The sequence below is a fragment of the Procambarus clarkii genome, chromosome 8 (genome assembly GCF_040958095.1).
Source record: "Procambarus clarkii isolate CNS0578487 chromosome 8, FALCON_Pclarkii_2.0, whole genome shotgun sequence".
Taxonomy (NCBI): Eukaryota; Metazoa; Arthropoda; class Malacostraca; order Decapoda; family Cambaridae; genus Procambarus; species Procambarus clarkii.
The window spans coordinates 40,629,122-40,701,210 of NC_091157.1; the positions used below are offsets into that span (position 1 = coordinate 40,629,122).

Here is a 72,089-nt window from a genome sequence, read left to right on the forward strand (position 1 = left end):
TACAAATACAAATAATCGCCAACAGAACCTAAACACCTAACCTAACCTATCCTATGTCTATATATGCACAATATGCTAATATATTATAATATTAATTTATACTTGAGAAAATTCCCGTTTTCAATGAACAGCAAGTTAAAATTTATGAATGCGTGTGTGGGGTCGACCGCTGGATGTAATGGACTTGAGTTGAGAACGGGTTGCCATAACAAAGGGCCATCGGCTTCAAAACGTATCAGTCATATATTGATTATTTCAAATCTACACCAGTCAGTATTTGACTTACTGGTTGGGCTAAAGGATGGGATGTGTTTTCAAGCTGAACTGTGATGAAACAATTCGCTTTAGGCGGGTTTAAGAGCGGGTTCATTCGAAGTTGGAAAGTGAAACCTTCTGAACCCTTTACTTCCGCGCGTCAGTTCAGAACAGTGTTGTGTTTGGTGGGAGACAGACGTACTGTGGCGAGGGTGACGGAAACCTGAAAATTCTTCAAAATAAATTGAAACTGTGCTCCTGGAAAAAAAAAAGATACAAGCATTCAGTTACAGAGAGTTCAAGTGACTTTATATTGTAATATTGACAAACTGTTGGCGTGTTGCGACTAGTTTGTTGACGTAATATTTTTTTTTTGTAATAGATGCGTGTACTCCAAATATTCGTTCTTTACTTAGTAAATTCCGTGACGTACATTGTGCATATTTCTGAAGAATATGGCAGACATCAGGGCAGAAAAAGCCCCTGCTGCTGTACGGGGCGAAGTGTTGACACCAGATAGTTTAGAGTTTAACAGGGAATATTGGACGGAGACGCCTTAACTGCTGTTGCAAAATTACATACTCTTTCGTGGAGTGTTTCTTGTCTTGCGCCAGAAAATATTGCGTTGTGTTGCTAAATCTGTGTATACGAGCGTGTCACTAGCAGTGTTGCCACCCACTTGTCCCACCTCCCTAGACGCGGTGCTACAGCTCCCTCGTCCTTCAGTCCAAGGTAAACAATGCCTCCATGCTCAAGTATCACCTTTACCTGGCCTGCTTATATATATTATTGATTAAAATGTGATTATTTATGTCGTACATGATAACTTTTATGTGTAAGGTGTAAAAAAATATAATTATTGTCATTGCAGGTAAATGTTTTCACAGCTCATCACGTGACACATATCCACCAATTTTTAAGGTACGTAACAACTTCCTTCTGTTTCCATCGTCATATTATGTCGTCTGATAATTCATCACAACTTGAGAAATATTGGATAACAGTCACTTCATAGACGAAGTTTTCTCGGTATAATATATATAAAAGTATATATATATATATTTTTTTTTTTTTGGGGGGGGGAGGAGATGTATACAAGAGTTGTTACATTCTTGTACAGCCACTAGTACGCGTAGCGTTTCGGGCAGGTCCCTGGAATACGATCCCCGCCGCGAAGAATCGTTGTTAAAACCATTTTACCCATTTTACTGTTGCGTTAAACAGAGGCTACAGTTAAGGATTTGCGCCCAGTAAATCCTCACCGGCCAGGATACGAACCCATGACAAAGCGCTCACGGAACACCAGACGAGTGTCTTACCACTACACCACGGAGACTACAAATATTGAGATAAACACAGGTGCTGTGCCGTCGAGGAGTCTGGGTGACAACGTCAGCAGATACACAATGTTTCTGGTCACCAGTGTAAGCTAACTTTATCCGGGGGAAAGGGAGTCGCCAAGCATAGAGTCCCAGGAATAGTAATTGTAGGAAGGAAAAGGTGCCTGAGGGTGAACGATTTCTGGGGTACAGTCCTGTGTACTGTTTGTGAAGAGGCGCACTTGCGGGCTGAAATACGTCAAGCAAGTGGCGTCAAGCTGCCTAGGGAACCATAAGGGAGCTGGCCGGTCAGTTTTCGTGGCGGACTGAGCCGGAGCTCATTGTAGACAAGTCTGGTGAAAGGAGCACCAGCACAGAAAACTGCACCGCTTGTTAATTGGGTAACTCAGATAACTGAATTAGTGGCAAACAAGTGACTTTATGAGCTACGTGTAGAGCAAGGTTTTGTAAACTTGTTCTCAGGTGTACACAATGTGGCACAATGGACGAATTCAGATAAATCTTGAATAGAAAAAAGGGGGCAGTTATGTATACTGATGGAGATGTAACAAACTGAAAAGCACTTGGGGGTTAAAATGTCTGTAGGGGTCGAAAATATGGCACGCATCAAACTGATTTATGCTGTTTGAGGCAGAATTCGTCTTTAATATCAGATAGTAGTGACGGTGTTGAGAACAGAGGTAATTGCCGCGTTTGGTGGGAGTGTGTCGGGCAGAAGTCGTCTGAATGGTAGTGAATAAGTTAAGCAGCAATAGAGACCCTGTTGATGAGAGCAGAACCTCATTACAGGGTTCAGTTATGACTCGTCTAGTGGGGCTTGCATCTGGAATGGAGATGAATGAGTTAGAAAATGAGAGGACAGAAAAATTCTGCTATTGAAGGGTCTGAGTTAAAAGTGAAAACATAGGGGGAGGAAGCGGTTGAAATAGAAGTTCTTAGATTGGAAATTAAGATTTAATGCCCTAGGGCGGAGAGCTCTGGGACTCCAGCACGAGAGTAGACCTGGAGAATCAGAGGATTCTAAATGAGAAGATGAGAAAGAGGTTTAGCGTTATAAAGTTATTTAGAGATTCTAAACAATATAGCTTTGTGGATGAAAGTTAAGATTAGATTTCGTGGTTGGAGACAAGATAATTTTTGTTAATTCAGGAACAGGGCAGTTATATGGAGGGCCCTAGAGCTATGCATAACGCAAATGGCTAGAAAGTTAATGGGGGAAAGCGAGAAAGATTTATGTAACACTGTCATTGGAGACCTATAGACATAACGAACAGGTAAACACCAACGTGTTACAGGTTCTCAGCGAAGTAACCCACATATATCAACGCAAACTTGGAGTAGCAATGCCAGGATCCTAACAACTGCCCAACGAAACCACAACGCTATATTTTACGTCGTAAAAATGTTATCTATTTTCTTTAATAATAGTTTGTAAGTCGAGACTTCTAAAATGGGTTCAACGTCGCACCACATGTTATCTTAATTTATAGAAAATGAATACCTTTTGCTATTCCTTACACTATCAATCCCACATCATATGTCCATACATTTTATTAACCCAACCCAACCTTGCATTTTGCTTTAATCTATAACAACACCACATACAAGTTCAAGTATGTGTTGAGACAAGAAAATAATACATCTCAAAAGGATAGAGTAGCTTAGGCTATTTCTACCCCCTACGCCACATACATTAGTTAATTTAAGTTACATTCTCTTTTCTTTGAGGTAAGTATAGTTATACTGTCTTTATCATCACACCACCTCACACATGTCTTTGCAACAGGGGCGGGCAGCCTTGCTTACTGTAAGTCACACATGATACAGCTCTGAGGTTTGAGAGATAAGACATGAACAAACGTTTTTATTGTTATAAATTTTGTTCCTACATTTTATATAAATTAGAAAAAATGCATATTAAATGCAAAAATATTTATTCGTGCATGCAATATCTCTCTTTAAAAGATTCTTATTTTATTCTGAAAGCTGAAAATTGTTTAAGATCAGAAATAATCTTATTTCCCTTGGAGTGTCAAGTTGAGAGTCTGTAGACGATTCATTATATCAGCAAGGAACATCAGAGCTTGAATCCATTCATATTCCAGTTGAGGATGGGATATTTAAATTTCTTTGAGAAAAGTAATAATAGGCTCCAACAGATACACAAACCCACTCAAGACATTGCTGGTTGACAGCGACCTCACTGTAGCGTAGAAAGAGACGTCACTAAGTTCTATATCCTCAAACTCCAATTTTTCAATACAATTGCTGAACCGTCGGTGGGTATGAAGTAGAACATTTTAAGGACAGCTTCCATAACATCTCCATACTTGAATATCTGGCTGCCAGGTGTTCACGATGATTAGTACCATGAACAGGGAGAAACTCTAGAAAGCTGGCATCACTTTTCATAGGTGCAATTAATCCTACATTTTCCTCCATTATTGCTGATGCTCCGTGTTGCAACACTGACGAGTTTATTCAGTGAAACATTAGCATTTCTTAAGGTTCTGTCAAGCGCATTTTTAATGTCTTCACCATTAGTTTTCTTTTAATACCACTAAGTCAAACATCTCTTTTTCACATTTACATCAGAGGAAACATAGCGAACAAATATTGCCAGGTGTGGCTTGTCTTGTATGTCTGTCGATTCGTCAAGAGCTGAGCTGAATGAAAGATAATTTTTTAAATCATTCTGCATTTTGCCTGCAAGGCCGGCCGGCCGAGCGGACAGCACGCTGGGCACGTGATCCTGTGGTCCCGAGTTCGATCCCGGGCGCCGGCGAGAAACGATGGGCAGAGTTTCACCTTATGCCCCTGTTACCTAACAGTAAATAGGTACCTGGGAGTTAGTCAGCTGTCACGGGCTGCTTCCTAGGGGTGGAGGCCTGGTCGAGGACCGGGCCGCGGGGACACTAAAGCCCCGAAATCAACTCAAGATAACATGAGCAGGAATCTGAGAGATGCGCTTCTCTGTAGTGCGGTGTGACACTGGTGTTTGTGTTATTAGTCGCTCAGACTTTGTTATGTGTGTACCGGGTGCCTGACTAAAACCTTATCTTTCTCTGTTTTAGCTGGCCCTTAATTACCGGTTCTAGGGCCAGATTCACGAAAGCACTTACGCAAGCACTTACGAACCTGTACATCTTTCCTCAATATTTGGCGGCTTTGTTTACAATTATTAAACAGTTAATGAGCTCCGAAGCACCAGGAGGCTGTTTATAACAATAACAACAGTTGATTGGCAAGTTTTCATTCTTGTAAACTGTTTAGTAAATGTAACCAAAGCCGTTAAAGATTGGGGAAAGATGGACACGTTCGTAAGTGCTTGCGTAAGTGCTTTCGTGAATCTGGCCCCTGATATTACTCGTGCTGTTGTTGTAATCTTCACCACCAGTACTACCTTAATGCGCTCTTGTTGTTGTTGTTGTTGTTGTTGAGTTAGGGGCGACGACGATCGTGGGATCGGATGCGCCCCGGCGTACCCGTGAAGGGTGAATCGCAAAGCCAGGAAAGGCGTAATGCTAAGCCAAAACGCGAAACTATAATGCGCTCTTGGTGTTTGGTCGCCACGAAGACCACGGACACCAGACAACACTTCTCCAAAAGCTTACAACACTAAATCTGGACTCTACATCAAGCTTCGTAAAAGAGACTTTAAAAGCTGCCACCACCTGACTTCATAAAAAGTGAATAATTACCTTGACTGCGAAGCAGAAAACAGCCAATTAGTCCAGGAATAACCAGAAAGAACATATGTATTTAGTTGAAAGGGGGGGGGGGGAGAAGATAGGTTACGTTAAGTGCGGTTCAAATCAAACAAAAAGGTGTGTGTGTATATATATATATATATATATATATATATATATATATATATATATATATATATATATATATATATATATATATATATATATATATATATGTCGTACCTAGTAGCCAGAACGCACTTCTCAGCCTACTATGCATGGCCCGATTTGCCTAATAAGCCAAGTTTTCATTAATTAATTGTTTTTCGACTACCTAACCTACCTAACCTAACCTATAAAGATAGGTTAGGTTAGGTTAGGGAGGGTTGGTTAGGTTTGGTCATATATCTACGTTAATTTTAACTCCAATAAAAAAAATTGATCTCATATATAATGAAATGGGTAGCTTTATCATTTCATAAGAAAAAAATTAGAGAAAATATATTAATTCAGGAAAACTTGGCTTATTAGGCAAATCGGGCCTTGCATAGTAGGCTGAGAAGTGCGTTCTGGCTACTAGGTACGACATATATATATATATATATATATATATATATATATATATATATATATAAATATATATATAAATATACATATATAAATATACATATATAAATATACATATATAAATATATATATAAATATATATTGGTGTATACTGGCAGCAGGTTTTCTTTCAAACATGTTTCATTGAATATGACCGCATATTCTGTATTTATTATTTTCTGGTTTTGGGCTTCTATCCCTCTAACTATTTTCTTAGCATCAGGGCTTAATTGAAATAGGAGTTCTCCAAAACTCATTTTCGTACTTTTAAGGTGAAGAAAAGAAGTGATTTACTATAGAGTGTATTACACTTATTTGTATAATTTGCACGACGTTTCGAACCTCCATGGTTCATTCTCAAGTGAACAGATCTTACAATACTAGTTGATTTTATACCCGCATTAGGTCATACCTGACCTAATGCTCAAATGCCTCCTTCATGGATGGGAAGCTGCCCTTTCTAGATGTAACAGTCATGGAAAAGGGCGGAGGTTTCCACACTGCAGTCTACACTAAGGAAACAAACATAGGAATGTGCCTAAATGCCAACAGCGACTGCCATGACAGGTACAAGAGGAGTGTTGTTAACGCATATGTCGACCGTGCTCTCAGCCACAGCTCAGAATGGAAGCAAGTCGACGAAGAACTCTGTAGGGTAAGGCAGGTCCTAGTCAATAACGGCTTCTCCAATGGTTTCGTCGAAGACATCATAAGAAGGAAAGTGAAAAGCCATGCAACCTCTGAAGAGACAACTAACACAACACCTATACCCCCTATTAGACTATTTTACAGGAACTTCTTTTCCACAGCTCATAAAACGGAGGAAAGGGTCCTGAAAGATATTGTTAATAGAAACGTTATCCCTACAGACAAAAATCAGAGGATACAACTGACGATTTACTATAAAACCAGAAAAACGGCCAGCCTACTCATGAGAAACTCTCCAGACACAAAACAGAACGCTTTAAAAGAGACTAACGTCGTCTATGCCTTCAAATGCCCTCTTGGGGACTGTAAGCTCCAAAAAACCCAGTATATAGGCAAGACAACAACATCTCTTTCTAGGCGTTTAACGATGCATAAGCAACAGGGCTCCATTAAGGAACATATAATCTCTTCCCACAACCAAACCATCGCCAGAGAAATCCTAGTAAACAACACAGAAATCATCGATAGATACAGTGATAGCAGGCGGCTTGACGTTTGCGAGGCACTACACATCAAGAAGTCAACACCAGCAATCAACAGCCAATTATTGCACAACTATATTCTACCCACCTCAAGACTCCGCTCCAATATAGAAGCATCAAGAAATATAGACCAATAGGCTTTCTACAAACACTTCTATTCAATATCCATTGTTTCGTGTTCTGTCTTGTCTTGATGAAATTAATACCCTATTAATACCACATTTTGTTCTGTCTTGTGTTAATGCCACATCACCCCTTCCACCTCACTCAAATGTAGATATAAGATCGGAGATGCGTAAGTTCTATTCAGTTGTGTATTTGTGAACTAAAGTCTTTGAAAATGTAATAAGTTTTACGAAACGCGCTCGTGTCGCGTCAGACTAGAAATAAAAATGAATTTTGGAGAATTGATTTTTGATTTACCTCCAACAGTGAAGCGAAATGTACGAAAGATTGAGAAAATTCGTGTTAGAATTATTAATCTTACTTTTTCGGTCATATTTAATAATATAAATATATATATAAATATATATATATATAAATATATATATATATAAATATATATATATAAATAGGGGGGTACCACCACTGGTGATAATATATATATATAAATATATATATATAAAGGAGAAGGAAAACCCTGATTTTAAACCTCCGCTGCCTTGCGGCCATACCCTTTTTTGGGAAAGGCTTCAGGAGTCAACCTCGAGGAAAAATCCGGAGTTGGAGTCCCTAAGGCAGTTCGTTGTTGACGTCGATCTCGTTTTGGCAGCTCCTGCGACGTTGCTGGAACCATGCGTATTGGCATTTGCCTTTCTATTGGATAATTTCAGCAACGTGGAGAGGGGGGACCTGCTGCATGGGTAACAGCTTCTCCTCCATATCTACCTACCCAGGCTTTGCGCCCTGGAGAGGACACTCCAGCTTCGCCTCACAGCGTCGAACCAACACGGGAAGCGACAGTCTACCGGTTTTAAGTCTTCTGCTCGATTGGCGAAGAGTGTGACGCCAGGGGTTGCTTCCGACAGTGGGAGGGGTCATCGCGCCCCACTGGGCAGCTACTGCCCGCCTCAAGCTGGGCAAACCCCAGCCAATAAGGTGTTGCCTCGCCACGGTCCGTTAACCTCACTGGGTGCGTGGGGTTTAGGGTGAAAACCTGTGAGTTAGTCAGCTGTCACGGGTTGCTTCCTGGGGGATGTGGCGTGGGGGAAAAAATAGTAGTATTAGTAGAAACAGTTCATTGGCAGTTGAGAGGCGGGCCGCAAGAGCAGAGCTCAACCCCCGCAAGCACAACTAGGTGAGTACACACAACGCAGACAAGTGCCCAATTACCACCTGGTTCCCACAAATCCCCACTCCACACTCGGGGCTCCTCACCGCTCCGCTCCACCGCTCCTCACCTCCTCAGTCCCCAAGGCCTGACTCGGGGCTCCTCACCGCCCCAGCACGTAGTCTCCGTCCTAATTTTCCCAGGCTCGCCCGCCTCCCCTCCCTCCCTTCCTCCACCCCGGCCCCCTCCACCCCGGCCCCTCCACCCCGGCCCCCTCCACCCCGGCCCCCTCCACTCCGGCCCCCTCCACCCCGGCCCCCTCCACCCCGGCCCCCTCCATCCCGGCCCCCTCCACCCCGGCCCCCTCCACCCCGGCCCCCCTCCACCCCGGCCCCCCTCCACCCCGGCCCCCCTCCACCCCGGCCCCCCTCCACCCCGGCCCCCCTCCACCCCGGCCCCCCTCCACCCCGGCCCCCCTCCACCCCGGCCCCCCTCCACCCCGGCCCCCCTCCACCCCGGCCCCCTCCACCCCGGCCCCCTCCACCCCGGCCCCCTCCACCCTGGCCCCTTCACTCCGGCCCCCTCCCCCCCGGCCCCTCCACTCCCGGCCCCTCCACTCCAGCCCCCTCCACCCCGGCCCCCTCCACCCCGGCCCCCTCCACCCCGGCCCCCTCCACCCCGGCCCCCTCCACCCCGGCCCCCTCCACCCCGGCCCCCCTCCACCCCGGCCCCCCTCCACCCCGGCCCTTCTCCACCCCGGCCCTTCTCCACCCCGGCCCTTCTCCACCCTGGCCCTTCTCCACCCCGGCCCCCCTCCACCCCGGCCCCCTCCACCCCGGCCCCCTCCACCCCGGCCCCCCCCTCCACCCCGGCCCCCCTCCACCCCGGCTCCCCTCCACCCCGGCCCCCCTCCACCCCGGCCCTTCTCCACCCCGGCCCTTCTCCACCCCGGCCCCCCTCCACCCTGGCCCCCTTCCACCCCGGCCCCCTCCACCGCGGCCCCTCCACCCTAGCCATAGTACCCCGCGTCCCCTCCACCATCCCTCACACCCGTCACCCTTCAACATATATGACAATTTGGTGTTTGAGAACTATTCCCTCGTTTGATGGATGGTTGATGTGCTTGCAGGCCAAGCTTCAGCTCCTGGGCTCCACTTGTCTTTCCGCCAATTACAATGATTTTCCTTCCTCTTGTTATCATTAAAACGTGTAGATAAATTAATTTAAGCCGCAATCCTGTTGTCGTATTCAGAATGTTCATTTCTTTCACACTGAAGAAGGTCCTCTTTACCCGGCCATGACTGAACATTGTTTCTAATTTCGCTTCGTTCTCTCTCGTCGAGAACTGTTCCTGTTGAACATATGAATTATCAACACATAGGATGGTGTTAACCTTAATTCCATTTTCCCCCCAAAATGTTTCCAGCTCGGTGAAGTATAGCTCGTTCTGGCTTCCCTTATAACTGAACTCTGAAGTTTAGAGACCAAATGTTGTTATAGCACACCTAACTTGAATTCCTTCAGAATCTGCTTAATGGATATCTTACACTGTTCTGTAACACAACCTTTTCCTGCTGTGGGAAATTAGATTGTCTTTGAGTATTTTTCCCAAGGATGCTCCTGGGAGCATCCTGAGAGATGCTCCCAGGAGCATAATATATATAAATACCATATTTCGATGGTATTTATTAATGTGTCTGTGTTCTTACTCGACGCTCTAAATATTATTTTCCCATTTCCCCATAATGCCATTAAGCGATTATCAACTCAGTTTAAAAAATATTTTGCTTCAGCATTCACCGTTTTGTTCTGAAAACATTCTGCTTCAATAGTCCCTGTTTTGCTAGTTTATTCCACTAAAACTTTTGATCAACAGAAACTCTGCAACCCGTTCTCGCACTTTCGTACAGTCAATATTGACTTATTAAATACGTGCATATGTGACATACTAAACATACTAGTTTACCTTGAAAAGCTTCATAGAAAACACCGACCTTACCTAACCTTCTTAGCTTTAAGATAAGCATCTTATTGCTTCGTAATTACAATTATTACTTAACCTATTATAGGTATAGGTTAAGTAATAATTGTAATTACGAAGCAATAAGATGCTTATTTTAACATACTAAGGTTAGGTAAGGTCGGTGTTTTCTATGAAGCTTTTCAAGGTAAACTAGTATGTTTAGTATGTCACATATGCACGTATTTAATAAGTCAATATTGACTGTAAGAAAGTGCGAGAACGGGTTGAACTCTGACGTAGGTGGTCTCGAGGCTTCATACGTCATATCATACCATACTCTAGAGGCTTCATATTTCATACCATACAAAATTTATCTCCATTTTGTCAAAGTTTTGTAAAAAAAAAGGACATTAAAACTTCCATCATCGAATTATTATTATTTTCATTTACGTATAAATAAATAGTTTCTGTATGTGGATCATTTTGAATCCCTTCATTGACACTACATTAAAATTTTCCCTGAAATATATTGGTATTCTCTCTCCTCGTTTAGTCGATCGGTGTGAAATAATTTGAATTAATTTGATATTCAGTTAATAGTTCCCAGCTTTCTACAATCAATCACTTTCGGTTAGTAAAATAATATCTATAGTTTCTGCGCAGACAACTGCATTTCAATCATCTAATTTATTTCCAAGACACCTGTTCTTTGTGTAGTATACCTTTAGAGTGCTGTTATGTTTAGGTCTGTCTCCTCCTCCTGTGTTTTTACACAGTTTCCCTACCAAAACATGGTTTTATTTACCTCCTTTCCCCAAATTCATTTCCAGAAATAAATATTCCCATCATAGGCATATATAAACTACTTTTCATTGAAGTGGTTCTAGTTATCAATATTACATTTGACTTGCAATATTTGTCTCGTCGACAACGGAGTCCAGGTTGCCCGAGACAGCAATTAATTTCCATTCTCGTTTCTTGGACAAATTCTACTTTGATCAGGATTTTCCTCCCTTGCTGCACACGTATTCCATGTCTGTGTTAAACTTTTGTGTTAGTGCCTCACACCTAACTCTTCCTTCTTCATTTATTCTGATGCTAATGTATATAACAGTTTTGTTCCCGTTAGCAGCCATAACGTCATGATTTGCAAAATCTCCACTTCCCCTTCCCAGATAGCAAACCCTTAACCTGTTTTCCCCATATAAAAAAAAATCTGGTCAAATACCTAGTATGAGAACCATCTCTACAGCCAAGTGGTCGCTGGACAGGTGGTCAAGATTTAAACATTTTTCGGAAAAATCAGCAGTGTGTTGTATTTGGTGAGGCGGCGAGCGCCTTGCCCGTCCACTTCTCAATTAATACCTGTCAATGCCGTGTTATTTATTTTTTTGTGTTGCTTCTCTTTTATTGCTATTATTAAAAAGTTCCGCATGATTGATTTTTTAGAGAGGTGAGTACAGGAGCAGACGCCGTCTGGCTCCTGGTAGCAGGCTGAGCGCCTTCCCTCTCCCATACTTCATGGTTACTCTTGCATCACTACTTTCTCACTGTAACACCACTCGTCAAATTGGTTTTATTCCAAATCTCCAATTGCTGTTGGGAGAACATGTGTGAACAGTTATGGACCTGTTCCCAGTCAATCCTCCCCGGGATTTGTCAATGGTTAATGCGCGTGTGGTCTGTCGTCGTGTGTGTACTCAACAAGTTGTGCTTGCGGGGGTTGAGCTCTGGATCTTTGGTCCCGCCTCTCAACTGTCAATCAACTGAGGTATCGATTCCTGAGCCTACTGGGCTCTGTCGTACCTAAATTGGAAACTGTGCATAGAGTCAGCCTCCACCACATCACTGACTAATGCATTCCACCTGTTAACTACTCTCACACTGAAAAAGTTCATTCTAACGTCCCTGTGGCTCATTTGGGTACTCAGTTTCCACCTGTGTCCCCTTGTTCGCATACCACCCGTGTTAAACAGTTTATCCTTATCTAACCTGTCAATTCCTCTGAGAATTTTGTAGGTAGTGATCATGTCTCCCCTTACTCTTCTGCCTCCCCGTGTCGTGAGGTGCATTTCCCGCAGTCTTTCCTCGTAACTCATGCCTCTTAGTTGTGGGACTAGCCAAGCAGCATATACCTGAACTTTTTCAAGCTTCGCCTTGTGATTGACAAGGTACAGGCTCCATGCTGGGGCCGCATACTCCAGGATTGGTCTTACATATGTGGTATACAACTCTGAATGATTCCTTACACAGGTTCCTGAAGGCAGTTCTGATGATAGCCAGCCTCGCATACGCCGCAGATGTTATTCTTTTAATGTGGGCTTCAAGAGACAGGTTTGGTGGGATATCAACTCCTAGATCTTTCTCTCTTGCTAGATATAGGTCATCTTGCTAGAGTTGGATGTGACACAGGCTATAAGCCCGGATGGAATATCACCATGGATACTAAAGGAAGGAGCAGAAGCACTGTGCCTGCCACTCTCCATGGTGTATAACACATCACTGGTAACAGGTGAACTGCCAAAAATTTGTAAGACAGCAAATGTAGTCCCGATTTGCAAGAAGGGGGGATAGACAGGAGGCACTGAACTGTCTAGGTCATCTTGTAGCCTCGTACTATCTTCCTCCGTCTTAATCCTCCTCAATTTTTTGCATCATCAGCAAACAATGAGAGGAATGATTCTATACCATCTGGAAGTTCATTTACATAAATAAGAAACGGTATGGGTCCAAGGACTGAACCCTGCGGGACTCCACTGGTGACGTCATGCCAATCTGAGACCTCACCCCTCAATGTGACTCGCTGTCTTCTGTTACTTAGTTACTCCCTTATCCAATGGAGTACCTTTCCATTAACTCTTGCCTGCATCTCCAGCTTTCGCACTAGTCTCTGGTGTGGTACTGTGTCAAAGGCTTTCTGGCAATCCAAAAATATGGAGTCTGCCCACCCCTCTCTTTCTTGTCTGATTCTTGTTGCCTGATCGTAGAATTCAATTAATCCTGTGAGGTATGACTTGCCATCCCTGAAACCATGTTGGTGTTGTCACAAAGTTCCTTCGCTCCAGACGTTCGACTCGCTTTCTTCGCACAATTTTCTCCATTAGCTTGCATGGCTGATGCAAGGAGGGTGGATGAGACTGGATGACCAGGAATGCGAGTGAGCAGAAGGATGAGAGCGAGAAGAGGGGGAGGGTAGCATGGATGAGAGAGTACTTACCTGTCAGTACTTACCTATCACTACAAATGAGATATTCACAATGCATATTGTGACATGATCTGGAATAGAGCAGTAACTCTTCTGGCAGGTGTTGTGCCAAACGCTCATTAATACAAAATAGAGAAAAAAATAAAATAAATCTGCTTGGGTCTTCTACAGTATCAATTTTGGCCAAAAAAAAAAAGCTAAAAACTTTAAACATTTAATATAACAAAACGACTAATTTTACACAAAATGATAAGTAACAATTAAACAAAACCCCTTATGCACTTGGCTTAAACACAATCAAAAAGAGGAATTTATACATGTGAATTTTACGTTAATAACAAATGTGAAGGATAATACTTTATACAAAATGCTGTGCGCGTCTTCTGTCACCCGATGTATGCGTAGATTTTCTCGAGTGGCATAGTGGCTTCAGAAAGCCTTAATTCTTTTCAGTGTCTTAGTTTTTCAGAGTGATAGGTTTTTAAAGAGTTCACACTTTGCTAATTTACATAGTCATGGTTGTGTTTTTACACAGTTCACTGCATCTTAGTTTTTTGGAATTCACAGTGTCCTACTTTTCCGTGTTCTCACTGACCTTTTTTTTTTCAAATTAAGTTTACTTATTGTTTTCCTGCTGCACTTCACTTACATATAATAATTACCCACTTTCAAAACACAATCATTCATTTGACTAATACTATCTCACGTTCCTCGCAGAAATCACATGTCAGAAAAAACTCATCTCTGTAATCACAACTCTTCTCAAATATTCCTTTGACCAACACTCAAGTTTTGTACTCAAAAGCCACTAATACTGAGACACATTCATACTCTTCTGTAAGAGTCTTTGTGTGCTATGTTATTGATATCTTTGTTTTAATCGCATGATCACATCATATCTCTCTTGAGCTCTTCTTCCACTCACTAGTCAATCTTAGTTTAGTTAACATGTCTACCAGCTCATCTCTTTGCAAATATTCTTTGGTATATCAAGTTCTCGGAACAATATTTATTCTCACTCAGTAGGTGATATTATTTCCATTATCAAAGTATGTCATCTAAGGGTCATTTCGATACAAAATTGCAAAATTTCCCCTTGTAGGTTATTGCTAAGTCAATCTCCATTTTACCTTTTGTCTCATGATGCAGGTATATTTAATAATTATCAAAAGAAGGCACCAAGCGGGATAGGCTATGTAGCACCATCAAATGTGCAGAATAATCATAGAGCGCTAAACATCATTAAGGATGCCAGCATGAGAACAGAAACGCATAAGGCAAACGATATTGTGACGGTAAACGTTGGTGGTCGTGCAGTCTGTAATGCCAGTCACAAAAATATTAATTAAAAAAAAAAAGAAAAAAAAAGTTAACTGCAAAAGGTGTCTTCATAGTGTGATAAACTGTAGGATAAAGCAGAGGGAAAAAACATAAAAAAATACTTTACTTTAAAAATAAATTAAACAAATTAAAACAAATATCCAGTCTTGGCTTTAATACAAAGTGTGCAAAACAAACAAGATGAACAATCAAATTTACGTTACGTTAAGGTGCAAAATAAAATATGGATCGGAGTACTGTGAGTCAAACTAAATAGTTACCACACCGGGGTGTGTCAACAGGTCTACTCAGCAAGAGCACTCAGGAGTGATCTGAATCTGGGAGAGCGTGGTAGCCCTATTTATACAGAATATCGGCCGGCCAGTGGGCGCTGAAGTCTTCTTTAACTACGAACCGGCTCACTTTAACTACTTGTTTGGGAGGGCGTGGCCTCCCAGCGACCCAGGAGCGAGGTGGGGTGACGGGCCGTGAAGGGAGGAGACTGGTGGTACTATCTAGACGTCTGGAAGTAGTAGTTGTTCTTGGCTGCAGTTCTTGATTACTTAGACGTGAATGAGTAGAATAGGCAATAAAGGAGTAGGCAGAATCTCTTCCTAGAGATTTTACCATGAAAATATGAAAAGTATCTGATTCACCAAGAATTGTATGGAGGGACAAGTGACTGTGAGGGGCAGTCGGGAAGCATGAGACACGCTCGTCCAGGAAGTCAGAACATTCAACAAGGATATGCACGACCGTAAGAGGGACAATGCAGTTTGGACAATAAGAGCATGGCGGTGCTCCATTAAGTGCCCATGAGTTAAGTGTGTATGGCCGATATGCAACCTTGCCAGAGCTGTTTCCCATCGCCGGTTATGGTGGTAGAAAAAAGGCCACGGGGACACACTACTCTAAAGAGCACGCCGTTTGTTACCAGTAACAGAAGACCAACAACCTTGCCAATGGGCAAGGATGGAGGAATGAATAACTGGGTAAAAGTTGGAATAAAGAAAATCTTTATGAAAGATGGGACAAGTGTGGATAGTGTCCTGAGCGACAGCGTCCGCGCGCTTATTTAAAGAGACACCAATATGGCTGGGAACCCAGCAAAACTCCACTGTCAAATCTACTGGAGATTAGAAACTTCTAATGTTGAATCTTGACTACTATCGAATGGACCGGATTAAAGGCCTTTAGAGCCATGAGGGCATTGTGAGAGTCAACTACAACCACCAAGGAGGACTTATAGCGAGAAAGCAGTAGACGAAGAGCATAGAGAATAGCATAAAGTTCTGCCGGGAAGATGCTAGCCTCCGGAGGCAGGTGACACATAGAGGTGTGGTCAGGAAAAACAGAGTAGCCCACACTGTCTGCAGACTTAGACCCATCAGTGAAGACGGAAATGGAGCAGGAGTGTGATGAAAAGTGTTCAAGGAAAAGGTGTTTCAGAACACCTTTTCCTGAAGAGACAGGAAGAGACAGGTCCTGAAGAGACAGGAAGCCAGTTACAACATACAAGCTGAGGGTAGGAGTTGAATGAAAGGCACCAGAGCTGAGGCGCAACCCAGTATGGTGCAAAACATCAAGATGGTGTAGAGTAGAAGGCGAAGCAGACGAGTAAGCAGGGCAACCATAGTGTTTAGACATAACGAGAGAGGAATGTAAAGAGAGGAGCGTGCACCTATCCACTCCCCAAGAAGTATGGGACAAAAGCTCAAATAAGTTAAGGGCCTTAGAGCATTTAACTCGGAGGTAAGATATATAGGGTGACTAATACAACCGGGTGTCAAAGATTAACCCCAAAAGCTTAGCCGAATCTTTGTGCACAAGGGGATGACCGTAAAGTGACAGAGGGACGAAGAACGACCTGTTTCAGAGTAAACGTCATAGCACAAGTCTTGGTTAAAGAAAACTTGAGGCCATGATTGATGGCCCAAGACGACATCGCATCAATCGCAAGTTGAAGCCGCCGTTGAAGGAGAGGTGAATCATCACCTCGACAGTAATGGGTAAGATCGTCGACATAAAGAGTGGAGAAGATGCCAGAAGGGAGGAAAGAAGACTATTGAGGGCAACCAAAAGAAGAGTGGTGCTCAGAACATTACCTTAGGGTACACATTCGTATTGCCGAAAAGAGGTAGAGACAGCGGTACCAAGCCTCACTCTAAAGGAACGACGAGAGAGGAAACTTTGGAGGAAGAGAGGGAGATTATCACAAAGGCCAAAAGAATGAAGTTGGGACAGAATATGGTATCTCCAGGTTGTCGTAAGCCTTTTCCAGGTCAAAAATGACAGCAGCAACAACGGAGGTCTTCGCAGCAAAAGGGTACAAATAGACCTCCAAGTTCAGCAAAACATCAGTCGTGCTGCGGCATTTGCGAAAACCAAATTGAGAAGGGGAGAAGTGGTGATAGTGTTCCAAAAACTACATCAGACGAACATTGGCCATACATTCAAAACGTTTGCAGACACAACTCGTGAGGGCAATAGGGCGGAAGTCCTTAGGGGATGTCCCAAGAGACTCCCAGTTTCTGAATAGAGAGTACAACAGTACAACGGCATCGAGCCCACTCCTCAGGGACTGACGACGACTCCCAGACCCGGTTATACAGATTCAGTAAATACTGAGACGCGCATGAAGGGGGAAGGCGAAGCATCTCATAATGAATGTCATCTGAGCCTGCTGCTGTAGAACTGCAGAGGGCCAGAGCAGACTGAAGTTTCGAGACAGAAAGGATCGTTATAAGGAAGTCGGAGATGAGTGTGGAAATCTAAGGGATGAGATTCAAGAACAGGCTTACGAAGAAGGAAGGATTGAAGAAGAACCGGAGTTAACAGTCGAAAAGAAGGAAACCCAGTTCAGTTGCGACCGTCACTGGATCCGCCACAAGAGTACCATGGAGGTGAAGGACTGGCGAAACATCAGGAACAAACTTGCCCGCTATCTTGCGGATTTTCTTCCAAATCTGCGGCAGAGGAGTATCGGACGTAATGGTGGAGATATGAGATTTCCAACTCTCATGTTTAGCTGTACGGATGGTCCTGTGGGCCACTGCACTCGCCTTCCGAAACAAAATAAAAGAATCAACCGTCTACCGGCATCTGTGTTTCTTCCAGGCTGCACGCTTACATCGGACAGCCCGAGCACAGTCTGTATTCCACCAGGGAACGCAATTACGCTTGCCCCGGGAGGTAGAGCAAGGAATTAAGCTGAGGACAGCATCGAAGACGGTGTCATGAAAAAGGAGGAGGGTGCGAGGGAGAGGCAGAGTGGAGAGGTTGGAGAGAGTAGCATGGAGGATGACTAGGTTCCAATCAGCCTTGGCAAACTGCCACCTAGGGAAGGAGAGGGGAGAGTGAAAAAGAAAAAAGTAACAAGGATGGAGAAATGGTCACTGTTGTGGTCAAGAACCCGCCATGTGAAATCTATGTAAAGAGGACAAACGGTTCGGCCCCAGGTGTTTGTCAGAACATCACCCCAGAGTGTATGCCGACAGTTGAAGTCATCCAACAGGAGCACAGACTCTGGCAAGTAGTCCAATAAGTGCTTAAGATCAGATAGAGAAAGCAAGACATGTGGGGGAGATAAATGGAACAGACCGTATACCATTTACTCAAAGACACGGGCTGCAGAACATTGGATAAGCGATTGAAAAAGTAGGGGGACGAAAGGAATATCAGTATGAATCAAGAGAGCAGTAGAATTATGGACCCCAGCAAAAGCTGCTGGGGGAGGGGGGGAGAAGAAAGAAAGGAATCAGCACGAAAGTGACTAGGACGAGCACCAAGCATCGGCTCCTTGAGACATACACACAAAGTGGTGAAAACTGTGTAATTAGGATTTGGAGTTCGAGGAAGTTGGCGGGGACAAGAGGTAGGGCTGTGAAGAAGGAATGGGGAGGAAAGACGGGAAAGAAGACAGGAGATATGGCAGACTGGGAAGGAAGGATGGAAACACCAGATGAAGAACCAGGAGGATCCCGTGGTTCAGAACGGAAAGGAACAGGCGAGATGGTGGGCGGGCGTATCCGGGTCTAAGGCCTGGGAACGGTTGTGAGACTGAGAAAGGAGGGAAGGGCGAGGAAAGGTAGAACACAGAACACGAGTATAAGATACGTGAGCAAAAGAGGAGTCACGGCAGACTTGGCACCTTGCCTCAGGAAAAGACAAACATTTGAGGTACTTCAAACTGAGGATGGCTTCCTCAAATTTGTAGTGTATACACTTGTGGGAGAAGGTAGAGTGGGCGTCACTGCAACTGAGGCATCGAGCTTGGGGAGAAGAGCACTCAGCCTTAGAGTGACCTGAGTCCCCACACATGCAGGCGATGAGTCACAATAACGTGGCTAAAGTATGTTGACCAGACCACACACTAGAAGGTGAAGAGACGACAACGTTTCGGTCCATCCTGGACCATTCTCAAGTCGATTGAGAATGGTCCAGGACGGACCGAAACGTCGTCGTCCCTTCACCTTCTAGTGTGTGGTCTGGTCCCCACACTTAGGGCATAGACACACCACACTTGTGCATTTGAGGGCACCATGCCCAAATTTTCAGCACTTATTGCAAAGCCTAGAAGGAATGTACTCCTGAATGGAGCATTTGGTACCAGCAAGAATTATAGAAGGTGGAAAGGTCCTGCCATCAAAAGTGATTTTTACAACTCGAAGAGCCTGACGACGACCATCATGAGGGGGTCAAGTGAACGTATCAACCTGGAGGACAGAATGGTCTTGGGCTTCAAGGATATGTTTATTATCCTCGTGGCAATCTTTCAGATCCCAAAAGCCAGTCCCAACATGGTGCAGGAGGAGAACAGTGCCAATACTGGCATTTAACCGGGCATTTTTGGAGATCCTAGCAGGGGTCTCTCCAATGCTGGACAATGCAGCTAAGCGGGTTGCTGCATCCTGAGAAGGAGCAGCAATGACTCGTGTACCAAATCGGGTGGGGTTAAAAGTAACAGAGGAGGCATCTACTAAATCAACAAGGTGTTTATGGAGGAAGAAATCGTCAGGAAGAGTAGAATTCATATGGGTGAGATCAAATATTTAGTCCATGAAGCAGGACCAAACAAGATGTTGAACGTAGTAGCACTGGAAAGGATCGTGCAAGGGCGTCTGTAGGCAAGTCAGTACCGAGCATCCCCAGTGAGAGGAGGGGGGGGGTGAAAGGGGCAGTTGTCACAATCAGAGAAGTAGCTGCTGAGGTGGTCACCACAGGGGACTTTGGGCTCATCCCTAACACAGAGGTGGGAGGGAAGCAGAGGGGATAGTCAGGAGGGTCAGAGGAGTAGCTTGGTCTGGGCCCAATGTAGCGGGGGCTACAGAGTCTGGTCTTCCAACACAGTCTGACTCGGGGGCTTGGTCGCCCACCCCACGAGCCTCAGAAGTTATAAGAACATCATTATTCATCGGCATAGAAACGAGGTCATTCATGAATAAGCCTCTATACCCCAGCATGGAGCCACAATTAAAGGATAGGACACCCAACAAGAGACAGGCAGGGGGCCCCCCTAGGGGTGCATCGTGGGTATACGCCCCACAATCGCCACCTTAACCTTAAGAACTGTCAGTCCGTCGAGATCGGGTTCAGTAACGAAAGGAGGATTGACAATAAAAGCATCCCCCTGCTCGCTACATTGGGTACCAGCGTTGATTCTACGGGTGAGAGACTGTGCCTCCCCAAACACCCGGGCATCAAAACAGAAGATATTCAAAAGAATAATCAAGACTTGCAAAAGGTCAGTGGGAAATAACAATTAGAAAGGTGAAGAGAAGGGAGAAAAATGGAACATAAGGAAAAGGAAAAGATTTCTAGCACAATTTGTTAAGACAGCAGCAGAGCATAAGGCTTCAAAGGGAGAGGGGACTGTCCCATGGAGCAACACACTCCGGCCGCCGCCCACCAAGTCTCACGACGACAACGGGCTGGAAAGGAAGGGGGCAGGTTTATTAAGAAATGTATCATATGATAAGAGAACTTAACCTAACCTAGTAAATTTAAATCATCTTAGCATGTAGTTTCTAAGATTACATTGATGAAATTTTAAGCTAAGAGCCTTTTCCACAATATACTGTATCTACACACAGTTCAGCCATTCATATTTTCTCAGCCTAACCTTTTTATGAGAAGCATTATTCACAACTCCTACATATCAGAAGCTGATTGGTGGGCATTTTGGGGAAGTATTTCATTGGCGTATTGTTTATTCACAGTGTTGATTGTTGGGTATCTGGGATCAACTCAAATGTAAGAATATTTAATTAAGAAAATCAGTATACTCGAAGGAGCACCCACTTTTCAGAAATGAGGGAAAACGAATAAAAGATTATAAGACTGACACTGTGGAACCAATGCCTATGGATGTTAGATTATTTAGCAATTATTTGAAGAGCATGAATGAACTGTAATAATAATTGAGTTAAAATCCTCAAACATCAACATTGGGGGGTATTACTAGAAATTCATATATATCTAGGAACTAGTGCGGTTCGTCACCAGTTCATTAATGATGATAGTAAAAGTTATAGAATCCGAAATTAAATGTAGATTCTAAAAGATCATAAGATAATAAATGATCAAATCTATAAAATATTACCAAATCATAGAAAATACTAGGTGCAAACTTATTGAGCACTGAGCAATAAACTATTCAATTATGTTACTCCTCTTGAATATTATATGCATCAAAAGTACATATTAGAAATAATAATGGTAACGGTCAAAATATTCTACGAAATGGGAGTTGTGGCTTAGCTGTAAGACGACTTCACTAAACCCGTTTCACTACTCGTAGCCGTGATCACATCGTCCAAATAAGGAAGAAAAACCAGTGGTGAACATCGTAGGTGGAGGAAGGAATGCTTGGTTCGTCCTCGCCTACACGCTGTAATCATGGAAATTTGAGTAACATTTGACTAGGCTAGAAAATTATTCCAATATTCACTGAAATTGGAGAATAACATTGAAAGAAACTAACGTTGTGTTTGTGGTCGTCGTATATCCTAACGACAGGCTACCCACAGTAATAATCTATAGAATGATGCATCAAACTACAATATATACTAAACGTAGACGTGTTGGAACACTTAGGCCAGCCGGTATCATGTCTGCCAATCCCTAACGTTCACTGCTGTGTACGACTAATTGCGGGACGAAACTATTTTTGTAGACGCGTAATTAAACAACTAATGTTGTACGACCACGTGATCTCGATGTAATGGCTGGCGCTTGCAGGGACGCGTGCACACCTCGCGAAGCCCTCTGCTTGAAGATGCCTTCTTTCAGGTCTCAGAGCAAGAGTAGAATGCGCCCTTGGTCAATTAAAGGCAATGACCGATCTTCAGGCCAATTAAAGGCAATGGCGGTAATAGTGGGCGCAGGCGCTGTTCAGAACACACCTCACTAGGGAGTGCTTCTCCCTTGCACGCTGCTAATATGGCGTCTTCCACACAAGTGGCGTCTCTCTCCTCTCCTCCCTCAACCCTGGCTGCAATACGCATGCGCAGCCCGCTCAAAGTATTCTCGAGCTTAATGTATTCTATTTTACTTATAATTAATCAGGGAAGTAAGGACTGGTGACAAGTGCTTACGTCACTAATAAATGTATTAGTGTATTTTTGCACAATGCAAGTCAGCTTATTAAGACTGCATTAAGAAATTTTATATAAATCGTATTATACTAAAATAATTTCCACTGTTGTTATTAATACACCTAAATGAACGAGTTCAGTAAGCAATAATATGTTATGTAAATAATAAACTAAATAAACGTTTATCTTTAGTAAAGGAATATAATTAAACTTTGTTTAGATGCAACTAAATGTGGAGAGATTCATGTTTTATCCTGTCGTTCCTCACGTCGTCACTCTGACTAGGAAGAATTAGGCAAATATATTGCTTAGTAATAGAAACATTAATTGAATTAAATCTACATTTTAGTAGTGTTAGTAATTACTATGGGTTAATACAATGATGATGTGTTATAATACAAGAAATGATGTATTAGTGTTGGAAACTTTCCAACATTAATTTTGTCATTCTCAACGAACCTATGCTGTCTTCACACTTGGTATTCTAACACAGGAGCTTCAGAGGGCGCCACAAGGCCCAGCCAGAGCTCCCCTCTGACAAGATGCACATGCAAATTGTTGAAGTTACAAGTGATAATGTATCTCCTCGTCGAAATGTGCTAAATGATCTCTTAATTCAACATAGCAGGAAACAATTTTACATGTAAATTACATATTAGTTAATTTTGTGTGGTTTATTTACCAAAGCTAGGCAGAAGTTATTTATAGATTATCGCTCTCATGTTTATTGCTCAATCTATGCTTGTAAATTTCTAGAAAACTTACTTCTATATGTACACAAATAAATTCAAATTATTTATGTATTATGTAAACAACTTGATAAATTGATCTGCACATTTTCTCCAAGTGTGTACTAGGGAAGAAAATTTATTTTATCAGGCTACACCTTTTCCTTCCCACAGCTCCTCATCAGCCTTATCCTACTAGTTTTCCCTGGAACTCGATCCTTTAACCAGTATATAACAAGGTAAATAACCTATATTTATCGCTGAGTGTGCAGAGGCGAGCAGTTAAGAACGGGTGCTCGGTCGATATAGCTTGTGTGTCGAGCGTACTACCACAGCACCACAGCGACTGCCAACAGTAACTCTGCTTCCGATCCAGAATCTAAATATCTCACGTGCTCCAGTAAACAGAAGTCACCAAACGGATAAAACAGGGAGCACTCCAACTCACTCTGAGCACCTGGAGATTCTATAGAGTGCCATTCTTGATTTATAATATTGAGTGCCACAGAGTCAAGTGGCTGTCATTGTCCCGTGAGAGTGGACTCCCGTCTTAAACTGTTGCCATGCCTGAGGACCACTCTGGCTGTTGCCATGCCTGAGGACCACTCTGGCTGTTGCCATGCCTGAGGACCACTCTGGCTGTTGCCATGCCTGAGGACCACTCTGGCTGTTGCCATGCCTGAGGACCACTCTGGCTGTTGCCATGCCTGAGGACCACTCTGGCTGTTGCCATGCCTGAGGACCACTCTGGCTGTTGCCATGCCTGAGGACCACTCTGGCTGTTGCCATGCCTGAGGACCACTCTGGCTGTTGCCATGCCTGAGGACCACTCTGGCTGTTGCCATGCCTGAGGACCACTCTGGCTGTTGCCATGCCTGAGGACCACTCTGGCTGTTGCCATGCCTGAGGACCACTCTGGCTGTTGCCATGCCTGAGGACCACTCTGGCTGTTGCCATGCCTGAGGACCACTCTGGCTGTTGCCATGCCTGAGGACCACTCTGGCTGTTGCCATGCCTGAGGACCACTCTGGCATGGAGGTTTTTGTCACCTGGTCTGAAGTTAATGGCTTATTCTTGTTTATGTTAATGCTTCATTAAAATGTATGTGCATTATCAGGCCTAACAGAGGTATGTGATAGATTAACAGGAACTCTCCGTGCTCGCAGCCGCCACACACCTCGGTGACAACAGCGACTCCTGCAGTAAGATGTGGAGAAGTGTGGGCGGGGTGAAGTGTGGGCGGGGTGAAGTGTGGGCGGGGTGCAGTGTGGGCGGGGTGCAGTGTGGGCGGGGTGCAGTGTGGGCGGGGTGCAGTGTGGGCGGGGTGCAGTGTGGGCGTGCTGAAGTGTGGGCGTGGTGAAGTGTGGGCGTGGTGAAGTGTGGGCGTGGTGAAGTGTGGGCGTGGTGAAGTGTGGGCGTGGTGAAGTGTGGGCGTGGTGAAGTGTGGGCGTGGTGAAGTGTGGGCGTGGTGAAGTGTGGGCGTGGTGAAGTGTGGGCGTGGTGAAGTGTGGGCGGGGTGCAGTGTGTGGGCGGGGTGCAGTGTGGGCGGGGTGCAGTGTGGGCGGGGTGCAGTGTGGGCGGGGTGCAGTGTGGGCGGGGTGCTGTGTGTGGGCGTGGTGCAGTGTGTGGGCGTGGTGCAGTGTGTGGGCGTGGTGCAGTGTGTGGGCGTGGTGCAGTGTGTGGACGTGGTGCAGTGTGTGGGCGTGGTGCAGTGTGTGGGCGTGGTGCAGTGTGTGGGCGTGGTGAAGTGTGGGCGGGGTGAAGTGTGGGCGTGGTGAAGTGTGGGCGGGGTGAAGTGTGGGCGGGGTGAAGTGTGGGCGTGGTGAAGTGTGGGCGTGGTGAAGTGTGGGCGGGGTGAAGTGTGGGCGGGGTGCAGTGTGTGGGCGTGGTGAAGTGTGGGCGTGGTGAAGTGTGGGCGTGGTGAAGTGTGGGCGTGGTGAAGTGTGGGCGTGGTGAAGTGTGGGCGTGGTGAAGTGTGGGCGTGGTGAAGTGTGGGCGTGGTGAAGTGTGGGCGTGGTGAAGTGTGGGCGTGGTGAAGTGTGGGCGTGGTGAAGTGTGGGCGTGGTGCAGTGTGTGGGCGTGGTGAAGTGTGGGCGGGGTGAAGTGTGGGCGGGGTGAAGTGTGGGCGGGGTGAAGTGTGGGCGTGGTGAAGTGTGGGCGTGGTGAAGTGTGGGCGGGGTGCAGTGTGTGGGCGTGGTGAAGTGTGGGCGTGGTGCAGTGTGGGCGTGGTGCAGTGTGGGCGTGGTGCAGTGTGGGCGGGGTGCAGTGTGGGCGGGGTGCAGTGTGGGCGGGGTGCAGTGTGGGCGGGGTGCAGTGTGGGCGGGGTGCAGTGTGGGCGGGGTGCAGTGTGGGCGGGGTGCAGTGTGGGCGGGGTGAAGTGTGGGCGGGGTGCAGTGTGGGCGTGGTGAAGTGTGGGCGTGGTGAAGTGTGGGCGGGGTGCAGTGTGGGCGCGGTGAAGTGTGGGCGGGGTGCAGTGTTTTTTTTTCTACCACAGACGTGGCCACACATTTACAATGCTAACCAGCATATATACATTTTCTTCTGTCCTCCATGGACAGGGTTAGAGAAATGTTAAACATAGAGTTCAAGGGTTTATTGAACACTCAACCACAGAAGGTGATTCGGTGCTTTTAAAATGCTAAGCTAACCTACATACGTAAATACATAGATACACAGATTTACGTATGCCCTACATAAAGTGTTTGATGTGTCTTTTACATAGTGTCATTAATGTACATTCACAAAGGTGAAATGTAATTCTGATCAGCTTCCATATATACTTTATACCCATACATATACATACACACATACATATACATACATATACACACACACATGCATTCACATACATTTGTCTCATTTACTCTGACAGGGTGAGATAGCTGATAAAGAAACTAGTGTGCAGTTAAGCACTTAATCACTGAAGGTGAGGAAGGTGTTTTTACAAGCTCAGGTTATATAGTTATATCATATATATACATTGAATAAATGATATATTACATGGTCAATTTTGGATACAAGTCCAATATATCATCAAGTGTTCCAGTACTCATATAGTAATTACAGAGTTCAGCATACCTTAGCCCAGGAGGGCGAAAGTCAGTCAGTATGGGACATTCTACAATATAATGTTCAAGAGAGTGCATGTTTTCTCTTTCACAAAGTTGACACATTGTGTACTCGACATTTGGGTTTTGAGAAAGCTGCCAGATACGTCTATATCCCAGGCGTATTCTGGCCACTATAACATCACATTGCCGGGTTCTTGTTCTATTAGTCCCATATGTGAATGCCTCCTCACGATATCTATCATAATATTTAATGCTACAACTTTCAGGTCTTTGTGAAATTGTTAGGTCGGTGAGATTTGCATTAGATATTTGTTTAAGTATTCTCTTTGTCACTGCTAATGAAATACCCATATCAATTTCTACCACTGGTTTTCTGCAGGCTGTCTTAGCAAGCATATTAACAGTGTCATGCCTTGAGATGCCAACATGTGATGGTATCCATAGGAATTTAATCTCAAACCTGTTTTCTTTAGCAGCTAAAACATTCATTCGAATATCACTGACTATTTTCTGGGTGTCACTACTATGTGCATTCAGTGCCAGGAGTGCACTCTGCGAGTCACAGTATATAAGTCCACTGCCTTTGTCTTTTAAAAATTCAGTGGCAAGGTATATGCCTGCAAGTTCGGTTTGAGTTGTACTTGCCCAGTCATTGACGCGCTTCATTGCTGTATGTACGAGAGAAGATTGTTCAAATATGTTACATGCACATCCGGTACATCGTCCACCTTCTACAGAGCCGTCGGTATAGCACTGATAAACATCGTTACCCATACTCTGAGTACTTTCAGTGATGCTTTTCAGTGTTAACTGTTTTAATAATGTAGTTTGCACACTATCTTTCTTGGGCGCATTTACAAAATCAACTGATAGATCCCAGTTATCCCATGGAGTAATTGGCTGATTAATCATTAGTTGAGTTGGGTACATATTTAATATTTTGATGGAGTTGGCTACCTTGTAGAACCAATATACATAATCAGATTTCGTTCTTCTAATATAGACCTCAGGTGAGTGCAGCATATTAGAAAGTTTAGCTTGAAACTTCATGTGTTGTCTAGATCTACTCAATGCCTTCACGCCGAAAACTGTGCTAATAGACAAAATTCTCTCACTTATGGTAGGTAATTTTAACTCTGCTCTCATATTAACTATTCTCGTGAACTTTGGAGCCCCAAGGATGAGACGCATAGCTTCATTTTGCAAGGTTTCAAGAGATTTCAGCTCTGTCAGTATACAGTGTGAGATGTAGAGCATTGTAGTCAATCACAGAGCGTATAAATGATACATAAAACATTTTAGCAAGTCTCACGTTAAGTCCATGATTGACACCAACAAGGACCCGCAAGGGCTTCAATCTCTCCCACAGTCTCCTCTTGAGAGAAGAAAGGTACCCAGGGTCGTTAATGGGGACACCAAGGTATCTGTAAGACTCGCAGTTCTCAAGTGCTCGCCCATCTATATGATAATTGGGTGGTGGAATACCACATGGAATGAGGGCACGAGTTTTCTGTACAGAGATAAGGAGGCCACATTCCTCAGCTCTGGTAGCAAAAGCGTCGAGCAGAACTTGCATTCTAGGCTCGGAGGCAGCCTGTAAACATATATCATCAACATAACAAATGACAGTGTCTTCATTATTAGTTGGAAGATCTTTAATAAGTTTATGCATCAGAACGTTGAACAACAAGGGGCTGAGGACCCCTCCTTGTGGAGTTCCCAGTTCAAAGTGTTTGCTCTCTGTGCTTTTAACACCATTAAACAAAACATGCTGTTCGATTAGACAAATAGCCCTTTATCAATTTCAATAATTTTCCTTGTATTCCCAGCTCGGCAAGCTGTTCCAGTATGATTTCTCTGTTTGCTGTATCAAAAGCTGCTGCTAGGTCGATGAAGACTGTTTGAGGGGAAGCTTCAATATGTGCGAAGTACTCAGCAAAACAGGGTTGTGTACTGAGCTCAGGCATAAATCCAAACAGTTGAGGTGACAGGTGCCCCTGTATACGATACATGAGTCGGTTAAGAACAATACGTTCAAGCACTTTGCAAACACACGATGCTAGAGATATGGGTCTATAATTATCTGAGTGTGGTTTGGGGATAGGAACAATGACACTCTTTGTCCAAGCATCAGGTAATTCTCCTTCACGTAAACTCATTCTGTACAACACTAATAGTGGATTACCTGGTACGTGTGAGACTAATCTCAGTAGACTGTAAGTAATACCATCCTCTCCAGGAGCAGTTGATTTTCCCATCTTTAGTGCATGATTTAATTCCCATTCAGTTACATCATTAAGGTCCGACACGTCGATAGCTGTACAGGCAAGATTGATGGTTCGTTGTCTGTTGGGGCGTGTGTCATCAAGTTTGTGCTGTATGTTAATTGGGAGCGAGTCGTAGCTCGATGTTAGTGCCCATTGATCAAGGAGGATGTTTGCTTGTTCTAGTGGGCTGTGGTGCAGCGGTTTGGTTGGGCTGCTTCTAGAGATTTTTCGTATCTTTTCCCAAACTTCAACACGTGTTGTTTGCTCATTTATACTTTGTAGGAACTCTTCCCAATGTTTATTACGTATGACGTTGCTCATGTCTCTCACCTCTCTATTTGCAACTAGAAATGCATGCAAGTCACCTTGTGCTTTGGTTCGTTTGTACGTATCTCCAAGTTGCTTTACTCGTTCATGTTCTTTAACAAATACGGGGTCAAGGACCCACTTGGGTGGTGGTAGGTGTTGCCCACTTCTGCTAGGCTTACGACCTGTTCCCCAACACACCCATGTGTCATAGTAGGTAGTAATCGTATCAACGAGATCTCTGGAGAAGGCTTCTACATTCATTATTGTGTAATCTTGATACCATTTTGATATACAATTAATAAAGTGGTCATGCAAGCCATATGGAATATTCATTTTCCGTCACTGATGCCTATTAGGTACATCACACTGTACCTCATAGGAAGCAGAAACTGCATAGTGTCCACTAACCAAGTGATTTACCAACGAACATTCCATCCTATCTTGCACAAGGTTTCTACCCATTACATAATCAAGTCTGCCTCCCAACAAATGAGTTTGGGTATCCGTAGTATACACAGTTAATCTGTTGTCATAAACATATTTTATAAATTTGCATCCATTATCGTTGTTAGTAATGTCTCCCAGCGTAATATGTCTAGCATTAAAATCTCCCATGTATATTGTCCCATGATTGTCTAGATCTGGGAACAATGCTACATTGAGTTTCTGGCTTCTGGCATATACGTTCAGGAATGAAAAGTGGCCTGCTGTAGTTTGTACATGAAAGTGATGGTACTGTGTGTGTACATTGTGTGACGTGCTCACAAGAATGTGCGGTAAATCACTTCTGACGTATGTTAATAGGCCTGTGGCGTTACTGTTATTATAGGATGCATACCCTCTGATCTTTGGTGGGGTTTTGTTTATCATGTTGGACGTGTAGGGCTCCTGTATAGCAATAATATCTATGTTGTTACTGGTAACATGTGCAATTAGATCATTCAGTCTTTTGTTGATGCTACGAATGTTCCAACTGAGAAACCTAATGGTTCTTGTGTCAACAGCAGCCATCGTCTTGGTGTTGTTCCTCCCTGGGACTGGTGGTCCCATTGTTGTCCTCGTCCCACTTACACAATGCGTCAATAAGTGACTCTACGACGTAAAGAGCCACACCAACCTGGCGTTTGGTGTCGTCATTAACATCTGGTGACATCATCAGATTCTTGATCACTGAGCAACTCGGGATGGTCCGCGAGTGAATGCTCTCTGTAAGTCGTATGGCATAATTACTGTCACGCAGAATATTATCTTTTTCATTCTCGTACTTGGCGCGTTCCTTAAGGACATGAATCATTTTAAAATATCCTGATGCAGGTCGACTTCCTTTTCCTGTTAATGTTTCTGTGTCACTATCACTGTTGTCATCCCTGAGTTGACTGACGACGTCGCTGCCACCGCCTCTGTTGTCGCTCTCCTCTCTGCCGCCGCTGCTGCTGCCGTCGCCGCCGCCGCCGCCGCTGCCGCCGCCGCTGCCGCCGCCGCCGCCGCCGCCGCCGCCGCTGCCGCCGCCGCCGCTGCCGCCGCCGCCGCCGCCGCCGCTGCCGCCGCCGCTGCCGCCGCCGCTGCCGCCGCCGCCGCCGTCACCACCGCCACAGGAACCTTTACCAGCGCGGGTCACGGCTGTGACACAGCAGCATGGAGGCTGTTGTATCTCTTGTGGAGGAGCCTGACGTAGCGTCTGTATAATTCCAGTCAGTTCTGCTACCTGCGCTTGCAAGGCTGCCAACTGTTCTTTAACTGTTATCTCAGACTGTTGTGTGTTGTCAGGGGCGTTGCTGGTACTGTCACCGTTATGGGGTGGGTCAACAGTACTAGAGCCGGCATCAGTAGACACTTGTTGAGTATCGCGGTGCAGTGTGGGCGGGGTGCAGTGTACTCACCTAGTTGTGTTTGCGGGGGTTGAGCTCTGGCTCTTTGGTCCCGCCTCTCAATCGTCAATCAACGGGTGTACTGGTTCCTGAGCCTACTGGGCTCTATCATATCTACACTTGAAACTGTGTATGGAGTCAGCCGCCACCACATCACCCCCTAATGCATTCCATTTGTCAACCACTCTGACACTAAAAAAGTTCTTTCTAATATCTCTGAGGCTCATTTGGGCACTCAGTTTCCACCTGTGTCCCCTAGTGCGTGTGCCCCTTGTGTTAAATAGCCTGTCTTTATCAACCCTGTCGATTCCCTTGAGAATCTTGAATGTGGTGATCATGTCCCCCCTAACTCTTCTGTCTTCCAACGAAGTGAAGTTTAATTCCCATAGTCTCTCCTCGTAGCTCATACCTCTCAGCTCGGGTACTAGTCTGGTGGCAAACATTTGAACCTTTTCCAGTTTAGTCTTATCCTTGACTAGATATGGACTCCATGCTGGAGCCGCATACTCCAGGATTGGTCTTACATATGTGGTATATAATGTTCTGAAAGATTCCTTACACAAGTTTCTAAATGCCGTTCTTATGTTAGCCAACCTGGCATATGCTGCTGATGTTATCCTCTTGATATGAGCTTCAGAGAACAGGTCTGGCGTGATATCAACCCCCAAGTCTTTCTCTCTGATTCTTCAAGTATCTCATCTCCCAAATGATACCTTGTATTTGGTCTCCTGCTTCCTACCCCTATCTTCATTACATTACATTTGCTTGGGTTAAACTCTAACAGCCATTTGTTCGACCATTCCTGCAGCTTGTCCAGGTCTTCTTGAAGCCTCAAGCAGTCCTCCTCTGATTTAATAATTCTCATAATTTTGGTGTCGTCAGCAAACATTGAGATGAATGAGTCTATACCCTCTGGGAGATCATTTACGTATATCAGAAACAGGATAGGTCCAAGCACAGAGCCCTGTGGGACTCCACTGGTGACTTCACGCCATTCTGAGGTCTCACCCCCTCACTGTAACTCTCTGCTTCCTATTGCTTAGGTACTCCCTTATCCACTGGAGCGCCCTACCAGTTACTCCTGCCTGTTTCTCCAGCTTATGCATCACCCTTTTATGGGGTACTGTGTCAAAGGCTTTCCGACAGTCCAAAAAAATGCAGTCCGCCCATCCTTCTCTTTCTTGCTTAATCTTTGTCACCTGATCATAGAATTCTATCAAGCCTGTAAGGCAAGATTTACCCTCCCTGAACCCATGTTGATGGGTTGTCACGAAGTCTCTTCTCTCCAGATGTGTTACTAGGTTTTTTCTCACAATCTTCTCCATCACCTTGCATGGTATACAAGTTAAGGACACACCCTGGCCTGTAGTTCAGTGCCTCTTGTCTGTCACCCTTTTTGTATATTGGTACTACATTAGAAGTCTTCTATATTTCTGGTAGGTCTCCCATTTCCAGTGACCTACTATACACTATGGAGAGTGGCAAGCAAAGTGCTCCTGCACACTCTTTCAGTACCCATGGTGAGATTCCGTCCGGCCCAACAGCTTTTCTCGCATCCAGCTCGAATAGGTGCTTCTTGACCTCATCACTTGTAATTTCGAACCTTTCCAAGGTCACCTGGTTTGCTGCCACCTCTCCTAGCGCCCTGACTTCTCCCTGTTCTATTGTAAAGACCTCCTGGAATCTTTTGTTGAGTTCTTCACACACCTCTTTGTCATTCTCTGTGTACCTGTCCTCGCCCACCCTAAGTTTTATCACCTGTTCCTTCACTGTTGTCTTCCTCCTGATGTGACTGTGTAGTAGCTTTGGTTCAGTCTTGGCTTTATTAGCTATATCTTTTCATACCTTTTCTCAGCTGCTCTTCTCACACTAACATACTCGTTCCTGGTTCTCTGGTATCTCTCTCTACTTTCTGGTGTTCTGTTATTACGGAACTTCCTCCATGCCCTTTTGTTCAGCTCCTTTGCTTTCATACATTCCCTATTAAACCACGGATTATTCCTTTGCTTCTTTGTTTTTTCCTGTCGGACTGGGACAAACCTGCTTACAGCCTCCTGACATTTTTGGGTGACATAGTTCATCATGTCTTGTACGGACTTGGTTCCGAGTTCTGTGTCCCAATGTATATCCCATAGGAATTTATTCATCTCCTCATAGTTTCCTTTTTGGTACGTCAGTCCTTTGTTTCCCAGTTCTTTTTTGGGGTGATAATTCCTAGCTCAACCAGGTACTCAAAGCTCAATACACTATGATCACTCATTCCCAAGGGGGCTTCCAACTTAACTTCCCTTATACCCGACTCATTTAGGATAAATATCAGATCAAGCAAGGCTGGTTCATCCCCTCCTCTCATTCTTGTTGGTCCCTTGACGTGTTGAGTTAGAAAGTTTCTTGTTGCCACATCCAGCAGCTTAGCTCTCCATGTGGGTCTCTGTTCCCCTAATCTATCTTCCCATGGTTGAAGTCTCCCATGATTAGTAGTCTGGATCCGTTCCTGTTAGCCACAGAAGCTGCTCTCTCTCTTATATTGATGGTGGCCAAGTTGTTTCTATCATATTCCTGTCTGGGTCTTCTGTCATTCGGTGGGGGATTATATATGACTACTACTATAATTTTCTGTCCTCCAGTTGCTATGGTGCCTGATATGTAGTCACTGAAACCTTCACAGTTCTGAATTACCATCTCTTCGAAACTCCAACCTTCTCTTAGTAGCAAAGCTACACCATCTCCTCCTCTCCCTTCTCTCTCTTTCCTCACTACATAGTAGCCCTGTGGAAACACTGCATTTGTTATAGTTTTCGTTAGCTTTGTTTCTGTGAGTGTTATTATGTCTGGGTTTTCTTCTAGTGCCCATTCTCCGAGTTCACTTGTTTTATTTGTAATTCCATCTATGTTAGTGTACATTACCTTGAAGCTAACTTTCTTCTGTTCATTTTATTGTCCCTTTCTTGGCAAGCATTCTGCTGGTGTGGGAAGCTGTTCCGTGGGTGAGAACATCTGTGAGGTGGTTTGCAGGGTCTCAGAGGATTTTGGGGTGGGGTGTGGGGGTTTAAGGGAAGGGGGGACAGGTAGGGTGTGGGTTAAGGAGATAGGGGGGGACATGGAGGATACTGGGTGAGGGGGGGAAGAGGGATAGGGAGGGTATGGGATGAAGGGGGAGGGGAAACAGGGGGCGAAAGGTGGGAGGGGGGACATGATGGGAATGGGGAAGGGGTGACAGGGTCAGAATGGGTTGGGTGGGGGCAGGTAGGGTGAGGGGAAGGGAGGGTTTCTATGCAGAGGGGGGTGGTGGTGTTGCCCTCCCCTCTGGTGTTACTGGGATGCTGGTCTTGGGTTTCCCTCTTGTCGCTAGGAGTGTTGTGTTGGGGCTGTGATTTCCTGGTTTGCTCCTCTCTCCCTGCGCTTCCTCCTTGCCTCTGCTGCCCTGGCTCTCTCCTCCTTCGTTCTGTCCCTCAGCAGGAATACTTTTTTGTATCCCTCCACATGCTGCAGATGACTATTCCTTTCGAGAATATCCTCCTTCGTGGTTTTGTTTGTAAACACCACCTTTACAAGTCGGTTTCTGTCCTTGTTGTACCAGCCCAACCTGAAAACCTTCTCAATGTTTTGTTCAGCCCCTTCCATCTGTAACCCCTTCAGTAGCCCATGTACTGCCTCTCTATCCTTGCTATTTCATTCTTGCCTGTTGGATCCTTCCTGTTTTTTTATGCCTACAACTACCACTGATCTTTTTCTCTCCAGCAGCTGAGTGGTGCACCCTGCTGCTTCCTGTGAGGTAGCAGCTTGCATGGCTACCTCCCTCACTGTGGCCATTGCTTCTGAGCTCTTTTTCAGTATGTCCACAAATGTTTCAGGTAAAGAGGCATTTCCTTCCAATGTGACAGTCCCACCTTCCCTTTAGATGATAATCTGATGCTCGGTCTCTTTATTTTTCTCTGAGGGATTTGATCTCCTCCCTTGCTGATGCTAGCTCACTTTGCAGATTGTTAATTGTAATCCTCATTTCATGCATCTCCCTCCTGAATTCCTCAAGAACTTGGGTTAACATTTCCTTCATTTGGTCACTCTGGCTGTTTCCTGTGTCCCTGTTGCGTCCTGCCATTTTGCCCCTTGTCAAGAGAGAGAGAGAGCAAGAGAGAGAGAGAGAGAGAGAGAGCAAGAGAGAGAGAGCAAGAGAGAGAGAGCAAGAGAGAGAGAGCAAGAGAGAGAGCAAGAGAGAGAGAGCAAGAGAGAGAGCAAGAGAGAGAGAGCAAGAGAGAGAGAGCAAGAGAGAGAGAGCAAGAGAGAGAGAGCAAGAGAGAGAGAGCAAGAGAGAGAGAGCAAGAGAGAGAGAGCAAGAGAGAGAGAGCAAGAGAGAGAGAGCAAGAGAGAGAGAACAAGAGAGAGAGAACAAGAGAGAGAGAACAAGAGAGAGAGAACAAGAAAGAGAGAGCAAGAGAGAGAGACCGTGTGTGCGCGTGGGATGGGGGTGTGGAAGAGGTGTGGTGTTGTCTGCAGATTACGGCAGGTAAGAGAGGTGGGTAAGAGAAGGGGTAAGAGAGGGGGTGGATTATGAGTGAGGTTTTATCCCCTTTCTATGAAAGGTGTTAATCCCTTCTAGCCTGACTGGACATGTGTGTACTCACCTAGTTGTGTTTGCGGGGGTTGAGCTCTGGCTCTTTGGTCCCGCCTCTCAACCGTCAATCAACAGGTGTACAGATTCCTGAGCCTATCGGGCTCTGTCATATCTACACTTGAAACTGTGTATGGAGTCAGCCTCCACCACATCACCCCCTAATGCATTCCATTTGTCAACCACTCTGACACTAAAAAAGTTCTTTCTAATATCTCTGTGGCTCATTTGGGCACTCAGTTTCCACCTGTGTCCCCTTGTGCGTGTTCCCCTTGTGTTAAATAGACTGTTTTTATCTACCCTATCAAGCCCCTTCAGAATCTTGAATGTGGTGATCATGTCCCCCCTAACTCTTCTGTCTTCCAGCGAAGTGAGGTTTAATTCCCGTAGTCTCTCCTCGTAGCTCATACCTCTCAGCTCGGGTACTAGTCTGGTGGCAAACCTTTGAACCTTTTCCAGTTTAGTCTTATCCTTGACTAGATATGGACTCCATGCTGGGGCTGCATACTCCAGGATTGGCCTGACATATGTGGTATACAAAGTTCTGAATGATTCTTTACACAAGTTTCTGAATGCCGTTCGTATGTTGGCCAGCCTGGCATATGCCGCTGACGTTATCCGCTTGATATGTGCTGCAAGGAGACAGGTCTGGCGTGATATCAACCCCCAAGTCTTTTTCCTTCTCTGACTCCTGAAGAATTTCCTCTCCCAGATGATACCTTGTATCTGGCCTCCTGCTCCCTACACCTATCTTCATTACATTACATTTGGTTGGGTTAAACTCTAACAACCATTTGTTCGACCATTCCTTCAGCTTGTCTAGGTCTTCTTGAAGCCTCAAACAGTCCTCTTCTGTTTTAATCCTTCTCATAATTTTAGCATCGTCCGCAAACATTGAGAGAAATGAATCGATACCCTCCGGGAGATCATTTACATATATCAGAAACAAGATAGGACCGAGTACAGAGCCCTGTGGGACTCCACTGGTGACTTCACGCCAATCGAAGGTCTCACCCCTCACCGTAACTCTCTGCTTCCTATTGCTTAGATACTCCCTTATCCACTGGAGCACCTTACCAGCTACACCTGCCTGTCTCTCCAGCTTATGAACCAGCCTCTTATGCGGTACTGTGTCAAAGGCTTTCCGACAATCCAAGAAAATGCAGTCCGCCCAGCCCTCTCTTTCTTGCTTAATCTGTGTCACCTGATCGTAGAATTCTATCAAGCCTGTAAGGCAGGATTTACCCTCCCTGAATCCATGTTGGCGATTTGTCACGAAGTCCCTTCTCTCCAGATGTGTTACCAGGTTTTTTCTCACGATCTTCTCCATCACCTTGCATGGTATACAAGTCAAGGACACTGGCCCTGTAGTTCAGTGCCTCTTGTCTGTCGCCCTTTTTGTATATTGGGACCACATTCGCCGTCTTCCATATTTCTGGTAGGTCTCCCGTCTCTAGTGACTTACTATACACTATGGAGAGCGGCAAGCAAAGTGCCTCTGCACACTCTTTCAGTACCCATGGTGAGATCCCATCTGGACCAACAGCCTTTCTAACATCCAGATCCAGCAGGTGTCTCTTGACCTCCTCTCTCGTAATTTCGAACTCCTCCAAGGCCGCCTGGTTTACCTCCCTTTCTCCTAGCACAGTGACCTCACCCTGTTCTATTGTGAAGACCTCCTGGAACCTCTTGTTGAGTTCCTCACACACCTCTCTGTCATTCTCTGTATACCTGTCCTTGCCTGTTCTAAGTTTCAATACCTGTTCTTTCACTGTTGTTTTCCTTCTGATGTGACTGTGTAGTAGCTTTGGTTCGGTCTTGGCTTTGTTTGCTATATCATTTTCAAAATTTTTCTCTGCTTCTCTTCTCACCCTGACGTACTCATTCCTGGTTCTCTGGTATCTCTCTCTGCTTTCTGGTGTTCTGTTATTCCGGAAGTTCCTCCACGCCTTTTTGTTCAGTTTCTTCGCTTCCATACATGCCCTATTATACCATGGATTCTTCTGTTGCTTCTCGGATTTTTCCCTTTGGGCCGGGATGAACCTGTTTACTGCCTCCTGACACTTTTGGGTAACATAGTCCATCATACCCTGTACAGACTTGTCTCTGAGGTCTGTGTCCCAAGGTATTTCACTTAGGAAACTTCTCATCTGTTCATAATTCCCCTTTCGGTATGCCAGCCTTTTGATTCCTAGTTCTTTTTGGGGGGAGATAAGTCCTAGTTCTACCAGGTACTCAAAGTTCAATACACTGTGGTCACTCATTCCCAAGGGCGCTTCCATCTTAACTTCCCTTATATCCCATTCATTTAGGGTAAATATCAAATCAAGCATTGCTGGTTCATCTTCTCCTCTCATTCTTGTTGGTTCTTTGGTGTGCTGGCTTAGAAAGTTTCTTGTTGCCACGTCCAGCAGCTTAGCTCTCCATGTTTCTGGTCCTCCATGCGGGTCTCTGTTCTTCCAATCTATCTTCCCATGGTTGAAGTCTCCCATAATTAGTAGTCCAGATCCATTCCTGCTAGCAACAGAAGCTGCTCTTTCTATAATGTTAATGGTGGCCATGTTATTTCTATCATATTCCTGTCTAGGTCTTCTGTCATTTGGTGGTGGATTATATATGACTGCGACTATAATTTTTTTCCCTCCATTTGTTACAGTACCTGCTATGTAGTCACTGAAACCTTCACAGCCCTGAATATCCAACTCCTCAAAATCCCAGCCTTTTCTTACCAGCAGAGCTACACCACCCCCACCTCTTCCTTCCCTCTCTTTCCTCATAACATAATAGTCCTGTGGGAACACTGCATTTGTTATCGTTTTCGTGTGTGTGTGTGCGCGTGTGTTTTCGCGTGTGCGTGCGTGTGTGCTTGCAAACGTAAGTGTGCATTCGTGCGTGTGTGTGTATGTGCGTGCGTGTGTTACGGGGGTCCCGTAAAATGTCAACCGCTCCCAAAATGAGCCACTTTGATATTTTAAATGTATCTGATATACTGAACAAGAATTTGGTAATATTTTACCTCTGTACACCTGAAGAATTGAGCAGAGAGGGGTATCTACCTGTCAGCCTATCATTCATAAAGAAATTGTCCGAATCTTCCACTTTTATGCTGAGTATCAGAGTGCTAAACATGTCCTCATACTGCTTTTTTAGGATTTCACTAATTTCTTTGTCATTCTCAGTGTATGAACCTTCACTAATACGAATAGGTGCAATACTGGCAATGGTTTTCGCTTTTGATTTAGCATATGTGAAGAAATATTTTGGGTTTTTCTTTATTTCTTGAATTGCTTTCTGTTTTAGTTGCCTTTCTTCAGTCTGATAGGAATGCTTCAGTCTCTCTTCGATTTCTGCAATCTCCCTGTTTAAGTTATTTCTTCTTTGTATGGAGAGTCGTGTCTGCTTAAGCATTTCCATTAATTTCTTCCTCCTTTTGTAATGTCGTCTGCGTTCTCTTTCTACATTGGGACTCTTTCTGGCTTACCTCAAAGGAACATGTTTCAGACAGACTTCATATGCTTCAGAAGTCAGTTTTCTATTCCTTGTATAGGATTTTTATTTCTTAGAACATTTTCCCATTGAATGTTTGTAAGTTCCCTGTTTATTTTCTCCCAGTCTATCCTCTTATTATTAAAATTGAATTTATTGAATAGCCCTTCTCGCTTGTTGTTTCTCTTGGGCCTACTACCGTTATTAATGTTAGTTTGCACTTCAATGAGCTTGTGGTCCGAGTACGTAGTGTCTGAGACAGTAATGTCTCTGATTAGCTCATCATTGTTCGTGAATATTAGGTCCAGCGTGTTTTCGTTCCTAGTTGGTTATGTAATCTGCTGACTAAGCCTCGGAGAAGAAAATAAAGAGTACTTAGAGAAGACCTTGTGGCATATATGTGTATGTGTGTGTATATATATATATATATATATATATATATATATATATATATATATATATATATATATATATATATATATATATATATACACACACACTGAGGCGCTGAAAGAGAAAACTTGCTGCTCTAGGGTCTCTTGTGGTGTCAATGAGCTTGGAACCAAGATCTTTAAAAAACCTTTTTGCACTCTCTCCCCATGGGCCTAGGGTCTCAGACCCTATTGGAACGAAGTTGTACCGATGATCTAATTGCCTGTACTTGGCTGGCTTGTCTTTTTCTCTGCGTGTCGCCGCGGCTCCTGCTTGGCCGGCAGAGAGGTTTATGTATGTGGTTGCCAGGGTGGATACACAAGTATAGTCCCATGCCAACTGTCTGCCACCCTTCCACGGTCGCAGTGTGATTCCGTCTGGTCGGCCGGCAAAGCTAACAGAGTCACGGTTCAGTAGGTTGTGGGGCTCTCTCTCCGCTGGACACTGAGCAGAGGCATGGCTTCTTTTAATGATATCATTGACTTCGTCGTGCCTAGTGTGCCAACCACCAGATTTTCCACAGTGCAGGCCATGCAGTCCATATTCGTCAGCATCTGCCTCGACGCAAATACACCTATGAACAGTGTGGATAGGGGCAGCAAGACGGAGGGCGACTGCAATACGGAGCTCCTGCGGATCAAGACGTGTGCCTGTCGCCGACATAGGGACTGCCAAAAGGAAGTCCCCTGCATGGGGAGCCTGCACAGCTGTGAGGCGTGCACGATCACTGGGGGTTGTTGCTGCCTCCAACAAAGCTGTGGCTTCTTTGTCTACAATGGGGCTGTCCCAACTGGATTGTTTCTTGGCTTTCGGCATGGCTGGTCTGAGTGCTGGGTCTGGTATGGCACCCCATTTCGTGTCGCATTCCGTGTAGTGGGGGTCCTGTATCCCCGCTACATCACTCAGGGTGTCAGGTAGAATTTCCTTAGCCAGGTTATCTGATGCTGAGTTTAGTACTCGCCTTTCTGTAGGCAGACCTCAAAGTATTATAACAGTAATCCATCACACACCGGTTCCATTCAGGCGGAATGGCTGGGAGAAAAGCGTACTTACACACATATATATATATATATATATATATATATATATATATATATATATATATATATATATATATATATAATATATATATATATATATATATATATATATATATATATATATATATATTATTATATTATATTATATGTCGTACCTAGTAGCCAGAACGCACTTCTCGGCCTACTATGCAAGGCCCGATTTGCCTAATAAGCCAAGTTTTCCTGAAATAATATATTTTCTCTATTTTTTTAGTTATGAAATGATAAAGCTACCCATTTCATTATGTATGATGTCAATTTTTTTTATTGGAGTTAAAATTAACGTAGATATATGACCGAACCTAACCAACCCTACCTAACCTAACCTAACCTAACCTATCTTTATAGGTTAGGTTAGGTAGGTAGTCGAAAAATAATTAATTCATGAAAACTTGGCTTATTAGGCAAATCGAGCCTTGCATAGTAGGCCGAGAAGTGCGTTCTGGCTACTAGGTACGACATATATATATATATATATATATATATATATATATATATATATATATATATATATATATATATATATATATATATATATATATATATTATGCGGAAAAGTCACAGAGAAATGTGAAAGGAAGTGAACGTTTCGGCCTGATTAAAGCCGTTGTCAACACCAAACTGACTAGAGGAGAGAGGGAGGAAGGGTACAGGTCAACACCTGGAACCTGACCAACCCATCTCTAGGGAAAGAATTAACCAGAAACAGATGTCGCTTAGCTTTAATTAACCAGAAACAGGTATAAAATGTTAACCAGAATCATTTTCTTCGAAAATGCCTCAGTGAACAAGTGCTTCCCCGTTCATTATTACCCAACAGCGTTCTTAAATTGTCAGATCGACCGTTTGATGAGATACCCCGCATTGTGCTTATGAAAAACATCGATTTACATAAATTAGAAGTTCGTGAATGTTTTAAAGTGGTAGATAAATATAAGTACGCTTTTCTCCAAGCCATTTCGCCTGAATGGAACCGGTGTGTGATGGATTACTGTTATAATACTTTGAGCGCTATGTCATGGGTTCGTATCCTGGCCGGGGAGGATTTACTGGGTGTAATTCCTGAACTGTAGCCTCTGTTTAACGCAACAGTAAATTGTGTACTTGGATGAGAAATAGATTCTTCGCGGCAGGGGATCGTATTCCAGGGACCTGCCCGAAACGCTACGCGTACTAGTGGCTGTACAAGAATGTAACAACTTGTATATATCTCAAAAAAAAAAAAAGGTCTACCTACAGAAAGGTGAGTACTAAACTTGATTTCAAATTAAAGAAACTTATTCAACAAAGTGACTGGAATAAACACTCCAACCGGGATTTTGTTATAAACCTCTCGGATAGACAGCTTGATAATGACACGATTACTGCATTAGGATATGGCCTGAGCTTTGCCACATCTAACGGAACAGTCAATTATGTAGATATTGCCAAAGGTTTCAGCAATCTCAAAGTATAGCAATGTCTCAGTTGAAGATATTATTGTGTGCAAAGGTATGATGTATGGTGTTTTACTTAACAATTCTGTTCCTAATTGTCCAAGTCGATTTGTTCATGTTCTCAAAAATCTAAAAAAAGATGGTTCATTACACATTACCAAGGATGATAAGTCAAATGCAGTAGTTATTATGAATAAGAATGACTATGTCCGAAAAATGGAGTTACTCCTGGAAGACAGGGATACTTATCTATTGATTAACAGAGATCCTACTGAAAAAGTGATCGCACATTTTAACGAAACTCTCAAAACTGTGTGTAAAGGCGATAAAGAGTTGATATCTAGGCTAACAAGTCGATCTCCCTCTCTACCTTACATGTATGGTCTTATAAAAACTTATAAGCCATATAATCCGGCAAGGCCGATTATTAGTTCAATTGGTTCGGCGGCTTATAAACTCTCTAAGTGGTTAGTAAAAGTTTTGTCCCCTATAGTTGGTACTATTTCCAACTCTCACTTAACAAACAATGTGGATTTAGTTAATAAGCTATCCACACTGAATTTAAATTTTGATTTTAAACTAATAAGTTTCGATGTGACCTCTTTATTCACTAAAGTATCTGTTGATGATTTGTTAGAATTTCTACGTGAGGAACTGCCCAAATATAATTTGAGCTTGCAGACCAATAAAGTATTGGAACTTACCAAATTGTGTTTAAAAGACAGATATTTTAGTTTTAATGGAAAAATTTCAAACAAACATTTGGAATGGCGATGGGCAATCCCCTTTCCCCAGTTTTGAGCAATTTGTATATGGAGTTCTTTGAAACTAAAATCTTATCCAGAATTATTCCTGCTAATGTAGTTTGGTTTAGGTATGTTGATGATATTTTATGCTTATTGCCGTGTGACAAAGACCAGATAGTTTTTCTTAATGAACTTAATTCTTTGATACCTTCAATAAAATTCACTTGTGAGACTGAGGAGAATGGTACTCTTCCGTTTTTGGACATTATGATTCATAGAGTCACTAGAAAGTTCAAATTGAATGTGTATAGGAAACCTACCAACGTGGGTTCGTATGTTCATTTTTATTCAAATCATCATAGTAAAGTTAAACAGGCAGTATTTTCAGGAATGTTTCTTCGAGCTTTGAGGGTATGCAGCCCTGAGTTTTTTGATGAAGAGATTGCTAAAATATATGAAATTGGGAAGAGTTTACAATATCCTAAGATGTTTTTGGATTGCTCGTTCGAACAAGCTAATCGTACGTTTTATAATCATGTCCCCAAAGCGAAACCAGAAATTATTAACTCATTGGTGGTACCTTATGCGAGTGAACTTGAAAAACTGTCTCTGGTTTTTATGAAACTTAATATCAATTTGGTGTTCACTAATAGTACGATCAAGTCCAATTTAATAAAAAAAACTCCCCTGATACAGCAGGTTGTGTGTATTCGATTCCCTGCAATGATTGTGAGTTTGTGTACCTTGGACAAACAGGAAAGTCCTTACAATTGCGGTTGTCACAACATGCTTATAGTATTAGAACTGCCCAAACAGCTAGTGCATTGTATCTACACACGAGTTTGTGTGATCACACTATTAACTGGAATGGGGCGAAAAGCATTACCAATTGTGGTTGTTTCGTGGAACGGAATTTGATTGAGTCTGCTCTAATCAGTCAGTGTCCAAATCTTTTTAATGTTAGTACTGGTATGTACAAACTTGATCCATTTTTAAGTTATAATATTGCACAACAGTTTAAGAAAAAACTCTGATAAGGAGGCTTACAATGCCTCATTACAAATTTATATTCATATATTGTGTGTTCATGAGGCTTTTCTTTAATCTTTCATCCTTATTCTCTGACCGCTTAATCCTCTTTGAACATTATAAGCTAAGCTATACCTGTTTCTGGTTAATTCTTTCCCTAGAGATGGGTTGGTCATGTTCCAGGTGTTGGCCTGTATCCTCTCTCTCTCTTTTCTCTAGTTAGTCTGGTGTTGACAAAGGCTTTAACAGGCCAAAACGTTCACTTTCACAATTCTCTGTGGATTTTTCGCATAAAAATGATCAGTGTTTTGTGATCGTCAATTGTATGTATGTGTGTATATATATATATATATATATATATATATATATATATATATATATATATATATATATATATATATATATATATATATATATATATATATGTAACCTCACCTAACCTAACCTCACCTAAACCTAACCTAACCTCACCTAAACCTAACCTAACCTAAACCTAAACCTAACCTAACCAACCTAACCTAACCAACCTAACCTCACCTAACCTCACCTAAACCTAAACCTAACCCAACCCAACCCCCACCTGACCTGACCTAACCTGATCTGACCTAACCTGACCTGACATGACCTGTCCTAACCTGACCTAAACCTAACCAAAACTTAACCTAAATCTAACCTAACCTGACCTGACCTGACCTAACCTAACCAGTTAAGGATTGGTGCCTAGTCAATCCGCTCTTCCCGGCTAGCCAGGATATGAACCCAGGCGAAATCGCTTGAGAAGCGCGAGATGAGTGCCTTGCCACTGATCCACAGGGACTGCCCAAATATGAATGCCATCAGCAGCACTAGCAGTTGGTGTTACCAGGCAGGTTACCCATCCAATTACTAACCAAATTGAAAGTTGCTTAACTTGGCTAATGGGACGAGAAGCAGTGTCCTTTAAGTGGTAGTATGGCCGTTGTTATTGTATACAAGTGGTAACCAATAACTTGTCAGTGAGTGATGATAATGGTAACTGCGGCGGAGGATACTCACACATACCAGCCAATTCTCCATTAATGATAATACTTATAGCAACTATTTAGTCAAACAAACAAACCAAAAGTGGACTATTGCACCATCATGGAAATGTTTGGATGCCATTGATCTCGCACAAATTGCTCATAAATGCCACACGCTGGTATTTAAAGAACCTAAACAATCCTCTTCAGAGAACGAATGACTTCTCTTAGGCCTTGGATTATGCTCTCTTAGGCTTCATTGACAGTACTTATAACTTCTTTAAGTCGGGAGACAGGCAGTCTATATATATACATGTTAGGCTTATATAGTGGTCTCGAAAACCCCACCTCACAAGGTCAAACTAACCCTCATTCACCAGGATGCCAGTGGGTCACTAACTCCTGGATACCTATTTACTGCTAGGTGAACAGATGCATTAGGTGATAGGAAACGCTACGAACAATTACAGCCCTGCCCGACCGCGATTCGAACCCTGGAATCCCATATTGTGAGTCGAGAAGGAACACATCATTCATGTTACATATTTATGTGTACTCACCTATTTGTGTCAGGAGGATCGAGCATTAATCTTGGAGTCTGCCTTTTAAGCCGTCGGTTTTTTATAGCAATAACTCCTGGCCTATTTCCTAACCTAACCAAGCCTAACCTATACCCTACCCTAACCTATAACCTACCCCAATCTATAGCCAAACCTAATCTAACCTAACCTAATCTAAACCTAACCTAACCTACACCTAAACCTAACCTAACCTACACCTAAACCTAACCTACATCTAAACCTAACCTACACCTAAACCTAACCTAACCTAAATAACCTAATCTAACCAAACCAAACCTAACCTAACCTAACCTAAACTAACCTAACCAAACCTAACTATACTAACCTAACTAACCTAACCTAACCAAACCTAACCTAACTATTCTAACCTAACCTAATTTAACTTAACCTAACTAACCTAACCTAACCAAACCTAACCTAACTTAACCTAACCTAACCTAACCTAACTAACCTAACCTGTCCTAACCTAACCTAACCTAACTAGCCTAACCAAACTTAACCTATCTATCCTAACCTATCCTAACCTAACCAACACCCACCTCGCAAGATCAAACACCTAAACTGACCCTGACCTAACCCTCACCAGGATGCAATCCTACAAGAAGCTCACAACTCCTGGATACCTGTTTACTGCTCGGAGAACAGTGGCATTAGGTGATAGGAAACGCCACCTTAATTTCATTCCTGCCTGTCCGGGTTTCGATCCAGGAATCCCCGATTGTTAGTCTAGAAGGAACACATACATGTTTCATATCTCTGTGTACTCACCTATTTCTACTTGCAGGACCGAGCAACAGTTTTTGAACGTTGGCATTATAGCCGCCGGTTGTTTAAAGCAATGATTCCTGGTCTATTTCTCTGTCATATCAACTTTTAAAATTATGAATGGAGTTTGCATCTACAACTGTGGGTTTTTGTAAGTTTGTTCTCACCTAGTTGTATTTGCTAGGTTTGACCTTCAGATCCTCATGTCCCACCTCTCAACCATCTTAATTGCTCAAGTAGTTTTTCCAGAAGTTATGTAACTCATAACTCTCAGCTCTGTTGGGCTGGGGCTGGGGCTGCATATTCAATGATTTGTCTCCCATAGGTTGAAAAAAGGTTACTTCTTCTTTAAGAAGGTTTACAGGTTACAAGTAACTTTAAGGTTACAAGTTAGAAATGTACTTACAATTAGTAAGTAAACTAGTAACAAGGCTAGTCTACTCGGCCTAGTCGGATAGGCCGTGTTCTTAATCCGGATGATCAGGCTGCGTTCGAGCCTGTCGAAACGGTTGCAATTACAGGGCACAGATCCCTCTCCTGTAGCAGCATCACTTTCCATAGATTCCCTGGATGATTGACCTTCTGGCAGTTCTCACGTTAACAAATTTAAAACAGTTTTTGACAAACAAGAGACGCCACATTCCTTTGATGTTTAAAATTTTTATCTCCGTCCGTGTGTGTGTGTCTTGATTCCTATGTGTCTTGATTCCGTACATGTCTTGATTCCGTGTGAGTCTTGATTCCGTGTGAGTCTTGATTCCGTGTGAGTCTTGATTCCGTGTGAGTCTTGATTCCGTGTGAGTCTTGATTCCGTGTGAGTCTTGATTCCGTGTGTGTCTTGATTCCTATGTGTCTTGATTCCGTACATGTCTTGATTCCGTGTGAGTCTTGATTCCGTGTGAGTCTTGATTCCGTGTGAGTCTTGATTCCGTGTGAGTCTTGATTCCGTGTGAGTCTTGATTCCGTGTGTCTTGATTCCGTGTGAGTCTTGATTCCGTGTGAGTCTTGATTCCGTGTGAGTCTTGATTCCGTGTGAGTCTTGATTCCGTGTGAGTCTTGATTCCGTGTGAGTCTTGATTCCGTGTGAGTCTTGATTCCGTGTGAGTCTTGATTCCGTGTGTGTCTTGATTCCGTGTGAGTCTTGATTCCGTGTGAGTCTTGATTCCGTGTGAGTCTTGATTCCGTGTGTCTTGATTCCGTGTGAGTCTTGATTCCGTGTGAGTCTTGATTCCGTGTGAGTCTTGATTCCGTGTGTGTCTTGATTCCGTGTGAGTCTTGATTCCGTGTGAGTCTTGATTCCGTGTGAGTCTTGATTCCGTGTGAGTCTTGATTCCGTGTGAGTCTTGATTCCGTGTGAGTCTTGATTCCGTGTGAGTCTTGATTCCGTGTGAGTCTTGATTCCGTGTGAGTCTTGATTCCGTGTGAGTCTTGATTCCGTGTGAGTCTTGATTCCGTGAGAGTCTTGATTTGCTGTGTCTTGATTCCGTGTGAGTCTTGATTCCGTGTGAGTCTTGATTCCGTGTGAGTCTTGATTCCGTGTGAGTCTTGATTCCGTGTGAGTCTTGATTCCGTGTGTGTCTTGATTCCGTGTGAGTCTTGATTCCGTGTGAGTCTTGATTCCGTGTGAGTCTTGATTCCGTGTGAGTCTTGATTCCGTGTGAGTCTTGATTCCGTGTGAGTCTTGATTCCGTGAGAGTCTTGATTTGCTGTGACTTGATTCCGTGTGAGTCTTGATTCCGTGTGAGTCTTGATTCCGTGTGAGTCTTGATTCCGTGTGAGTCTTGATTCCGTGTGAGTCTTGATTCCGTGAGAGTCTTGATTTGCTGTGTCTTGATTCCGTGTGAGTCTTGATTCCGTTTGAGTCTTGATTCCGTTTGAGTCTTGATTCCGTTTGAGTCTTGATTCCGTTTGAGTCTTGATTCCGTTTGAGTCTTGATTCCGTTTGAGTCTTGATTCCGTTTGAGTCTTGATTCCGTTTGAGTCTTGATTCCGTTTGAGTCTTGATTCCGTGAGAGTCTTGATTTCCTGTGTGTCTTCATTCCGTGTGAGTCTTGATTCCGTGTGAGTCTTGATTCCGTGAGAGTCTTGATTTCCTGTGTCTTCATTCCGTTTGAGTCTTGATTCCGTTTGAGTCTTGATTCCGTGTGTGTCTTCATTCCGTTTAAGTCTTGATTCCGTTTGAGTCTTGATTCCGTGTGTGTCTTGATTCCGTGTGTGTCTTGATTCCCTGTGAGTCTTGATTCCGTGTGAGTCTTGATTCTGTGTGAGTCTTGATTCTGTGTGAGTCTTGATTCCGTGTGTGTCTTGATTCCGTGTGTGTCTTGATTCCGTGTGAGTCTTGATTCCGTGTGAGTCTTGATTCCGTGTGAGTCTTGATTCCGTGTGAGTCTTGATTCCGTGTGAGTCTTGATTCCGTGTGTGTCCGTGTCCGTCAGAGTCTATGAGTGTCCGTGTCCGTGTCCCTGGGGTTTTGAGTCCAGGATGCCATTTGTGTCCCCTCAAATTGCCTCCCTTATCTCCACCTTGGGATCGTGTCTGTGTCCGTGTGTGTCTTGAGTCCGTGTGTGTCTTGAGTCCGTGTGTGTCTTGAGTCCGTGTGTGTCTTGAGTCCGTGTGTGTCTTGAGTCCGTGTGTGTCTTGAGTCCGTGTGTGTCTTGAGTCCGTGTGTGTCTTGAGTCCGTGTGTGTCTTGAGTCCGTGTGTGTCTTGAGTCCGTGTGTGTCTTGATTCCGTGTGAGTCTTGATTCCGTGTGTGTGTCTTGATTCCGTGTGTGTGTCTTGATTCCGTGTGTGTGTCTTGATTCCGTGTGTGTGTCTTGATTCCGTGTGAGTCTTGATTCCGTGTGAGTCTTGATTCCGTGTGTGTCTTGATTCCGTGTGAGTGTGTGCCGTATGTGTCCGTGTCAGTCAGAGTCTATGAGTGTCCGTGTCCCTTGGGTTTTGAGTCCAGGATGCCATTTGTGTCCCCTCAAATTGCCTCCCTTATCTCCACCTTGGGATCGTGTCAGTCTCTATGTGTGTCTTGAGTCCGTGTGTGTCTTGAGTCCGTGTGTGTCTTGAGTCCGTGTGTGTCTTGAGTCCGTGTGTGTCTTGAGTCCGTGTGTGTCTTGAGTCCGTGTGTGTCTTGAGTCCGTGTGTGTCTTGAGTCCGTGTGTGTCTTGAGTCCGTGTGTGTCTTGAGTCCGTGTGTGTCTTGAGTCCGTGTGTGTCTTGAGTCCGTGTGTGTCTTGAGTCCGTGTGTGTCTTGAGTCCGTGTGTGTCTTGAGTCCGTGTGTGTCTTGAGTCCGTGTGTGTCTTGAGTCCGTGTGTGTCTTGAGTCCGTGTGTGTCTTGAGTCCGTGTGTGTCTTGAGTCCGTGTGTGTCTTGAGTCCGTGTGTGTCTTGAGTCCGTGTGTGTCTTGAGTCCGTGTGTGTCTTGAGTCCGTGTGTGTCTTGAGTCCGTGTGTGTCTTGAGTCCGTGTGTGTCTTGAGTCCGTGTGTGTCTTGAGTCCGTGTGTGTCTTGAGTCCGTGTGTGTCTTGAGTCCGTGTGTGTCTTGAGTCCGTGTGTGTCTTGAGTCCGTGTGTGTCTTGAGTCCGTGTGTGTCTTGAGTCCGTGTGTGTCTTGAGTCCGTGTGTGTCTTGAGTCCGTGTGTGTCTTGAGTCCGTGTGTGTCTTGAGTCCGTGTGTGTCTTGAGTCCGTGTGTGTCTTGAGTCCGTGTGTGTCTTGAGTCCGTGTGTGTCTTGAGTCCGTGTGTGTCTTGAGTCCGTGTGTGTCTTGAGTCCGTGTGTGTCTTGAGTCCGTGTGTGTCTTGAGTCCGTGTGTGTCTTGAGTCCGTGTGTGTCTTGAGTCCGTGTGTGTCTTGAGTCCGTGTGTGTCTTGAGTCCGTGTGTGTCTTGAGTCCGTGTGTGTCTTGAGTCCGTGTGTGTCTTGAGTCCGTGTGTGTCTTGAGTCCGTGTGTGTCTTGAGTCCGTGTGTGTCTTGAGTCCGTGTGTGTCTTGAGTCCGTGTGTGTCTTGAGTCCGTGTGTGTCTTGAGTCCGTGTGTGTCTTGAGTCCGTGTGTGTCTTGAGTCCGTGTGTGTCTTGAGTCCGTGTGTGTCTTGAGTCCGTGTGTGTCTTGAGTCCGTGTGTGTCTTGAGTCCGTGTGTGTCTTGAGTCCGTGTGTGTCTTGAGTCCGTGTGTGTCTTGAGTCCGTGTGTGTCTTGAGTCCGTGTGTGTCTTGAGTCCGTGTGTGTCTTGAGTCCGTGTGTGTCTTGAGTCCGTGTGTGTCTTGAGTCCGTGTGTGTCTTGAGTCCGTGTGTGTCTTGAGTCCGTGTGTGTCTTGAGTCCGTGTGTGTCTTGAGTCCGTGTGTGTCTTGAGTCCGTGTGTGTCTTGAGTCCGTGTGTGTCTTGAGTCCGTGTGTGTCTTGAGTCCGTGTGTGTCTTGAGTCCGTGTGTGTCTTGAGTCCGTGTGTGTCTTGAGTCCGTGTGTGTCTTGAGTCCGTGTGTGTCTTGAGTCCGTGTGTGTCTTGAGTCCGTGTGTGTCTTGAGTCCGTGTGTGTCTTGAGTCCGTGTGTGTCTTGAGTCCGTGTGTGTCTTGAGTCCGTGTGTGTCTTGAGTCCGTGTGTGTCTTGAGTCCGTGTGTGTCTTGAGTCCGTGTGTGTCTTGAGTCCGTGTGTGTCTTGAGTCCGTGTGTGTCTTGAGTCCGTGTGTGTCTTGATCCTGTGTCTTGAGTCCGTGTTTCTTCTGAGGCCGTGTGCGTCTTGATTGTCCGGGTGTCTTTGGGTCCAGGAAGCTATTTGTGTCGACCCAAATTGCCTCCCTTCTCCCCACCTGAAATCCAGGTGGATTGAAAGACCTGCCCGAGGTCAGTGGATCCAGGTATCCGTCCGTGGGCCCCCGGACTTCAACCCTTCCCCACATTCCAAGGGGTCAGTCAATCAATCTTCGGCTATCCAGAGAATCTATCGAAACTGATGCTCCTACAGGAGGGGACACACAGAGAAATCTGTGCCCTGTACTTGCAACCATTCCGACAGGCTCGAACGCAGGTCTATCCGGATTATGAACATGTTCTATCCGACTAGGCCACGCTGGAGTTGCCTTTTGAATAAAATTTGGCACTTGTATTTATATCTCGTAGTAAGGTTAGTCTTTGTCTATTTATCAACATTTGCAATGATTGACGTGTGAAGTTGTGAGTTTGTGTTGACAGTTAGAAATACATGACAGCTTATTCGATGAGGTTGCAGTCCAGTGACGCGGTTTCATGAACAAATATTGGAGAATTTAGGCAAACTGACGTGTGTGTGTGTGTGTGTGTGTGTGTGTGTGTGTGTGTGTGTGTGTGTGTGTGTGTGTGTGTGTGTTTAAAGGTATGTATTAATTAATATTTAGTGTGGTGTGTGTCCAAATGAGTTTGTGAATCAAGCAATCCAATACCTAATATGTGCTAATTTAGGCCTCGTTTTATATATATATGTATGTTTTACTAGGGAATGAAAATCCGGTTTGTTTTATTCTAAGTTTTTTTTTTAACAATAAATAGTACATATGCGAACGAACGGTTAGGCTGGGTAAGTATAGCGTTGTGGCGGCCATTTTCTCTGGTGGGCAGTGGGTGGTGGGGAGGAGGGTGGTCTTTGGTGAGGGTAGTTATGTTTGGGCCTCGGTTGGGGGGTAAGGTGTTGGTAGGGGGGGCCGAGGGAGCAGCAGAGGGGGGGAATGAGGGGTGGGGGGGTTGCCAGTTTAGTGATTAAGATATTAATTTGTGGAGATAGGATATATATGGAAAGGTGTTCAGGAAGGAATAAGAAAAGTGTTTCGAACTGATGTAAGTATATGAGTTATAGTGATTCATGTTAGAAGGAAGATACGTGCTTAAAAAGGTTTAGAGATTTGTAGTTGACTTTATTTGCTTAATAATTTGTTAATTAACGGTAAAGGAACATTGGAGATAGATATTCAACATCATATTGAGTGGACAAGTTTTAGTAGGCAGGCAGGCAGAGAGAGAGAATGGGCTAATAAATAGGTATACATTTTTTTTCTCGAATGGTATACTTTAATAATCATAGGTACATATTTCAAAGTGCGACATTCTTGCGCGCGCGCGCGCGCACACACACACACACACACACACACACACACACACACACACACACACACACACACACTCACTGAAAGGAATCTTTCAGAACATTATATACCAAATATGTCAGACCAATCCTGAAGTATGCAGCTCCAGCATGGAGTCCATATCTAGTCAAGCATAAGACTAAACAGGAAAAGATTCAAAGGTTTGCCACCACACTAGTACCCGAGGTAAAAGGTATGAGCTACGAGGAGCGACTACGGGAATCAAACTCACATACTGCAGACTTAACTTGGTCACTAAGATCACAACAGGCTCTCGCATAGCTGTCTGCTACACTTCGCTGCTGCCACAAACGGGGATCCAAAAGGACTTGCTCGTTCAACTTCCACAATCAGACTGACTCCAGTCAGCCATCTACCTCAACCATTTCACCCCACCTCTCAAGGAAGGTATAATCCGATTAACCTTATCCCTAGAGAGGTAATCTTGTTCCTAGAAGCCTGACGAAGAATAATTCCTCTTTCCAGGAATTAATCATTTGGCTAAACAGCTTCGGTCTTAATCCATTGACCTTTCTTAGATATGTGATCCATAGTCTGTCTACTTACATGTACTTTCAATCATCATTCGTTAAGTGTTGTAGTAATGATCCTCTAGCTAATAATTCCTACTAACTTGTGGATTACAACACCACTCCCCTCCTTAAACACGCATATGTCCCCATATGCATCATTGCAATGGTTCCATTAGTGCAAGGACCTGGAGGATGCACCCACCATATGTGTACAACTAAAAAATCATCCAATAAGTTCATCATACACACAATGAAATAAATTAAAATTTTCCCCGACATGACTCACAACACTTCTCCAACATATACATTATATTCACATCATAGCACAGGTAAAATAGTCTGTAATAATTTTTCCCATCTCCAACAATGCACATATACCTAAACTGCTGACATATAATTACATACAAACATAACCATAAAATTACATGGACCAGAATGCTGGCACTTAAACAGAAATGACACTAGTCATTAATATATACACAACACATATATATCTAAGGTTCTTCATCCTTAGTAATTATAATTTAACATCTTGCCCTGTACTGTTGACATAAGGGCTTACAATGATCACACAATGTTTCACTGGCCTCTTCCACAATTTTCAGCATCACTTCTCTTGTCTTCGTGTCCCATGGTTGCTAGGTCATAGATCCTCCATGACCCAGACAAAACCCAGGCTGTCCAGCCTGGTGAATGTTGTCAATGTCCCATCGTTGCTCTGAGCTAACGTGATCCTGGCCTCCAGAGCAACGGAGATTCCTACCCCAGGGTCATGTTCCCTCGGGTCTGTGCTGACGTCTCGTTCCAGGGCACCAATCCCAGAACGCTGTAGATACCTCACAGCTCTCTGGTCTAGGCCCATCCGCCCAGAGTGTGTCCACCTGTATTCACACCTTCCCGACCGCTGTACCTGCAAAATATTCCCTCGGAGCCCCCTGGCTCGATCCCATTATTACATAACCCCCTCGGCTCCTTACTCTCTCCCCGTATATAGCCTGAGCGCAGCTGCAAAACCATTGCAGCTGGCCCTTATCCCTGCTTTGATGTCAGGGGGCGAATTTCGCCTATAACGTCACGTTGGCTTCACTTCCACCCCCCTTTTTTTCTAGAATAACTGAGTGTAGCCTCATAGCTTCCCTTCTACTCTACCTGAAGCTCTGTGACATGATCCCGGGGGACCTTCTCAAGCCTAACACTCAGTAATGGTGCCGATGAGGTAATATACAGTATATACATACACATACATTATCACAATAAATACCTCATTAAAATAATTTCACACTTATGTCACTAAAACATCATACTGCCACTGGCTCGCCTCTAGCGAGATTCCTGTAACAACTTAATAAGAAATTAGTATATCTACTTCGCTCGTCCACTGCAACCACCAACACCTGAAATTTTGAAATTCTACATTATAATCTTATCCATAAGACTTACCCACTCCAACACACCATCACCTCTGGTCAACCCAACCACTGATGACCTCATTATAACACCACACTCCATACCAGGCGTCCAAACGCCACAACACTACACCACCCACTACACATGCTACTCTACACCACACTCTACACACTACCCCACACTCTACAAAAACTACCATGCCCATGCACCACTACACACCACACTCTACACACTACCCCACACTCTACAAAAACTACCATGCCCATGCACCACTCAACACCACACTCTACACACTACCCTACACTCTACACACTACCCCACACTCTACAAAAACTACCATGGCCATGCACTACTCTACAGTACATACTATGCTCCTTCTGTGTTCATGACCCCACGAGAGCGGGTCGGATAGCGATGTGTCACCGTCGCCGGTGGACCTTGTCCTCGGTCCTGCGAAGGCTGCTCTGTGTTATCTACCCTTGATTGCCAACTCCTCCACAGGGTGCCCCCACGCTACCTGTGTATGCCTACTCAAGGTGACTGGCCACCGAGAGGGATTAAAAACCCTCAAACGAATTACCCCTTCATTTATGTCTTCAATAGTCTCCATTATCACCAACCCTGCTGGATTATCCAATGGCTCAATTTGCACAACGTCTACTCCCTTGGCTTTACATGCCATTTTAATCACTAAGGACGCTTCTCCCGGAATGGTGACATCCTTGGGTACCGTGACTGCCCACTGTATATTCTGGTCCCCAGCCGAGTTACCACAGTTACCCCTCACTACTGCTACTCCTTCTCTACTCCTCACCTTGTTAACGTCTACCGCTTGACCTCCACATACCAATTTATTCCCCCTTGCGCTGAACGCTATGGTACATGAGTATTTTTCGAGGAAATCAATTCCCAGGATAATGTTGGTATGTTTCAGCCCTATATCCTGTATTACTACAAAACTATGTTTAAACCATCTATCTTCTAGCTGGAAATCCACAGTTGTCTCACCCAACACCCGCAACGCATTATCCCCCACCGCCGTTAATCTCCTGTTGTTAGGTATCAGCCTGACGTCTGATCCTAACACGCTACGACTCATGATGGACACGGAAGCACCGGTGTCCACCAAGGCTGTATAGATAGTGCCCTTTAACCGTAAATGCACCTTTATGGGATGACCCGACCCGACGGTACACAACCACTGTCCGCCACCCCCTACTGTACACACTGGGTAATTAGGCGGAACAAAAAGCTTACACTGCCAGGCCAAGTGACTACCGTCACCACATAGCTTACACACTTTGGTCTGCTTAGGTCGTTCTGGCTCGTGTTTACCTGCAGTGTACCCCGTTCCCCGGGGATACCCTCTACCGGTACCCTGGTTCTGGTGGTACATTCCTGTTGCTCCCTGAGCAGGCGTGTATCGTGGTGGAGCAGGAGTGAACCTGCCTCCACGTGCCCCTTGATTATAGCCTCCTCGCTGACCACGAGTACCCTGATGGGGTCCCCACGACACCCCACTCGTATTGTGTCCCTGGAACACCCTTGGCTCCCAGCCCTTATTATTGTTACGTCGAGGAGCACCTCGCCCCTTGCCCTTGGAATGTGTGACCCCCGCCGCGGGTCCATCCTCCACTGGCTGAGCTACTGGGGCCCAGAGCTGAGCCTGTCTCTCTTGCGTGTCTGCTAGATTTGCCTGTTCCTTAGGGGACACTTCCTTGAAAATGTCATCCTCTGTCAGTTTATGTGTCGGGCTATTCTCCGCCCAAAACACTGCATGTTTCACCGCTTCCTTAAAAGACTTAGCTTCCCTGCAGTGTAACGCACTTTCCCGCGGTAATGCACCGAAAAAAACACTCCGTTGCATAGAATCTCTTACTACCCCCGTGAACTGCGTTTCCGTCCGCTCAATCACATCACCCAAGAGTCTTATTCTATGGCCAAACGCCCTTAATTGTTCCCCTGGTTCTCGTTTAAGTGCAGCTAACTGAGCCTTTAGTTCTACTGCATCGTGCTGCACATCGTAATAATCTATCAGTTCCTGCTTAAACTCGCTATAACTATTTATTTCTCTAATTTCCGCCGAGTTGAGCAGGGTCTTTGCTTCCCCTTTCACCTTGGAATATGCCAATGCAATCTTTGCCTGATCCGACCATGACCCCACACTAGTCGCCTTCTCTAGAGCAAAGAAAAATGTTCTAATATCCGTCAGTAACTGACCTTTCGAATCCCGTTTGGCGCCCCAAAACGTGGGTATGTCTCCATATACCTTAGGTCCTGCGTTAGTCGTCTCATGCGTGCTCAACACATTTTTCAACCACTGTGCAACCTGCCCAATTGTCTCTGACGCTGCCGCCTGCGCTGTAAGCAACGCCGCCGTGTTATCACCACTCTCACCCTGACCGACATTACTCGTGGCCTGGCCACTGGCGCCCCTATTACTACCCGTACCCGTCATGGCTACTCGCCCCTTATGTGCTCGTTTATGAACCAGCTTGACGCTTTGCCGTACAGTAACCTTACTTGGCCTTATTCCCTTAATCTCACTAGAATCACTTATAATTTTAAGCCACCATTAACAACGTCACTTATCAGTTATCCACGCTACTGTTTCCACCCCTTAGGGGACCTTTCCCTGCCGCACAACGTGGCCACTCCACTTGGCCACACACCTTCCCTTCCTCTCTCCAATATCCACCGTCCTGAACACAACCCGACGTCTACCAATTCCCGAACATTCCCTCACCAACTAAACCAGTAACACACTTCCTTCATCTCTCAAAGTGTTCCAAACCTGTTTGCGCTGCCACCAAATATGTCGTGACGCTGAACCCCGGTTCATTCCGAACACAGCGATTACACAACACATAACACCTTGCCTCAGCAACCGTTACTACCACCGTGTACTCCTACACACACCAGACCCTTGAGGCGTACCACTAGGTTTGTACTGGAACACAATGAATGAACATATGGAAGGTATTTAAAGGCCGTCGGGTTTTGTCATTTAATTACAAAGAATAGACTCTGACAAATAATACTATATTAATTAACATACTCTATTGGTCAATACACTTCCAATACCCATAGACCACTTGACCTCCGCGATCACCACCCACACTCGTAACTTCCGCCTAAGTCCCTAATACGGAATGATTACTACAACGCTCCACACCCGGTTAGTCTTACATTCAATACTCACATACTGCAGACTTAACTTGGTCACTAAGATCACAACAGGCTCTCGCATAGCTGTCTGCTACACTTCGCTGCTGCCACAAACGGGGATCCAAAAGGACTTGCTCGTTCAACTTCCACAATCAGACTGACTCCAGTCAGCCATCTACCTCAACCATTTCACCCCACCTCTCAAGGAAGGTATAATCCGATTAACCTTATCCCTAGAGAGGTAATCTTGTTCCTAGAAGCCTGACGAAGAATAATTCCTCTTTCCAGGAATTAATCATTTGGCTAAACAGCTTCGGTCTTAATCCATTGACCTTTCTTAGATATGTGATCCATAGTCTGTCTACTTACATGTACTTTCAATCATCATTCGTTAAGTGTTGTAGTAATGATCCTCTAGCTAATAATTCCTACTAACTTGTGGATTACAACAACTTCGTTGGAAGACAGAAGAGTTAGGGGGCACATGATCACCACATTCAAGATTCTCAAGGGAATTGATAGGGTAGATAAAGACAGGCTATTTAACATAAGGGGCACACGCACTAGGGGATACAGGTGGAAACTGAGTGCCCAAATGAGCCACAGAGTTATTAGAAAGAACTTTTTTAGTGCCTGAGTGGTTGACAAATGGAATGCATTAGGAAGTGATGTGGTGGATGCTGACTCCATGCACAATTTCAAGTGTAGATATGATAGCCCAATAGGCTCCAACCTGTACACCTGTTGATTGACGGTTGTGAGGCGGGACCAAAGAGCCAGATCTCAACCCCCGCAAGCACAATACGGTGAGTGCAATTAGGTGAGTACACACAAACTCATTGTTAATTTTTTCTGGAACACAACCCGACAAACCGTTTAACAACCAAGTACCTACTCACTGCTTCGTGAAGAGAATCGTTCAGTTAAGGATTGGTGCCTAGTCAATCCGCTCTTCCCGGCTAGCTAGGATATGAACCCAGACGAAATCGCTTGAGAAGCGCGAGATGAGTGCCTTGCCACTGATCCACAGGGACTGCCCAAATATGAATGCCATCAGCAGCACTAGCAGTTGGTGTTACCAGGCAGGTTACCCATCCAATTACTAACCAAATTGAAAGTTGCTTAACTTGGCTAATGGGACGAGAAGCAGTGTCCTTTAAGTGGTAGTATGGCCGTTGTTATTGTATACAAGTGGTAACCAATAACTTGTCAGTGAGTGATGATAATGGTAACTGCGGCGGAGGATACTCACACATACCAGCCAATTCTCCATTAATGATAATACTTATAGCAACTATTTAGTCAAACAAACAAACCAAAAGTGGACTATTGCACCAACATGGAAATGTTTGGATGCCATTGATCTCGCACAAATTGCTCATAAATGCCACACGCTGGTATTTAAAGAACCTAAATAATCCTCTTCAAAGAACGAATGACTACTCTTAGTCCTTGGATTATGCTCTCTTAGGCTTCATTGACAGTACTTATAACTTCTTTAAGTCGGGAGACAGGCAGTCTATATATATACATGTTAGGCTTATATAGTGGTCTCGAAAACCCCACCTCACAAGGTCAAACTAACCCTCATTCACCAGGATGCCAGTGGGTCACTAACTCCTGGATACCTATTTACTGCTAGGTGAACAGATGCATTAGGTGATAGGAAACGCTACGAACAGCCCTGCCCGACCGCGATTCGAACCCTGGAATCCCATATTGTGAGTCGAGAAGGAACACATCATTCATGTTACATATTTATGTGTACTCACCTATTTGTGTCAGGAGGATCGAGCATTAATCTTGGAGTCTGCCTTTTAAGCCGTCGGTTTTTTATAGCAATAACTCCTGGCCTATTTCCTAACCTAACCAAGCCTAACCTACACCCTACCCTAACCTATAACCTACCCCAATCTATAGCCAAACCTAATCTAACCTAACCTAATCTAAACCTAACCTAACCTACACCTAAACCTAACCTAACCTACACCTAAACCTAACCTACACCTAAACCTAACCTACACCTAAACCTAACCTAACCCAAATAACCTAATCTAACCAAACCAAACCTAACCTAACCTAAACTAACCTAACCAAACCTAACTATACTAACCTAACTAACCTAACCTAACCAAACCTAACCTAACTATTCTAACCTAACCTAATTTAACTTAACCTAACTAACCTAACCTAACCAAACCTAACCTAACTTAACCTAACCTAACTAACCTAACCTATCCTAACCTAACCTAACCTAACCAACACCCACCTCGCAAGATCAAACACCTAAACTAACCCTGACCTAACCCTCACCAGGATGCAATCCTACAAGAAGCTCACAACTCCTGGATACCTGTTTACTGCTCGGAGAACAGTGGCATTAGGTGATAGGAAACGCCACCTTAATTTCATTCCTGCCTGTCCGGGTTTCGATCCAGGAATCCCCGATTGTTAGTCTAGAAGGAACACATACATGTTTCATATCTCTGTCATATCTATTTCTACTTGCAGGACCGAGCAACAGTTTTTGAACGTTGGCATTATAGCCGCCGGTTGTTTAAAGCAATGATTCCTGGTCTATTTCTCTGTCATATCAACTTTTAAAATTATGAATGGAGTTTGCATCTACAACTGTGGGTTTTTGTAAGTTTGTTCTCACCTAGTTGTATTCACCTAGTTGTGTTTGCTAGGTTTGACCTTCAGATCCTCATGTCCCACCTCTCAACCATCTCAATTGCTCAAGTAGTTTTTCCAGAAGTTATGTAACTCATAACTCTCAGCTCTGTTGGGCTGGGGCTGGGGCTGCATATTCAATGATTTGTCTCCCATAGGTTGAAAAAAGGTTACTTCTTCTTTAAGAAGGTTTACAGGTTACAAGTAACTTTAAGGTTACAAGTTAGAAATGTACTTACTAGTAAGTAAACTAGTAACAAGGCTAGTCTACTCGGCCTAGTCGGATAGGCCGTGTTCTTAATCCGGATGATCAGGCTGCGTTCGAGCCTGTCGAAACGGTTGCAATTACAGGGCACAGATCCCTCTCCTGTAGCAGCATCACTTTCCATAGATTCCCTGGATGATTGACCTTCTGGCAGGTCTCACGTTAACAAATTTAAAACAGTTTTTGACAAACAAGAGACGCCACATTCCTTTGATGTTTAAAATTTTTATCTCCGTCCGTGTGTGTGTGTCTTGATTCCTATGTGTCTTGATTCCGTACATGTCTTGATTCCGTGTATGTGTCTTGATTCCGTGTGTGTCTTGATTCCGTGTCATGTGACACGTTATGTTATGTCGTGATTCCATTTGAGTCTTGATTCCGTGTGAGTTTTGATTCCGTGTGAGTCTTGATTCCGTGAGAGTCTTGATTTCCTGTGTCTTCATTCCGTGTGAGTCGTGATTCCGTGTTATGTCGTGATTCCATTTGAGTCTTGATTCCGTTTGTGTCTTGATTCCGTGTGTGTCTTGATTCCGTGTGTGTCTTGATTCCGTGTGTGTCTTGATTCCGTGTGTGTCTTGATTCCGTGTGTGTCTTGATTCCGTGTGTGTCTTGATTCCGTGTGTGTCTTGATTCCGTGTGTGTCTTGATTCCGTGTGTGTCTTGATTCCGTGTGTGTCTTGATTCCGTTTGAGTCTTGATTCCGTTTGAGTCTTGATTCCGTTTGAGTCTTGATTCCGTTTGAGTCTTGATTCCGTTTGAGTCTTGATTCCGTTTGAGTCTTGATTCCGTTTGAGTCTTGATTCCGTTTGAGTCTTGATTCCGTTTGAGTCTTGATTCCGTTTGAGTCTTGATTCCGTTTGAGTCTTGATTCCGTTTGAGTCTTGATTCCGTTTGAGTCTTGATTCCGTTTGAGTCTTGATTCCGTTTGAGTCTTGATTCCGTTTGAGTCTTGATTCCGTTTGAGTCTTGATTCCGTTTGAGTCTTGATTCCGTTTGAGTCTTGGTTCCGTTTGAGTCTTGATTCCGTTTGAGTCTTGATTCCGTTTGAGTCTTGATTCCGTTTGAGTCTTGGTTCCGTTTGAGTCTTGATTCCGTTTGAGTCTTGGTTCCGTTTGAGTCTTGATTCCGTTTGAGTCTTGATTCCGTTTGAGTCTTGATTCCGTTTGAGTCTTGATTCCGTTTGAGTCTTGATTCCGGTTGAGTCTTGATTCCGGTTGAGTCTTGATTCCGTTTGAGTCTTGATTCCGTTTGAGTCTTGATTCCGTTTGAGTCTTGATTCCGTTTGAGTCTTGATTCCGTGTGTGTCTTGATTCCGTGTGTGTCTTGATTCCGTGTGTGTCTTGATTCCGGTTGAGTCTTGATTCCGTGTGTGTCTTGATTCCGTGTGTGTCTTGATTCCGTGTGTGTCTTGATTCCGGTTGAGTCTTGATTCCGTGTGTGTCTTGGTTCCGTTTGAGTCTTGATTCCGTTTGAGTCTTGATTCCGTTTGAGTCTTGATTCCGGTTGAGTCTTGATTCCGTGTGTGTCTTGGTTCCGTTTGAGTCTTGATTCCGTTTGAGTCTTGATTCCGTTTGAGTCTTGATTCCGTTTGAGTCTTGATTCCGTTTGAGTCTTGATTCCGTTTGAGTCTTGATTCCGTTTGAGTCTTGATTCCGTGCGAGTCTTGGTTCCGTGCGAGTCTTGGTTCGGTGCGAGTCTTGGTTCGGTGCGAGTCTTGGTTCCGTGCGAGTCTTGGTTCGGTGCGAGTCTTGGTTCGGTGCGAGTCTTGGTTCGGTGCGAGTCTTGGTTCGGTGCGAGTCTTGGTTCGGTGCGAGTCTTGGTTCGGTGCGAGTCTTGGTTCGGTGCGAGTCTTGGTTCGGTGCGAGTCTTGGTTCCGTGCGAGTCTTGGTTCCGTGCGAGTCTTGGTTCCGTGCGAGTCTTGGTTCGGTGCGAGTCTTGGTTCGGTGCGAGTCTTGGTTCGGTGCGAGTCTTGGTTCGGTGCGAGTCTTGGTTCGGTGCGAGTCTTGGTTCCGTGCGAGTCTTGGTTCCGTGCGAGTCTTGGTTCGGTGCGAGTCTTGGTTCGGTGCGAGTCTTGGTTCGGTGCGAGTCTTGGTTCGGTGCGAGTCTTGGTTCGGTGCGAGTCTTGGTTCGGTGCGAGTCTTGGTTCGGTGCGAGTCTTGGTTCGGTGCGAGTCTTGGTTCGGTGCGAGTCTTGGTTCGGTGCGAGTCTTGGTTCGGTGCGAGTCTTGGTTCGGTGCGAGTCTTGGTTCGGTGCGAGTCTTGGTTCGGTGCGAGTCTTGGTTCGGTGCGAGTCTTGGTTCGGTGCGAGTCTTGGTTCGGTGCGAGTCTTGGTTCGGTGCGAGTCTTGGTTCGGTGCGAGTCTTGGTTCGGTGCGAGTCTTGGTTCGGTGCGAGTCTTGGTTCGGTGCGAGTCTTGGTTCGGTGCGAGTCTTGGTTCGGTGCGAGTCTTGGTTCGGTGCGAGTCTTGGTTCGGTGCGAGTCTTGGTTCGGTGCGAGTCTTGGTTCGGTGCGAGTCTTGGTTCGGTGCGAGTCTTGGTTCGGTGCGAGTCTTGGTTCGGTGCGAGTCTTGGTTCGGTGCGAGTCTTGGTTCGGTGCGAGTCTTGGTTCGGTGCGAGTCTTGGTTCCGTATGTGTCCGTGTCCGTCAGAGTCTATGAGTGTCCGTGTCCGTGTCCCTGGGGTTTTGAGTCCAGGATGCCATTTGTGTCCCCTCAAATTGCCTCCCTTATCTCCACCTTGGGATCGTGTCTGTGTCCGTGTGTGTCTTGATTCCGTGTGTGTCTTGATTCCGTGTGAGTCTTGATTCCGTGTGTGTGTCTTGATTCCGTGTGAGTCTTGATTCCGTGTGAGTCTTGATTCCGTGTGAGTCTTGATTCCGTGTGTGTCTTGATTCCGTGTGAGTGTGTGCCGTATGTGTCCGTGTCAGTCAGAGTCAATGAGTGTCCATGTCCCTGGGGTTTTGAGTCCAGGATGCCATTTGTGTCCCCTCAAATTGCCTCCCTTATCTCCACCTTGGGATCGTGTCTGTGTCCGTGTGTGTCTTGAGTCCGTGTGTGTCTTGAGTCCGTGTGTGTCTTGAGTCCGTGTGTGTCTTGAGTCCGTGTGTGTCTTGAGTCCGTGTGTGTCTTGAGTCCGTGTGTGTCTTGAGTCCGTGTGTGTCTTGAGTCCGTGTGTGTCTTGAGTCCGCATGTGTCTTGATCCTGTGTCTTGAGTCCGTGTTTCTTCTGAGGCCGTGTGCGTCTTGATTGTCCGGGTGTCTTTGGGTCCAGGAAGCTATTTGTGTCGACCCAAATTGCCTCCCTTCTCCCCACCTGAAATCCAGGTGGATTGAAAGACCTGCCCGAGGTCAGTGGATCCAGGTATCCGTCCGTGGGCCCCCGGACTTCAACCCTTCCCCACATTCCAAGGGGTCAGTCAATCAATCTTCGGCTATCCAGAGAATCTATCGAAACTGATGCTCCTACAGGAGGGGACACACAGAGAAATCTGTGCCCTGTACTTGCAACCATTCCGACAGGCTCGAACGCAGGTCTATCCGGATTATGAACATGTTCTATCCGACTAGGCCACGCTGGAGTTGCCTTTTGAATAAAATTTGGCACTTGTATTTATATCTCGTATTAAGGTTAGTCTTTGTCTATTTATCAACATTTGCAATGATTGACGTGTGAAGTTGTGAGTTTGTGTTGACAGTTAGAAATACATGACAGCTTATTCGATGAGGTTGCAGTCCAGTGACGCGGTTTCATGAACAAATATTGGAGAATTTAGGCAAACTGACGTGTGTGTGTGTGTGTGTTTAAAGGTATGTATTAATTAATATTTAGTGTGGTGTGTGTCCAAATGAGTTTGTGAATCAAGCAATCCAATACCTAATATGTGCTAATTTAGGCCTCGTTTTATATATATATGTATATATGTATGTTTTACTAGGGAATGAAAATCCGGTTTGTTTTATTCTAAGTTTTTTTTTTTAACAATAAATAGTACATATGCGAACGAACGGTTTGGCTGGGTAAGTATAGCGTTGTGGCGGCCATTTTCTCTGGTGGGCAGTGGGTGGGGGGGAGGAGGGTGGTCTTTGGTGAGGGTAGTTATGTTTGGGCCTCGGTTGGGGGGTAAGGTGTTGGTAGGGGGGGCCGAGGGAGCAGCAGAGGGGGGGAATGAGGGGTGGGGGGGAGTGAATGGCATGGGGTTGCCAGTTTAGTGATTAGGATATTAATTTGTGGAGATAGGATATATATGGAAAGGTGTTCAGGAAGGAATAAGAAAAGTGTTTCGAACTGATGTAAGTATATGAGTTATAGTGATTCATGTTAGAAGGAAGATACGTGCTTAAAAAGGTTTAGAGATTTGTAGTTGACTTTATTTGCTTAATAATTTGTTAATTAACAGTAAAGGAATATTGGAGATAGATATTCAACATCATATTGAGTGGACAAGTTTTAGTAGGCAGGCAGGCAGAGAGAGAGAATGGGCTAATAAATAGGTATACATTTTTTTTCTCGAATGGTATACTTTAATAATCATAGGTACATATTTCAAAGTGCGACATTCTTGCGCACGCACGCGCGCGCACACACACACACACACACACACACACACACACACACACACACACACACACACACACACACACACACACACACACACACATATATACTAACATACATACAGTCTCGACAGTCAAATTGCAGAAACTGTCACAATTATGACAAGGATCACTCATATTGGAAATATACACACAGAAAAATTCACGTCGATAAGTCACTCCAATTATACGTATCTACACACACAGACAACATATTTCAGTGAGTGTGGCCCATAGTATACATTAATATTCACACATGCCAGCTCATTCACTATTAATTGGTGTACATATTCATTCACTTACATGTTTATTTGTCTCTTTCTTATAAAATATTCTCACACACACACACACACACATACACATACACTCACTGAAAGGAATCTTTCAGAACATTATATACCAAATATGTCAGACCAATCCTGAAGTATGCAGCTCCAGCATGGAGTCCATATCTAGTCAAGCATAAGGCTAAACTGGAAAAGATTCAAAGGTTTGCCACCACACTAGTACCCGAGGTAAAAGGTATGAGCTACGAGGAGCGACTACGGGAATCAAACCTCACTTCGTTGGAAGACAGAAGAGTTAGGGGGCACATGATCACCACATTCAAGATTCTCAAGGGAATTGATAGGGTAGATAAAGACAGGCTATTTAACATAAGGGGCACACGCACTAGGGGATACAGGTGGAAACTGAGTGCCCAAATGAGCCACAGAGTTATTAGAAAGAACTTTTTTAGTGCCTGAGTGGTTGACAAATGGAATGCATTAGGAAGTGATGTGGTGGAGGCTGACTCCATGCACAATTTCAAGTGTAGATATGATAGCCCAATAGGCTCCAACCTGTACACCTGTTGATTGACGGTTGTGGGGCGGGACCAAAGAGCCAGATCTCAACCCCCGCAAGCACAATACGGTGAGTGCAATTAGGTGAGTACACAAACTCATTGTTAATTTTTTCTGGAACACAACCCGACAAACCGTTTAACAACCAAGTACCTACTCACTGCTTCGTGAAGAGAATCGTTCAGTTAAGGATTGGTGCCTAGTCAATCCGCTCTTCCCGGCTAGCCAGGGTATGAACCCAGGCGAAATCGCTTGAGAAGCGCGAGATGAGTGCCTTGCCACTGATCCACAGGGACTGCCCAAATATGAATGCCATCAGCAGCACTAGCAGTTGGTGTTACCAGGCAGGTTACCCATCCAATTACTAACCAAATTGAAAGTTGCTTAACTTGGCTAATGGGACGAGAAGCAGTGTCCTTTAAGTGGTAGTATGGCCGTTGTTATTGTATACAAGTGGTAACCAATAACTTGTCAGTGAGTGATGATAATGGTAACTGCGGCGGAGGATACTCACACATACCAGCCAATTCTCCATTAATGATAATACTTATAGCAACTATTTAGTCAAACAAACAAACCAAAAGTGGACTATTGCACCAACATGGAAATGTTTGGATGCCATTGATCTCGCACAAATTGCTCATAAATGCCACACGCTGGTATTTAAAGAACCTAAACAATCCTCTTCAAAGAACGAATGACTACTCTTAGGCCTTGGATTATGCTCTCTTAGGCTTCATTGACAGTACTTATAACTTCTTTAAGTCGGGAGACAGGCAGTCTACATATATACATGTTAGGCTTATATAGTGGTCTCGAAAACCCCACCTCACAAGGTCAAACTAACCCTCATTCACCAGGATGCCAGTGGGTCACTAACTCCTGGATACCTATTTACTGCTAGGTGAACAGATGCATTAGGTGATAGGAAACGCTACGAACAGCCCTGCCCGACCGCGATTCGAACCCTGGAATCCCATATTGTGAGTCGAGAAGGAACACATCATTCATGTTACATATTTATGTGTACTCACCTATTTGTGTCAGGAGGATCGAGCATTAATCTTGGAGTCTGCCTTTTAAGCCGTCGGTTTTTTATAGCAATAACTCCTGGCCTATTTCCTAACCTAACCAAGCCTAACCTATACCCTACCCTAACCTATAACCTACCCCAATCTATAGCCAAACCTAATCTAACCTAACCTAATCTAAACCTAACCTAACCTACACCTAAACCTAACCTAACCTACACCTAAACCTAACCTACACCTAAACCTAACCTACACCTAAACCTAACCTAACCTAAATAACCTAATCTAACCAAACCAAACCTAACCTAACCTAAACTAACCTAACCAAACCTAACCTAACTATTCTAACCTAACCTAATTTATCTTAACCTAACTAACCTAACCTAACCTAACCTAACCTAACTTAACCTAACCTAACTAACCTAACCTATCCTAACCTAACCTAACCTAACCTAACCTAACCTAACCTAACCAACACCCACCTCGCAAGATCAAACACCTAAACTAACCCTGACCTAACCCTCACCAGGATGCAATCCTTCAAGAAGCTCACAACTCCTGGATACCTGTTTACTGCTCGGAGAACAGTGGCATTAGGTGATAGGAAACGCCACCTTAATTTCATTCCTGCCTGTCCGGGTTTCGATCCAGGAATCCCCGATTGTTAGTCTAGAAGGAACACATACATGTTTCATATCTCTGTGTACTCACCTATTTCTACTTGCAGGACCGAGCAACAGTTTTTGAACGTTGGCATTATAGCCGCCGGTTGTTTAAAGCAATGATTCCTGGTCTATTTCTCTGTCATATCAACTTTTAAAATTATGAATGGAGTTTGCATCTACAACTGTGGGTTTTTGTAAGTTTGTTCTCACCTAGTTGTATTCACCTAGTTGTGTTTGCTAGGTTTGACCTTCAGATCCTCATGTCCCACCTCTCAACCATCTCAATTGCTCAAGTAGTTTTTCCAGAAGTTATGTAACTCATAACTCTCAGCTCTGTTGGGCTGGGGCTGGGGCTGCATATTCAATGATTTGTCTCCCATAGGTTGAAAAAAGGTTACTTCTTCTTTAAGAAGGTTTACAGGTTACAAGTAACTTTAAGGTTGCAAGTTAGAAATGTTTACTTACTTAAAAGTAAGTAAATAAGGCTAGTCTACTCGGCCTAGTCGGATAGGCCGTGTTCTTAATCCGGATGATCAGGCTGCGTTCGAGCCTGTCGAAACGGTTGCAATTACAGGGCACAGATCCCTCTCCTGTAGCAGCATCACTTTCGATAGATTCCCTGGATGATTGACCTTCTGGCAGTTCTCACGTTAACAAATTTAAAACAGTTTTTGACAAACAAGAGACGCCACATTCCTTTGATGTTTAAAATTTTTATCTCCGTCCGTGTGTGTCTTGATTCCGTGTGAGTCTTGATTCCGTGTGAGTCTTGATTCCGTGTGAGTCTTGATTCCGTGTGAGTCTTGATTCCGTGTGAGTCTTGATTCCGTGAGAGTCTTGATTTCCTGTGTCTTCATTCCGTGTGAGTCTTGATTCCGTTTGAGTCTTGATTCCGTGTGTGTCTTGATTCCGTGTGAGTCTTGATTCCGTGAGAGTCTTGATTCCGTGTGTGTCTTGATTCCGTGTGAGTCTTGATTCCGTGTGAGTCTTGATTCCGTGTGAGTCTTGATTCCGTGTGAGTCTTGATTCCGTGTGAGTCTTGATTCCGTGTGAGTCTTGATTCCGTGAGAGTCTTGATTTCCTGTGTCTTCATTCCGTGTGAGTCTTGATTCCGTTTGAGTCTTGATTCCGTGTGTGTCTTGATTCCGTGTGAGTCTTGATTCCGTGAGAGTCTTGATTCCGTGTGTGTCTTGATTCCGTGTGAGTCTTGATTCCGTGAGAGTCTTGATTCCGTGAGAGTCTTGATTCCGTGAGAGTGAGAGAATGAAGACTCTCACGGAGAGTCTTCATTCCGTGTGTGTCTTCATTCCGTGTGTGTCTTCATTCCGTTTGAGTCTTGATTCCGTTTGAGTCTTGATTCCGTTTGAGTCCTGATTCCGTTTGAGTCCTGATTCCGTTTGAGTCCTGATTCCGTTTGAGTCTTGATTCCGTTTGAGTCTTGGTTCCGTTTGAGTCTTGATTCCGTGTGTGTCTTGGTTCCGTTTGAGTCTTGATTCCGTGTGTGTCTTGATTCCGTGTGTGTCTTGGTTCCGTGTGAGTCTTGGTTCCGTGTGAGTCTTGGTTCCGTGTGTGTCTTGGTTCCGTGTGTGTCTTGGTTCCGTGTGTGTCTTGGTTCCGTGTGTGTCTTGATTATGTGTGTGTGTTGGTTCCGTGTGAGTCTTGGTTCCGTGTGAGTCTTGGTTCCGTGTGAGTCTTGGTTCCGTGTGAGTCTTGGTTCCGTGTGAGTCTTGGTTCCGTGTGAGTCTTGATTCCGTGTGAGTCTTGGTTCCGTGTGAGTCTTGATTCCGTGTGAGTCTTGATTCCGTGTGAGTCTTGATTCCGTGTGAGTCTTGATTCCGTGTGAGTCTTGATTCCGTGTGAGTCTTGATTCCGTGTGAGTCTTGATTCCGTGTGAGTCTTGATTCCGTGTGAGTCTTGATTCCGTATGTGTGGCATTCCGTATGTCCGTCAGAGTCTATGAGTGTCATTCCCTGGGGTTTTGAGTCCAGGATGCCATTTGTGTCCCCTCAAATTGCCTCCCTTATCTCCACCTTGGGATCGTGTCTGTGTCCGTGTGTGTCTTGAGTCCGTGTGTGTCTTGAGTCCGTGTGTGTCTTGAGTCCGTGTGTGTCTTGAGTCCGTGTGTGTCTTGAGTCCGTGTGTGTCTTGAGTCCGTGTGTGTCTTGAGTCCGTGTGTGTCTTGAGTCCGTGTGTGTCTTGAGTCCGTGTGTGTCTTGAGTCCGTGTGTGTCTTGAGTCCGTGTGTGTCTTGATTCCGTGTGAATCTTGATTCCGTGTGAGTCTTGATTCCGTGTGAGTCTTGATTCCGTGTGTGTCTTGATTCCGTGTGAGTGTGTGCCGTATGTGTCCGTGTCAGTCAGAGTCTATGAGTGTCCGTGTCCCTTGGGTTTTGAGTCCAGGATGCCATTTGTGTCCCCTCAAATTGCCTCCCTTATCTCCACCTTGGGATCGTGTCAGTGTCTATGTGTGTCTTGAGTCCGTGTGTGTCTTGAGTCCGTGTGTGTCTTGAGTCCGTGTGTGTCTTGAGTCCGTGTGTGTCTTGAGTCCGTGTGTGTCTTGAGTCCGTGTGTGTCTTGAGTCCGTGTGTGTCTTGAGTCCGTGTGTGTCTTGAGTCCGTGTGTGTCTTGAGTCCGTGTGTGTCTTGAGTCCGTGTGTGTCTTGAGTCCGTGTGTGTCTTGAGTCCGTGTGTGTCTTGAGTCCGTGTGTGTCTTGAGTCCGTGTGTGTCTTGAGTCCGTGTGTGTCTTGAGTCCGTGTGTGTCTTGAGTCCGTGTGTGTCTTGAGTCCGTGTGTGTCTTGAGTCCGTGTGTGTCTTGAGTCCGTGTGTGTCTTGAGTCCGTGTGTGTCTTGAGTCCGTGTGTGTCTTGAGTCCGTGTGTGTCTTGAGTCCGTGTGTGTCTTGAGTCCGTGTGTGTCTTGAGTCCGTGTGTGTCTTGAGTCCGTGTGTGTCTTGAGTCCGTGTGTGTCTTGAGTCCGTGTGTGTCTTGAGTCCGTGTGTGTCTTGAGTCCGTGTGTGTCTTGAGTCCGTGTGTGTCTTGAGTCCGCATGTGTCTTGAGTCCGCATGTGTCTTGAGTCCGCATGTGTCTTGAGTCCGCATGTGTCTTGAGTCCGCATGTGTCTTGAGTCCGCATGTGTCTTGATCCTGTGTCTTGAGTCCGTGTTTCTTCTGAGGCCGTGTGCGTCTTGTTTGTCCGGGTGTCTTTGGGGTTTTGGGTCCAGGAAGCTATTTGTGTCGACCCAAATTGCCTCCCTTCTCCCCACCTGAAATCCAGGTGGATTGAAAGACCTGCCCGAGGTCAGTGGATCCAGGTATCCGTCCGTGGGCCCCCGGACTTCAACCCTTCCCCACATTCCAAGGGGTCAGTCAATCAATTTTCGGCTATCCAGAGAATCTATCGAAACTGATGCTCCTACAGGAGGGGACACACAGAGAAATCTGTGCCCTGTACTTGCAACCATTCCGACAGGCTCGAACGCAGGTCTATCCGGATTATGAACACGTTCTATCCGACTAGGCCACGCTGGAGTTGCCTTTTGAATAAAATTTGGCACTTGTATTTATATCTCGTAGTAAAGTTAGTCAGTGTCTATTTATCAACATTTGCAATGATTGACGTGTGAAGTTGTGAGTTTGTGTTGACAGTTAGAAATACATGACAGCTTATTCGATGAGGTTGCAGTCCAGTGACGCGGTTTCATGAACAAATATTGGAGAATTTAGGCAAACTGACGTGTGTGTGTGTGTGTGTGTTTAAAGGTATGTATTAATTAATATTTAGTGTGGTGTGTGTCCAAATGAGTTTGTGAATCAAGCAATCGAATACCTAATATGTGCTAATTTAGGCCTCGTTTTATATATATATATATGTATATATGTATGTTTTACTAGGGAATGAAAATCCGGTTTGTTTTATTCTAAGTTTTTTTTTAACAATAAATAGTACATATGCGAACGAACGGTTTGGCTGGGTAAGTATAGCGTTGTGGCGGCCATTTTCTCTGGTGGGCAGTGGGTGGGGGGGAGGATGGTGGTCTTTGGTGAGGGTAGTTATGTTTGGGCCTCGGTTGGGGGGTAAGGTGTTGGTAGGGGGGGCCGAGGGAGCAGCAGAGGGGGGGAATGAGGGGTGGGGGGGGAGTGAATGGCATGGGGTTGCCAGTTTAGTGATTAAGATATTAATTTGTGGAGATAGGTTATATATGGAAAGATGTTCAGGAAGGAATAAGAAAAGTGTTTCGAACTGATGTAAGTATATGAGTTATAGTGATTCATGTTAGAAGGAAGATACGTGCTTAAAAGGTTTAGAGATTTGTAGGTATTTTATTTGCTTAATAATTTGTTAATTAACGGTAAAGGAATATTGGAGATAGATATTCAACATCATATTTAGTGGACAAGTTTTAGTAGGCAGGCAGGCAGAGAGAGAGAATGGGCTAATAAATAGGTATACATTTTTTTTCTCGAATGGTATACTTTAATAATCATAGGTACATATTTCAAAGTGCGACATTCTTGCGCTCGCGCGCTCACACACACACACACACACACACACACACACAAACACACACACACACACACACACACCACACACACACACACACACACACACACACACACACACACACACACACACACACACACACATATATACTAACATACATACAGTCTCGACAGTCAAATTGCAGAAACTGTCACAATTATGACAAGGATCACTCATATTGGAAATATACACACAGAAAAATTCACGTCGATAAGTCACTCCAATTACACGTATCTACACACACAGACAACATATTTCAGTGAGTGTGGCCCATAGTATACATTAATATTCACACATGCCAGCTCATTCACTATTAATTGGTGTACATATTCATTCACTTACATGTTTATTTGTCTCTTTCTTATAAAATATTCACACACACACACACACACACACACACACACACACACACATACACTCACTGAAAGGAATCTTTCAGAACATT

At 44.5% G+C, this 72,089-nt stretch overlaps 1 protein-coding gene across 1 annotated transcript; it reads right to left on the bottom strand.

Annotated features, from left to right (window-relative positions):
• Positions 1–23,682: 23,682 nt before the first annotated feature.
• LOC123759845 (uncharacterized) lies at positions 23,683–30,065 on the bottom strand. Its single transcript, XM_069320266.1, has 3 exons — positions 30,039–30,065; positions 24,339–25,646; positions 23,683–24,210 (listed from the first exon to the last, which is right to left on the bottom strand). Exons 1-3 carry the CDS (start codon positions 30,063–30,065, stop codon positions 23,683–23,685), a joined length of 1,863 nt encoding a protein of 620 aa, XP_069176367.1.
• Positions 30,066–72,089: the final 42,024 nt, after the last annotated feature.

Bases quoted from the DNA above. Each gene is read 5' to 3' on its own strand.
- LOC123759845 (XM_069320266.1), bottom strand. From the start codon at position 30,065: ATGAAAAAGATAATATTCTGCGTGACA. The intron at 25,647-30,038 runs GTAATTATGCCA...CGTCTGTGGTAG, and splicing joins AGATAATATTCTGCGTGACA to AAAAAAAAACACTGCACCCC. The intron at 24,211-24,338 runs GTGTGTGGCGGC...ACTTCAGACCAG, and splicing joins GAGTCGCTGTTGTCACCGAG to GTGACAAAAACCTCCATGCC.